This window comes from Balaenoptera ricei, chromosome 15 (assembly GCF_028023285.1).
Source record: "Balaenoptera ricei isolate mBalRic1 chromosome 15, mBalRic1.hap2, whole genome shotgun sequence".
Taxonomy (NCBI): Eukaryota; Metazoa; Chordata; class Mammalia; order Artiodactyla; family Balaenopteridae; genus Balaenoptera; species Balaenoptera ricei.
Window position 1 is genome coordinate 52,956,788 of NC_082653.1, and position 65,107 is coordinate 53,021,894.

The 65,107-nt window shown below is 57.0% G+C and overlaps 7 protein-coding genes across 18 annotated transcripts in view; 4 read left to right on the forward strand and 3 right to left on the reverse strand.

Moving 5' to 3' along the window:
- Positions 1-26,971: 26,971 nt before the first annotated feature.
- On the forward strand, positions 26,972-28,120 carry CLDN9 (claudin 9). The gene has a single exon (XM_059896744.1). The coding sequence runs from the start codon at positions 26,972-26,974 to the stop codon at positions 27,623-27,625; it is 654 nt and encodes a 217-aa protein (XP_059752727.1). The 3' UTR covers positions 27,626-28,120.
- Positions 28,121-28,343: 223 nt separating this feature from the next.
- Positions 28,344-32,242, reverse strand: CLDN6 (claudin 6). Of its 3 annotated transcripts, none has more exons than XM_059898743.1 (3): positions 31,900-32,242; positions 31,386-31,713; positions 28,344-29,654 (listed from the first exon to the last, which is right to left on the reverse strand). In XM_059898743.1, the coding sequence occupies exon 3, from the start codon at positions 29,626-29,628 to the stop codon at positions 28,963-28,965; it is 666 nt and encodes a 221-aa protein (XP_059754726.1). In that variant the 5' UTR covers positions 29,629-29,654; positions 31,386-31,713; positions 31,900-32,242; the 3' UTR covers positions 28,344-28,962. The 3 variants fall into 3 exon arrangements, with proteins under 3 accessions (XP_059754726.1, XP_059754725.1, XP_059754724.1); XM_059898742.1 differs by having other exon boundaries at positions 31,822-31,960; XM_059898741.1 differs by lacking the exons at positions 31,386-31,713; positions 31,900-32,242 and adding an exon at positions 30,741-30,800.
- Positions 32,101-34,163, forward strand: TNFRSF12A (TNF receptor superfamily member 12A). 2 transcript variants are annotated; one of them, XM_059898744.1, is made up of 4 exons: positions 32,101-32,247; positions 33,003-33,129; positions 33,330-33,464; positions 33,550-34,163. In XM_059898744.1, the coding sequence occupies exons 1-4, from the start codon at positions 32,154-32,156 to the stop codon at positions 33,755-33,757; spliced, it is 564 nt and encodes a 187-aa protein (XP_059754727.1). In that variant the 5' UTR covers positions 32,101-32,153; the 3' UTR covers positions 33,758-34,163. The 2 variants fall into 2 exon arrangements, with proteins under 2 accessions (XP_059754727.1, XP_059754728.1); XM_059898745.1 differs by having other exon boundaries at positions 32,102-32,247; positions 33,003-33,107; positions 33,550-33,689.
- Positions 34,164-34,405: 242 nt separating this feature from the next.
- HCFC1R1 (host cell factor C1 regulator 1) lies at positions 34,406-36,082 on the reverse strand. Of its 3 annotated transcripts, XM_059898747.1 has the most exons (4): positions 35,630-36,082; positions 35,260-35,316; positions 35,018-35,146; positions 34,406-34,774 (listed from the first exon to the last, which is right to left on the reverse strand). In XM_059898747.1, the coding sequence occupies exons 1-4, from the start codon at positions 35,722-35,724 to the stop codon at positions 34,639-34,641; spliced, it is 417 nt and encodes a 138-aa protein (XP_059754730.1). In that variant the 5' UTR covers positions 35,725-36,082; the 3' UTR covers positions 34,406-34,638. The 3 variants fall into 3 exon arrangements, with proteins under 3 accessions (XP_059754730.1, XP_059754731.1, XP_059754729.1); XM_059898748.1 differs by lacking the exon at positions 35,260-35,316; XM_059898746.1 differs by lacking the exon at positions 35,260-35,316 and having other exon boundaries at positions 35,018-35,209.
- Positions 35,052-38,879, forward strand: THOC6 (THO complex subunit 6). Of its 3 annotated transcripts, none has more exons than XM_059898738.1 (13): positions 35,052-36,167; positions 36,792-36,907; positions 37,008-37,072; positions 37,163-37,266; positions 37,349-37,386; positions 37,470-37,518; positions 37,640-37,711; positions 37,812-37,914; positions 38,000-38,049; positions 38,136-38,198; positions 38,299-38,409; positions 38,495-38,629; positions 38,709-38,879. In XM_059898738.1, exons 1-13 carry the CDS (start codon positions 36,129-36,131, stop codon positions 38,787-38,789), a joined length of 1,026 nt encoding a protein of 341 aa, XP_059754721.1. In that variant the 5' UTR covers positions 35,052-36,128; the 3' UTR covers positions 38,790-38,879. The 3 variants fall into 3 exon arrangements, with proteins under 3 accessions (XP_059754721.1, XP_059754723.1, XP_059754722.1); XM_059898739.1 differs by having other exon boundaries at positions 35,053-36,648; XM_059898740.1 differs by lacking the exon at positions 38,299-38,409.
- Positions 38,880-38,914: 35 nt separating this feature from the next.
- Positions 38,915-46,618, reverse strand: BICDL2 (BICD family like cargo adaptor 2). Of its 5 annotated transcripts, none has more exons than XM_059898734.1 (11): positions 46,547-46,594; positions 45,287-45,392; positions 44,854-45,149; positions 42,347-42,562; positions 42,098-42,214; positions 41,854-42,000; positions 40,770-40,967; positions 40,504-40,653; positions 39,912-40,042; positions 39,527-39,647; positions 38,915-39,412 (listed from the first exon to the last, which is right to left on the reverse strand). In XM_059898734.1, exons 2-11 carry the CDS (start codon positions 45,333-45,335, stop codon positions 39,251-39,253), a joined length of 1,587 nt encoding a protein of 528 aa, XP_059754717.1. In that variant the 5' UTR covers positions 45,336-45,392; positions 46,547-46,594; the 3' UTR covers positions 38,915-39,250. The 5 variants fall into 5 exon arrangements, with proteins under 5 accessions (XP_059754717.1, XP_059754716.1, XP_059754718.1 ...); XM_059898733.1 differs by having other exon boundaries at positions 44,854-45,167; XM_059898735.1 differs by lacking the exon at positions 45,287-45,392 and having other exon boundaries at positions 44,854-45,167; positions 46,547-46,618.
- A 15,212-nt stretch (positions 46,619-61,830) lies between these two features.
- MMP25 (matrix metallopeptidase 25) overlaps positions 61,831-65,107 on the forward strand; it is an 11,068-nt gene continuing 7,791 nt past the window's right edge. Inside the window, exons 1-4 of the mRNA XM_059896661.1 lie at positions 61,831-61,920; positions 62,336-62,468; positions 63,931-64,066; positions 64,173-64,465. Coding sequence (XP_059752644.1) covers positions 61,831-61,920; positions 62,336-62,468; positions 63,931-64,066; positions 64,173-64,465 — 652 coding nt within the window. The remainder of the gene's footprint in view (positions 61,921-62,335; positions 62,469-63,930; positions 64,067-64,172; positions 64,466-65,107) is intronic.

Below are 65,107 nucleotides of genomic sequence, written 5' to 3' on the forward strand. Positions count from 1 at the left end.
CATCTCATCAGATCTCCTTTCCCACCTTCTTTTCTTCTTCTTTTTTTAAAATAAATTTATTTATTTATGTATTTTTGGCTGCACTGGGCCTTTGTTGCTGCGTGTGAGCTTTCTCTAGTTGCAGCGAGCGGGGGCTACTCTTCCTTGCTCGGGCTTCTCACTGCCATGGCTTCTCTTGTTGCGGAGCAGCACAGGCTCTAGGTGCGTGGGCTTCAGTAGTTGTGGCACGCAGGCTCAGTAGTTGTGGCGCATGGGCTTAGTTGCTCCACAGCATGGGGGATCTTCCCGGACCAGGGCTGGAACCCGTGTTCCCTACATTGGCAGGCGGATTCTTAACCGCTGCGTCACCAGGACAGTCCCCCACCTTATTTTCATATAGCATTTATTTCTATCTGAAATTCTATCCTCTATCAGTTTATTTGTTGATCACCTGTCTCCCCAAGTCTCTGAAAGGTCATGGACTGCAGGGCTCCCAGTTCACTGTGGTGCTTATACCTTCAGGGAACACTCTCCACTGCATGGACCAGCGCTGGAGGGCCTGGAATCCTGGGTTAGGCCCAAGACCCAGAGCTTCTCTGAGGGCTGCAGCACCCCCTCCACGTGCCCTTCTTTGCATTAGCATATCTGGCAGCCACGGGCCAGCCCCTGTCACTCAGGCTGAATCCTTGTTAAAGACCCCAGGCTTGTCCCCAGGAGACCCCGGGAGCACGCAGGCCCCTCTCCAGCTGCCAGCCCCTCTGCCAGCCCCATCTCTGGGAGTCCTGGGTTCAGGTCCGAACGTCTAATTCACAATGACTTAAAAAATATTTTTTTTTTAAAATTATTTATTTATTTATTTATTTATTTAAATTTTTGGCTGTGTTGGGTCTTCGTTTCTGTTTCTGTGCGAGGGCTTTCTCTAGTTGCGGCAAGCGGGGGCCACTCTTCATCGCGGTGCGCGGGCCTCTCACTATCGCGGCCTCTCTTGTTGCGTCGCACAGGCTCCAGACGCGCAGGCTCAGTAGTTGTGGCTCACGGGCCCAGTTGCTCCGCGGCATGTGGGATCTTCCCAGACCAGGGCTCGAACCCGTGTCCCCTGCATTGGCAGGCGGATTCTCAACCACTGCGCCACCAGGGAAGCCCAAAAAATAATTTTTTAGGGACTTCCCTGGTGGCGCAGTGGTTGAGAATCCGCCTGCCAATGCAGGGGACACGGGTTCGAGCCCTGGTCTGGGAAGATCCCACATGCTGCGGAGCAGCTAAGCCTGTGCGCCACAACTACTGAGCCTGTGTGCCACAACTACTGAAGCCCGCGTGCCTAGAGCCCGTGCTCTGCAACAAGAGAAGCCACCGCAATGAGAAGCCCGTGCACCGCAACGAAGAGTAGCCCCCGCTCACTGCAACTAGAGAAAGCCTGTGTGCAGCAACAAAGACCCAACACAGCCAAAAACAAATAATAAATAAAATAAATAAATTTAAAAAAATAATAATAGTAATTTTTTAATTCACAAACCTGCCTTAATATAAAGTTAAGTACAGATAGCAGGTAAGAACATGGGCCATGGAGTCAGGGAATTTAAGGCTCCAACCCAGCTCTGCCACACAGAAGCTGTGCAATCATGGGCAAGTTGCTTTATGTCTCTGGGCCTGTTTCCACATTTGTAAAATGAGGATAATAATAGTTCCTACCTCCTTGGGGTGTATGAGCACTAAATGAGAAAGTGCATGTGAAAAAAAGACAGAGTCAAGCACACAGTAGGAACTTACTCACTGTTTAATAATAATAGTAACACTCCCTCGTGCATATAGTGTTTTGCAGTTTTTAAAGCACCTGCCTGGACCTAAAGGAGGCCCCTGGAGGAGACTCGGACCCAGGACCTCTGCACCCACCTAGGGGGTCACAAGGTTTGAGACCAGAGCGCTTGGCAGAGGCTCGGTCCAGGAGGAAGCCCCCCAACCCCTGCCCAGGCTCTGGACTCCCCAGGTCCTGGCCACACGTCCAGGTGATAGCCAGCTTGAACCGCGCGCCCCCGTGTGACCTGTCACGGAAATAGCACCGCGGGCCCGCCGAGACCGCATTCACCACTCACCAGGGATGGGGCCACAAAATTGGAATAATGTGACTTTAGAAAGGCAAGGGACTTCCCTGGTGGCGCAGTGGTTAAGAATCCTCCTGCCAATGCTGGGGATATAGGTTCGAGCCCTGGTCCAGGAAGATCCCACGTGCTGTGGAGCAACTAAGCCCGTGCACCACAACTACTGAGCCTGCGCTCTAGAACATGCGAGCCACAACTACTGAGCCCACGTGCCACAACTACTGAAGCCCACGCTCCTAAAGCCCGTGCTCCGCAACAAGAGAAGCCACCGCAATGAGAAGCCCGCGGACCGCAACAAAGAGTAGCCCCTGCTCTCCACAACTAGAGAAAGCCCACGAGCAACAACGCAGACCCAATGCAGCCAAAAATAAATAAATAAATAAGTAAATTTATTAACAAAAAAGAAAGACAAGGAAAAGACCGCCACACGTGCAAACATGGCTACCCTAACAGGAAAAAGGCGATTGTGATGGACGCTTCTGGGGAGTTGGCTGTGTTCTATTTCTTCACCTCTGTGCTGGCTGCATAGGTGCTTTATAGGTATTTATTATATTGTACGTTTCTGTCTTGTGCACACTTTGCAATGGCATAAGTTTTGTTTGTTGGTTTTGGCCACGCTGCACGGTTTGTAGGATCTTAGTTCCCCAACCAGGGATTGAACCCGGGCCCACAGGCAGTGAAAGCGCTGAGTTTTAACAACTGGACCACCAGGGAAGTCCCTGGCATAAGGTTTTTTAAAAAAATAATCTGACAGGTAGGAGAGGGAGTTAATAGAAGTCAGCTTTGCACAGTGCACGTGCTTGGGGGTGACAGAGGTGTCCCAGAGGTGGCCGATGCAGGGATCTGGGCTGAAGCCACCAGCACCTCCCCCTCTGCCCCCCCCCCACACACACACCCTGGGCTGCACCATTGCTGCTCGCTCCCCACAGGAGGGCCTGCACCCCGGGAGCACACTCACATGAGAGCACATGTGATGTGACTATGCCTGGGGCATCCACCTCCCCCTCACAGACCCACCTGTGAACAAGAACCCTCTGTTTGAGCTGGGTCCCCTCAGCCAGGCGCCCCGGCACAGCACCCCACAGGCCCACCTCCTGCCTCACCCGGCAGGTAGCCAAGACCTGGAGTCCTGGAGGCTGGACCTTTACTGGCTGCTGGGAAGGGCTCAGGGGTGGCCCCTGGCCTCAACCACTCCTGAGAGCCAGGGGCAGCTGGGATGGTCCACTCAGGCTCCCTGGGGAGGGCTTTCCTGCCAGGCCACCTGCTCTGCCCCATGGCCACAGGCACCGGCTCCCTGGCCCACTCATGGACGGTGACCAAGTGGCCTATGATTAGCAGACTGGGCGCTGGGTTCAGATGCAGATCAGGTTCACATACCAGCTCCATCTGGCTGGGGAGCTTGAGCGGAAATCCCACTTTCCTGAGTCTGTTCACTCTCCTCTAAAATGGGGGAGCTACTTCTTACCCCATTTTACAGATGGGGAAACAGAGGCAGAGAGAAGGGACTTGGCCCAGATTTTACAGCTAAGCAGCGGGGCTGGGGTTTGAGGCCGGGCAGTCCACAGGCCTCCGCCCTCTGCTCATCCACACACTTCTGGGCAGCAGCAGCCCCTGTTACATCAGATGCCACTTTGCTGTCTGCCCACCTCGCGCCAGTCTAGGCCCAAGGTGTCTGCTTCAGACCTGGGATAGCTGAGGGCCCCCTGCACAGACCCAGACACACAGACATATCGCCCACCCTGCAGGGCGACAGGGAAGCTTGGCCCAGGAGGAGGCAGGTGGGGAGACCATTAGAGGCCTCGCAGGAGGTACAGGCTGGGTGCCTGCTTGGTCACTGCCAGAGGGAAAGCCAGTGCCCACCACCACTGCCAGGCTGCCTGGGTGCTGGCATGGGCCTGTGGAAAATGTCAACCAGTCTGGGGCTTTGGGCCAGCTGACTCCGCTCAGGACCAGGGCCTGGCCCAGTTGGGCACCCCCGGCCCCTGCAATGCCACCACCCCAGCCCCCAGCAAGGCCAGTCCCCTCAGCTCACCCCCCAGTCCCACCCTGGCAGGACAGCCTGAGAGCACATGGACCACTTAGAGGGGGTTGAGAGAGCCCCTGATGGAGCTAGGCCCTGGGCTACCTTTTGCCCCTAGGTGTGAGGGGACATGGCCCAGCCTCCGAAGAGGAGCAACTTTGAGGGGCCAGAGCTGGGAGCCCAGCGCAAGGTGACAGCTGGGGTGTCGGAAGTGCAGGTTGGAGGCCCAAGGAGTGCATCGCCTAAAATGGCACAGCCCGTGTCAGTAGGCTCCCTGCCAGCTGCTCACAACAGCACCACCTGCCAGGTTGGGAATTTGGGGGAGGCCAGTTGAAGAGGAGGCCAGGCGCCCACGGGTCAGACATCTTCTGAACATGCAGCTGTGCTAAAGGCCCCTCAAGCCACCCCCTCAGCCCTCTACCTGGGCTGGGGTCCAGGCCCCAACTCCTGGCATTTCCCAGGCCTACCTCTCTGGGTCTCCCGTACTCGGCTCCCCACCAAGCCCCATGCGCCCAGGCCCCAGCTCCAGGCTCATCCGCCCACCTGAGGAATGGAGAGTGCTTACTAACCCCCAGGTACCCTTTTTGCACTCCTGCCCCCACCGCACCCTGAGCAGCTCCCCCTCCCCCGGATTCTGTCCCTAAAGTTAGAGTCAGTGCAGATGGAGCAGAGCAGGAGATGGAGGTGAAGCTGGGAGGGACTTGTGCAGCAGGTGGGCCTTGGTTGAGCCTTCGAGAAACAGCAGGGACTCTTGGACAGGCTGAGCATGGGGTGACCCATCCCTGTGTGTCACCATCCTTCATGGAAGGGAGGCTCAGGCCCACTTTTGCAAGCCCAGACTCAGCTGGGGGCAAAGGGCCGTCTCCTGGTGTGGTCACTGCGGTCTCCAGGGTTAGATGGGTTAATAGCCCGGCTCCTCTCCTGGACACACCTGCCTGTGTGATACAGTGATACAGTCCTGATACAGTCCGATACACTGTTCCCTGGCCACTTGCCTCTGTAATACTCTGTCTCCTTCCTGTAACATAGTAACTCATTCAGAGCCTCCCCTGCCAGCCACGCCCACATTTCTGGGCCTGGCTCTCCACCACCCCCACCCCCAGCTGTGTTTAGGCTGGGCCTGGGGTGCCTGCCTGCCCTCGTCAGCTGCTGGGGGGAGCAGCTGAGCCCTCCAGGCCTGGCGCCAGGGCCCCAGTCCCTGACAGGGGTGGAGGAGCCTGGGGGGCTAGGTGGGGACCTGTCCCGGCTGTCACCACCCATGATGGATGAGGGGTGAGCAAGGAAGAGGCTGTTGGGGGCGGGGTGGCTGCCCCCTGGGGTCTGCCAGCCCAGCAGAGCCTCTGCTATTCACAGTGGGGGGAATTGGGTGTGGGCCCCCACATAGCAGGGGTGTTTAAAGGCCCAAAGGGTGGGTGCCCTCCCACTCTGCCCGCATCATGAGCACCTGGGCCTTCCCCTCCACCCTTTTCTTGCTCTGCTTGACTTCTGAAAGCGTGCAAGGCGGTGAGAGCAGGCAGTAGGGCTGCTGGCGGGTCTGGGCAGCTGAAGTTGGGGCTTGGGGTGTAGGTAGAGCATTGGGCCAGATGCTGGGGCTCCAGAGAGAAGGAGGGGAGGGTCTGTGAATCTGGGCTGGGCAGGGCTTTGGGAGACTGGGGGATAGATGCCTGGGGTCCCTGCCCTGAGTCAGGAACCCCCTTCCTCCCCTAGGGCTACTTCCATTGTCTCCTGGCCTGGGGAAAGGTAAGTGGATTCTCCAGGCTCTGGGGTCAAGGAAGAGGGCCTGGTCTTCCCCTCGCAGGGGTCTGGGAGCTCTCTGGGGGAGCACCCCAGATGTTCCCTGCTCTGGGATCCAGATCTGGGGCCCAGGAGAACACAGGGTCATCAGGGCTGGAGGAAGGCCTGGAGTTGGTTTTGCGGGAGGTGGGGGGGCAGATTGCGACAGGAAAGGGGAAGGACATCGATGGCAGTGACATGAGGCAAAGGCGTGGAGGTGGGACAGGAAGGGAAGAGACAAGGCAAGTTGGGGCAGGGCCAGGGGCGGGGTGTCTGGAAGGGTCTTCCCTCCAGGGACCTGTGGGGCCCTACAGGTGGGAGAGGGGCTTCCTACTGAGACCTGACACACCTAAGCTGCAGGAGAGAGACTGCGGGGCTGGGGGACGAGGATGGGATTTCCAGGAAGGGAGGGGTTCAAGTAAGAATGGAGGCCAGAGGTGCAGCTGCCCGTGGAAGAGGGTGCAGGGGGATCTGCTCCCAGGGGTATGGCCCAGACGCGTCCCTCTATGCCAGGGACTCTTCCGCTTCTCCTGCCCCTGCCACCAGTCTGCTCACCCTGCGGTGACCCCAAGTTACCTGAGGCCCAGAGAGGGGGGTGTGCTCTCTCGCTTTGCAGGGAGCATCCAGATTCAGCTCTTTTCTGCCTCCTAAGTCACCCTCTCTTCCTGACCCCACAGGCTTAGGAGGCTTGAATGGCTATCCATCAGGTAAAGCTGGCTGAGGGGTGGCGGGCGGGGCAGCTCTGTGTCCTCGGAATGAGAGCAGAGCTCCCAGCTCCTGGCCCCTCCTGCCCCCCAGGCTCAACTTCCCGTTTCCCCCACAGGCTACGGCCCCCGCAGTGGTCTAGGAGCAGGTAAGGCATGGGCAAATGGGATTTGGGTCTGGGGGAGGCAGCCATCTCAGAAACACTTGGGGACCACACTGCTGCACTTTTCCCCCAACTCCAGCCCCGGCTGGAGAAGCCTGCCCACCACCCTTCCTGAAGGCCTTGTCCTTTCCCTCCTACACGCCTCCTACACTCCGCTCCCCTGCCCCAGGAATCCATCAAGGCGGTTGGTTGTCGTCTCACCATGTACACGCCCCGGGGGTACAACTCTTTCCTGTCCCTGCTTGTTCCCCGGTTGCCCACAGAACCCAGCTCCAGGGCGGGCAAGCCCAGCTCACTGTGAGGCCCTGGGCCAGCTCAGAGCCGAAAGAAGGAAGGAAGGGGAGTGGGCTCCCAGAAGCCAGGGCCCCTCTTGCGCCCCCCACCCTTCTTGGGAAGAACGGACTGGAGCTGAGTTCCCACAGGTCCTGGCTCAGAATGGCTATGGGGTGGAGGGCGTCCTGGGTCTCTCACAGGCTCACTGGGTCTCCCCCAGGCTTCCGAGAGGGTGTTAAACCTCAGAAGCCGTGCGGGCCCTGCCTGGCCCCGGCTCTCTCTCTGTCTCCCCACCCTTCTCTCACACCCCTCACCTCTATCTCTTCTCCCAGGATTTGATACTGGGTGTGGGCTGGGAGCCCAGCCAGGTGAGTGGTGGGGCTGGGCATCGCCCCTCCCCCTGCTCCCTCCCAGGCCTCGGAGCAGAGGGCAGGATTGGTGAATGATTCCAGGGGGTGAAGGGACAGACAGAGAGCCTTCAGGTTTGCTGTTTCTGGTGGGGTCCAAGGGTCCTGCACCCTCACCCCAAACCCAACCAGATCATGGCTTCCTCTCCCCACAAGCCCTCCAGCTCCCAATGGCTAGGGAACAGGTGGAGGTGGGGCCAGGATTCTAGGGGCACCCCTGACATGGGGTCTCCTGAGACCCTCAGTTGACCCCCATCCCCCTCTCAGGCATTGGAGGGGTCGTGAAACCACAGAAGTCGGGTGAGCCTCGCCCTACCTGTCTCTCCCCATCTCTCTGCCCCTCCCCCTTACCCCCTCCTGCCCTGTCTCCCCAGGTGTCTCCCCAGGGTTTAGGAACAGGAATGGGCTGGGAATCGGGGCCTTCCCAGGTACTGCCACCCAGCCAGGTGAGGAGGTTCTGGGAAAAAGGTGGGTTTGGATATGAGGGGTGGGGAGGGTACCGCTGGGTCTTCCCCCAGGCTCCCTCAGGGCACAACTGGTGACTCACTGGAGGCAAAGGGAAGGACCAAAATGGTTCCAGTTGTCTGGTTTGGGGAATGGAGAACAAGGGCACCCCTGCTCCACCCCTACCTCAGCTGGGACCACAAATGCCCCCCACCTTAGCCCTCAGCTCATGGAGCCCCAGGAAGAGGCTGGATCCCTGGGGTGCCCTCATCTACTGCATCTCTCTCCCCAGCCTTTGGAAGGGGGGTGAAACCCCAGAAGCCAGGTGAGACCTGCTCCATGACCGCCCCTCTGCCCACCTCTCCCTCTACCTGCCCTTTGAAGCCCCAGCCCCTCCCCCCCATCCTTCCCTCTGGCTCTGTCTCCCCAGGATATGGAAATGGGCTGGGAGCTGGTGCCTTCCCAGGGCCGGGAGCCCAGGCAGGTGAGGGCACCTGGGGCACCACCATGTGGTCCAGGGAGGGGGAAGGAGTGAACAGAGCTGGAATCAGGGAACCGGGAGAGAGTTGCGTTCTGGGGGGAGGGCAGGGGCTCAGCCTGGGAGGGGGCATGAAACCTCCGAAGCCAGGTGAGCCCTGCCCTGCCCATCTTGGCACTCTCCCCACCCATTTCTATCCTGGCCCCTTCTGCCTGCCCCAATCTGCCAGCCCACAGCCAACAGCGCCACCTCTGTGTCCCCAGGATTTGGGAGCAGAAATGGATTCAGCATTGGTGCTTTTCCAGGGCCAGGGGGCTGCAGGGAGGGGCAGGCAAGGGGGGTTCAGGGTCCTGGCCCACATTCTTAGGGGAGGGGCTGGTAGGGGTCAGTGTCAATCTCTCTGTCACTCCCCAGGGCTGGGAGGGGGCGTAAGACCTCAGAAACCAGGTGTGGGGGAGCCCTCTCACCCTGTCCCCAGCCCTGCCACTGTGCCACCCTCCCAGGGACTGCTCCCTTCATTAGCCACTGCTGCCACTCCTCTGGCTTGAGCTGTGGTCTTGGGGAGGCTCTTCCAGACTTCCAGGCCCCTCTCTGGGCATGCTCCAGGGGAATAACTGTTGGGGGGCACAAAGGTCATGGGGTGAGGACACCACAGGAGGTGTGGGCCCACCCAGCACTGGCTGGGCTCCAGCCTACACCCTCCTTCTCTCCACAGGCCCTGCAGCTCAGAACGGCCAGGGACCAGGTAGGGGAGGGGTGGGGGGAGCTGGCGGCACGTGCTTGGGTTCGGGGTTCACAGGAGCTCTAGGCTCCCTCACCGAGTCTCTGTCTCTTTCTCAGGAATTGGAGGGAGCGTGGAACCTCAAAAGCCTGGTGAGCCCCACCCTGTCCCTATGTCCCTGTCCTCTTCCCCCCATCGTCCCTCCACCCCCACCCCCGCTCCCCTTACTCACTCCTGCTCTGTCTCCCCAGGACTCAGCAGTGGGAATGGGCTGGGAGCTGAGGCCTTCCCAGGAGTTGGAGCCCAGCCAGGTGAGGGCACCTGGGGTTCTAGGAAGGAGGGAGGGGGAGGGCAGAAACTTGATTTCTTGGGGGAGAATAGGGGCTGGGAGGGGTCCACATTGCATGTGGCTCAGTTCTTCTTTCTCCAGGCTTAGGAGGGGGTGTGAAACCTCAGAAACCAGGTAAGACAGAGACCCTGCCCTTCCGTCCCACCATCTTAATTCTGTCCCTGCCCAACACACCCCAAGTCCTCCCCCAATCCACTGCTCACATACGGCTGGCTTCTCCTCTCCAGGACAGGGCATTGGCCATGGCCTGGGGGCCCAGCCAGGTGAGGGTGGCTAGGGCCCAGGCTGCTGGGGGAGGGAGAGGTCACTGCCGGCCACCACTCTGGGGTCCTAACAGGGGGCCTCTTAGAGGCTCACTCATTCCACCAACTTTCCCAAGTGGCTGCCTGAGTCCGGACTTGGCTGCACACTGCAGACCGAGCTGGTCAACCCTGACCCGGCTGCAGACCTGCTGGGCCCAGTGCCTAAGCCGGGACCCCCAGGTGCTGTTGCAGGCTGTGGTCAGGACTGGGGGGCAATCCACCAGAGGTGGAAAGCTAGAGGGCACAGCCCGAGGCTGGATGCCTGGAGGGACTTGAACCTGGCAGTGGGACACACCTTTGTGGTTTTAAGCAGGGAGCAAAAGACCTTGTCTACCTGGAGCAGGCAGGGGTTGGAGAACTTGGGGAGGAGGCTGCTGGCATGTCTGGACAGGGGGTGGGCTGGGCTCCTGGCATCCAGAGTGGGAGCAGGGAAGAGGGAGGATGTTAAGACCCCAGGAATCTTCTGGGCCAGAGGGATGGAGGAAGGCTGGATGTGGGATCCCATCTCTCAGCCGCCTCAGTCTCCCCAGCCCTTTTCCTATCACAGGTCCCCCCAGTGAGCTCCCCACCCCTCTTGTGAACCTAGCTAGGTTGAATGGAGGGACGTGGAAGGGGAGGGCAGGGGTCCGGGTAGGCGGGGAGGCTGGGGCTCACTCTCACTTCAGTGCCATCCAGATTTCCTGTGTCGCACCCCCCCCCATAGGTCTCGCAGCTCTAAATGGCTTTGGACCAGGTAGAGAGGGGACCGGGGCTGAGTTGGGGGGGGAGGCAGAGATCCAAAGGTGGGGGTTTCTGGAAAGGAAAACCCCAGAAGCTAGGTGAGCCATGCTCTGCTCTGTTGGGCTCTGTCTGTCATCTCTGCATCTGTGCTCCTGATCTCTCCTCAGGCCTCTTGCTCTGTCTCCCCAGGGTTTGGGACCGGGAATGGAGCCCAGCTGGGTGTGACCGCAGAACTCTAGGGGCGCAGGGCTCACCAAGGGGGTGGCTGGTGCAGGGATGGAGGTGCTGTCCCTAGCTCTGAGGGGACGGGGATCCGGGTGGACTCCCTGGACAGTCTCCTTCTCTTCCCCAGGCCTCGGAGGACTGAAACCTCAGAAGCCAGGTGAGACCCGCCCTCCCATCTGGCGTCACACAACAAATACTCCTTCAACAAACATCCCCAGGGCAGCCCAGCCAGATGGGGTGGCAGGCCTTCCCGAGCCTGGGCAGCAGGAGGAGGCAGGCAGGAAAGGAGCATAAATGTAACGGGGGCACATTCTGGGGAGGTGGAGGCAGAGGCGGGGGCCCGCTGGCCGTGCCCCACTGAAAATCTTGAGCTGGGGCATCTGAGAGAGAGAGGACCAGAGAGGGTACAGGCTCTGGAAATGGCTGGGGGCCAAGGAGGCGGGAGCTCATGCCCAGAGCAGAGCATGTGGTTGGTGAGGGGACGTCAAGGAGTCCACCTTCCTGGCTGGTTGGTGTGGGTGGTGGTGGTGACACCAACCAGACGGGACCCAGGCAGCTGGGATGGCGTTCAGGCTCCACAGGGAGGCTGGACCCCAGGAGGAGCCCGAGGGCCCGGCTGGGGGTGGGGTGGTGGGGGAGAGCTAAAGGACCTTGCTTTGTGCAGGGGCCTCAGAGAGGCTGTACCCAGAGCCCGTCTCCTGCCCCCAGGCCCTGCAGCTCAAAATGGCTATGGAGCAGGTAGGGGCAGGCCTGCCTGGAGATGCTAGGGAGGCCCAGGGATGGGGCCAGGAGCCCTAACCTGCCCCCTGTCTCTCCACCAGGCTTCGGAGCCAGTGTGAGACCCCAGAAGCCAGGTGAGCCTTGTCCGGGCATGTCTCTCCACCTCCCCCCAAACCCTAATCTTCCCTCCCCCTATTCACACACCCGTCTCCATCTGTCCCCCCAGGATTTGGGAATAGCAACGGACTGGGAGCCCAGCCAGGTGAGACTGGTGGGCTCTGGGGTGTGGTCCACATCTAGGCATTCTCTTCCATCTCCCTCCCAGGCCTTCAAGAGGCAGGATTGGTGAAGGATTAAGAGGGGGTGGAGAGTCTCCAGGGTTCTGGCTTGGCTCTGTAGGGGGGACCACAAATCCTTGCCTCTAACTTAGCCAGGGTCCCCAACCCCCTGCTTATTCCTCCATCCCTCACAGGGCCCCCAGCTCAGAACTGAGGGGTTGGGAGAAGCTGGAGGCTGGGCGAGGAGGAGAGAGGAGGGGGCGAGGTGGTCCCCACCCAGACTCTGTTCTAAGGGTCCTCTCCTGGGCTCCTTGGAGAGGGCAGAGTTGGTAATGGAATGCAGCAGAGGAGGCTCCAAGTTTTCTGGTCCCTAAACTGGGAGGAAAGGGAAGCCCAGTTTCTGGCCTCCTGTGTTCCTCAACCTCTCCCCACCCCCCCACCTCCTGCCCATCACCACAGGGTCTGCGGTTCCCATCGGCTACGGACCAGGTACAGGAGTGGGTGATGGGGGCAGATGCCAGGGTTCTGGGGGAGAGGCCCAGAGGGGGGTCATGGATCCCTTACCTGCTCCCATCTCTTTCTTCTCCAGGCATTGCTGAGGCCATGAAGCCTCAGAAGCCAGGTAAACCCTCCCTTTCTCTCTACTCACACTGTGATATTGTGATTTATAAGAAGAAATATGTATGTTTAGTCTTCCTCACATTCCTGGTACTGTGCTCCTGAAAGCCTTGGAATTTCCTGGAGAGAGAGAGAGAGAGAGAGAGAGAGAGAGAGAGAGGGAGGGAGGGAGGGAGGGAGGGAGGGAGAGAGAGAGAGAGAGAGAGAGAGAGAGAGAGAGAGAGAGGAGAAGAAGAAGAAGAAGAAGAAGAAGAAGAAGAAGAAGAAGAAGAAGAAGAAGAAGAAGAAGAAGAAGAAGAAGAAGAAGAAGAAGAAGAAGAAGAAGAAGAAGAAGAAGAAGGAGAAGGAGAAGGAGAAGAAGAAGGAGAAGAAGGAGAAGGAGAAGAAGGAGAAGAAGAAGAAGAAGAAGAAGAAGAAGGAGAAGAAGGAGAAGGAGAAGAAGGAGAAGGAGAAGAAGGAGAAGGAGAAGAAGGAGAAGAAGAAGAAGAAGAAGAAGAAGAAGAAGAAGAAGAAGAAGAAGAAGAAGAAGAAGAAGAAGAAGAAGAAGAAGAAGAAGAAGAAGAAGGAGAAGAAGGAGAAGGAGAAGAAGGAGAAGGAGAAGAAGGAGAAGAAGGAGAAGGAGAAGAAGGAGAAGAAGAAGAAGAAGAAGAAGAAGAAGAAGAAGAAGAAGAAGAAGAAGAAGAAGAAGAAGAAGAAGAAGAAGAAGAAGAAGAAGAAGAAGAAGAAGAAGAAGAAGAAGAAGAAGAAGAAGAAGAAGAAGAAGAAGAAGAAGAAGAAGAAGAAGAAGAAGAAGAAGAAGAAGAAGAAGGAGGGAGGGAGAGAGAGAGAGAGGGAGAGAGATGCCTTTTGTTATGTTAATGAGGTGACTTTTGGAAAGCCCCTAGGTCATCTGAGGGTGGGGGCTGGTTGCCAGGAGAAGCAACCATGTGATTGGAGGGTTGGAACTTTCAGTCCCACTCCATGGGTCAATGATTTAGTCAATCATGCCTATGTAATGAAGCCTCCATAAAACCCCAAAAGAACAGGATTTGGAGAGCTTCTGGGCTGGTGAACACCTGGAAGTGCTGGGAGGGTGGTTCATCGTGCCTTCCCACGTGCCTTGTCCCTTGCATCTCTTTTAACTGGCTGTTCCTGAGTTATATCCTTTTATAATAAATCGATTACCTAGTAAGTAAAATGTTTCCCTGAGTTCTGTGAGCCGCTCTAGCAAATTAATCAAACCCAAGGAGGGGTGGTGGGAATCTCTGATCTACAACCAGTTGGTCAGAAGCACAGGTGACAACTTAGACTAGAAGTTGGTGCCTGAAATGTGGGGTGGGGGTGGGGGGAGAAGTCTGAGCCTTTGACCTGTGGTATCTGATACTGTCTCCAGGTAGACAGTGTCAGACTTGAGTTAAATTGTAGGACACCCAGATGGTGTCTGAGAATTGCTTGGTGGTGTTGGAAAAACCCCAGAATTGAACTTGGTGTCAGAATTGGACCCCCCACTTCTCTTACCCCCAGAAACTGTCTACTCCCCCCACTTTATTCTTCCTCATAACCCCCACTCTGTCTCCCCAGTTTACAGGAATGCGCTGGGAGTTGGAGCCTTCCCAGGTGAAGGGCCCCAGCCAGGTGAGGGGGGCGGGGTCAGGCCCTGGAGTTCTGGGAGGTGGGGAAGAGGGGGCACAGGGCGCACTGGGCAAAGAGGACGAGGACGAGAAGGGGCAGGGTGGGGTCCACCTGTCACTCAGCCTCTGTCTGTCTCTCCCCAGGCCTGGGAGGGGGCTTGAGCCCTCCGAAGCCAGGTGAGTCCATCCCTGCCTCCCTTCTGCCCCTTCTGAAGTCTCCCCCACCCAGCCCCTGCCCTCATGCCCACACTTCCTCCCAGGATACATGCCAGGGAATGGGCTGCAGCTCCCTCCAGGTGAGCTCAGTGGTGGCCTCAGTAGGGGAGACAGAGGGCTCCTTTCTGGGGAAGGGCTGGTCAGGTCTGAGGCGGCCTCTGTCTCTCCTGCAGGTCTGGGAGGGGGTTTGAAACCTCAGAAGCCAGGTGAGCCAGAGCCCTCTCCATCCCTGTCTTGCACCTCCTCCTGCTGTCCTTCCAGAACCCCCCTGCCTAATACTGTCCCTCACATCCCTGCTTTTCCTCTCCAGGATATGGCAATGGCAATGGGCTGGGGGCCCAGCCAGGTGAGGGGACGGGGAACAGAGGGAAGTGGGGGGATATTGCTGGAAGGTGGAGGGCGAGGTGGGTAATAGCAGGAACCACATCAGGTGGCTGGGTCACCTTGTCCCCAGAGCAGATTGTGGCCCTTGGGAGCTGGGCTTTTTCTGGCCTGGCCACTGTCTCCCCTGGAAGGTGTGTCTGCCCTAGAAGCCACCACAGGCGGGTGGCTTGGCCATGTGGAGGCCAGGAGGGCAGCCTGGGGGCGGCACTGGCCTGGGCTCACTGGCCCCTCCCTTCCTCCCCATCTAGGTCCCTGCAGTGGTGGGGTCCCTCCACGGCTTCTTGCCAGGCCTCCCACTCCAGGGATCCCTTCTGATAAAGCAGGTGGCTGGGGCCTGAAATCCCAGTGCAGAACGGCAAGTTCCCAGGTCAGTGCGGATGAGGGACCTGAGGGCCCCTGGTGGGAACCTGGTCCCAGGAGGGGCTGGGCCTGGCTGGGCCACTCAGAATCCCCCAGGCCTGATCTCCAGCAAGTCAGTGAGGAAAAGCCTGAACTCTGGCCCTGAGACCCCACATGACCCCCAATATGACAGGTCCCCCAGCCCCTTCCCCCATGGCAGTCTGTGGCATTCCCCACCTGCCCCACCCTGGGCTCACTCCTGTCCCCTGGCTTTCCTTCTAGTACCTACTCCAGCCATCCAGTGGGGGCCGAAACCTCAGGAAGCAGGTGTGTGTCTGCCTTCTCTGCCCCACCCCATGCCAGATCAGGTCATTCCTCCATCTCCCTTGTTCCCTGGGTCATCTCAGGTGTTCAGGCACCTTAAGGCCAGGAAGTCCCTCTCTGAGTCTACCCTTGGTATCTCTTGCTGCTTTCTTATCTCATTTCTTCTGGTTCCATTCCCTGTGGATGAGGAGAGTCCCTTCCTCCTCAGAGTCCAGAAGGTCCATACTGGGCCCCCAAGGAGTTTGGGAAAGTCTGGGTCCTCCCTGCTCATCTCCATTCCCCTCACAGGGTACCGGCCTCTGAATGGCTACAGACCAGGAGCAGAACTGGGTGAGGAGGCCCTTCGCCTGAGTTCTCCCTCCCCTCCCCTCCACCAGCCCAGGAAGCAGGGAGGCGAAACCGGCTATCTCTGACCCCTGTTTCCTCTCCCCCAGGCTTTGGTGGTGGCCTCAAGCCCCAGAAAGTCGGTGAGCCCCCGGGTCCCCATCTTGGGCATGAGCTGTGTCTCCCTCACAGCGAGTGCTCCTTGTCTGTCAGTCTCTGTCCTTATCCACCCAGCAATTATGTACTATGCGCTGGACCACAGTGGTGGCCAGAGATGGTGGGATCCTGTCTCAGGTGAGGGCAGAGTGACAGACTCAGCAGGCAGAAAGGGAAGTGCCCAGAGGGAAGGAGGGACGGCTTCCGGAAGGTGGGCTCCACTGGGTTAGCTGGATGATGGTGGGGGATTGTGGGAGGTCCTCTCTAGGCTGCCTCTGAGTCAGTCTGTCTGTCTGCCCCTCCCTGTCTCTCCATGAGCAGGTCACCCTGGCCCCCCCAATGCTGCCCCCACCCCATCCCAACCAGCCCCTCTCCCAGCGCTCTCCTGCAGGTTTGGTTACAGGAATGGTGGTCTGGGAGCCAGGGTCTTCCCTGAGGCCCGCGCACAGCCAGGTGCCTGGGGCTGCTGGGTAGGGTGGGGTGGGGGTTTCTGGGCTCAGGGGCTGCTCCTGCCTCTGACCTTCTCTTTCCTCCTCCAGGGTTCCCTGGGGCTGATGGCTTTCGGAATGGTGAGTTGGACCCAGGGGACACCGTGCAGGGGGTGGGGGAAGGGATGTCCGGGGCGGGGCAGGAGTCAGCTGGGTCTCTTGCAGGGTATGAGGGGGCAGCAGTTGTGCGCCCCAATGTGGCTGCTCCAGCCCCTGGAGGAAATGGTAAGACACGTTGGGGGAGCAGAGGGAACCCTAGCAAGGGTGGCGGGGACCAGGCTGAGTGGGTGAGGGGCTCTGAGACCCTGGAAGGACTGGGGCATCCTGAATGTACAACTCCGGTGGGCAGGAGTCCCAAGCCGGCTCTCCTCCTTCAGGTCAGGCTGGGGCCCCGAGGGGCTCTCCCTGGCCCTCCCTCCAGCCCTGGGGGGCCAACTTGAGGCCTAGATATGGGGCCGGAGGTGCAAATCCAGAGGTCAGGAGCCAGCCAGGTAATGGGGTGTGTGGGAACGGGTCATCAGGGGTCGGGTGGCTGTGGAGAACTGGGCTCTGGGCCCTGGGCCTAGCCGTACAGCCCACCTTATAGCCCTGCAGAGATGGAGGGAGGGCACTCCTGGTGGAGGGAGTAGCAGGGGGACAGGAGGGACTCAGTGTTCTCACCTCTGCCCCTCCCCCCAGGGCCCTATGGGCAGCTGAGGCCAGAGCTGGGCCCTGGGCCCTTAGGTGAGTGGGGGTCTCCCAGGGCCTGGGGTAAAGCTGGGGTGGGCAGGAGGACTGCAAAGTCCTCTGGTGACTGGGGTGCCTTGGCTTGTCTGTGTGCCTTAGGGGGCCCTGAGGTGAAGCGAGGCAGCAATGGCCTGATGGGAAATGGTCATGGAAGTGAGAGGGAATGCAGGGCCCCTGCCCCCACTCATCCCATGCCACCATCGTTGCCCCTCCAGGCTGCACGGGGGGACACCCCCAGCCCTCGGGGGGGACATATAGCCAGCTCTCAGGCTACCTGTGTGTGTCTGCTGGGTGAATGGCCTCAGAGGCCAGGGGAGGGAGAGGAGTCATGTCCCCCAGGAGGTGAGGAGGGAGCCAGGGCTCACCACGGCCCTGCTCTGCCTCTTCCCAGGCCGCTGCCCTCTTGGGAAATGCTGAGCACCAGAGCAGGTCTACTGCCCACCCTGAGCTCCTCTGTATCAGAGCCTGGGCTTGGCCTCTAGCCTGGTGTCTCCTGCGGGCTGGAACTACCAATGAAGGCAATGTGCTTCCCTGTTTGCCTCTGTGTGCTGTGTGCACGGGATCACTGGCTGGGTTGGGGGCCAGCTGGGGGCCCCTTATTCATTCCTTCAACAAACATCAACACAGCTGTGTGCCAGGGGCTGTGCTCCAGATGGGAGAGATGTGAGAACTCAGGCCTGCCCTTGGGGAGGGGGGCATCACGTGGTCACAATCTGGCAATGGAGCCATGTCCAAGTTAGGGGACTTGTGCGTCATTTGTGTTTTAATTTATAATTAACTTATTAAAATGATCCAACTAAAAATCTCATTTTCCTTAAGCCATTATACTTGCTTCCAGACCTCATTGTATTGATTGACCTTATAATTTGGATGTAAAACTCACTTTCACATTCTTTGATTAATACTTAATTAGATTATAAATTTGACAGATCAGCTTCTCCCTAAATATTTAGCATGCTTTACAAGCCCGATTAATTCAATTCCCTTAGACACTTCAAATAATTACACACATAATCTACTTGATCTCTTAACAGGGTGAGGGGGTGGCGTATGTATGTACAAATCCAACCAGTAACTTCTTCCTAATCACTTAAGGGGCTCTTGGAAATGAGCCCCTCTTGGAAATGAATAAATCAGACATTTAATATCTCAGATTACTGAACACTTTCAAACATTTTAAAAAGCCAGTTACTAATCCAATGTCGGTAATCAGTGCTACTGGATTGCTTTGTTTTCTCATCCCATGATTATAAGTATAATCACCCAGAAATGTGGAAGCAAATTACTCTCCTAGGCTGGGTCCAGAATGGAGGTTGCACAATTGGGGATTGATCTGCTATTCTGAACTTTGACCCAGGGCTTGGCTAGTCCCGGAACCAGTCTCTTTGAGCGTCTGTTCTGAGCTGTGCCTTCCCAAGCCTACACCTTTTGCAGTCTGGTGAAGTTTTGTCTTAACTGAAGAATTCCAGCGGAATAGAGTTGATGGGATTTGGCACCCTATGAGGAACTCAGCTTGTCTTTCTGTGGCCTGATTTAGGATAACAGGTGTAGACCAAAATCTGACTGCAGTATGCACAAGGTTTTGGGTTGATCAACCTTGAGGAGGTTGTGTAAACATTATTGGAATTCCAGACTGATTTCTCTTAGCCTACCTCATTTAATTTGCTCTTTTTGAGAATCATTATAGACTTTTGCTTTTTCACAGAAGTATTGATTCTTTAAAAATATCATCTTAGGCTTCCCTGGTGGCGCAGTGGTTGAGGGTCCGTCTACCAATGCAGGGGACATGGGTTCAAGCCCTGGTTCTGGAAAATCCCACATGCTGTGAGCGGCTAGGCCCGTGCGCCACAGCTGCTGAGCCTGTGCTCTGGAGCCTGTGAGCCACAACTGCTGAGCCCACATGCTGCAACTGCTGAAGCCTGCACACCTGGAGCCCGTGCTCCGCAGCAAGAGAGGCCACAGCGGTGGGAGGTCCGCACACCACAACGAAGAGTGGCCCCTGCTCTCCGCAGCTGGAGGGGGCCTGTCGGCAGCAATGAAGACCCAACACAGCCAAAAATAAATTAAATAAATAAATTTATTAAAAATAAATAAATAAATAAATAAATCCTGGATGTCATTTCTTTTTTTTTTTTTTGGTCATTTCTTTAAAAAAAAAAAAGTCATCTTGTGTTTCTCTGACCTGAGGTGTGGAATAAACCACATCGTCTCTTTACTGGAGAACAGGATTAAGAGCAGCATTTGGGCACAGGGGCCACAGAGCAGACTGTCTCAGTGAGGGCAGTGGATGATATTCTTTCTAACCCACTGAGAAATGTTCTAATATTGTTTTGTTTTTTTAAAATTTATTTATTTTATTTTTGGCCGCGCTGGGTATTCATTGTTGCATCCAGGCTTTCTCTAGTTGCCGCGAGCGGGGGCTACTCTTCGTTGCGGTGCACAGGCTTCTCATTGTGGTGGCTTCTCTTGTTGTGGAGCACAGGCTCTAGGCACACGGGCTCAGTAGTTGTGGCTCGCGGGCTCTAGAGCGCAGGCTCAGTAGCTGTGGCGCAGGGGCTTAGTTGCTCCGTGGCATGTGGGATCTTCCCGTACCAGGGCTCGAACCCATGTCTCCTGCATTGCCAGGAGGATTCTTAACCACTGTGCCACCAGGGAAGCCCTCTAATATGTTTTAATAAAGGTTTCTATATTCCAATTTTAAATAGATTGACCATTTCTCATTCTTTCCTGATTGTCACCCATCTGTGCTGTTTACAACCATTCTTAACAATGTTAACGCAAATGCTGCACGTCAAGCTTTGCTTTTGAATTGATATCGTTTCATCTTTTCTGTAAGATCATTCATTGGGAATTTGCGTAGATCTTGACCTACACCAGGAGCATCACTCCGGAATCCCTAAGGGCAAACCCCCCAAAAAAGAGATCCATACACTCTCCTCATTGGCTGTCGTAGGGAGGGCGGGCGGGGCTGTAGAAGGGGCTGCGCGGCTAAGTGGACCCTCAGGCCAGTTGGGGGCGCCCACTGCACACGCAGCGCCTGGCCTCAGGGATGGTGAGGGGTGGAGCCTGCGACACCTCGGAATACTATGATTGGCTGGAACTGAGGGAGGGGCGGGAAGAAGATCTTGACAGAGAGCGCTGCTGCCTCTGATTAGCTGCCAGTGACAGCTCGTGCCAGCCGGCGGGAGAAACGCACAGGTCGCCGGCGCATTGGCCTTTGATTGGCTGGAGCGCGGTGGCTCACGGCTCCGATTGGCTGGGCCTCTCGCAGCGCGGCGCGTGGGCCCCTGCTGGAGAAACAAGGCCTCCACGGGCTGTGCGCGCGGGGCCCTGGCGCGGCGGTGGTGGCCAAGCTGGCGGCCCGGCTTCCTCGCTCTCGCTCGCATCCGCGGCTGGCCCGCGCCCGCGTCCACTCGCGGTTAGGCCGGGCCCGTGCGTCTCTATCCCTGACCCCACCGCCTGCTCCGTCCCTGCCGCACCCGCCGCTGCCCGGACTGCCGCCCGGCCTGAGCCACGCGCCGCCGCCGCCTCCCTCGGCGCTCGCCCTGGCCGAGCTGCCGCCGCTGCCCGCGCTCCCGCTGCGTCCCGAGCCGCTGGCGCCCTGGGGCCCCGGCGCCCACGTGGCGCTGCCCGACCTGCCGCCGGAGGCCTGGGCTTCCGCGCCGCCCGCCGCCGCGCTCGCCCTGCAGGACCTGCCGCGCCTCCCCGCGCCCGCGCCGCCGCCCGCGCACCTGCCGTTGCCGCCGCTGCCCGAGACCGCGGTCGCCGCCACGCCCGGGCCTGTGGGCGCGCGCGGCCGCCCGCCACTCAACGCCGAGCCGCCCCCGCAGCCGCTGCCGCCGCTACCCGCGCGGCCCTCGCCTTTCAACCTCCCGGCGCCGCCTGCGCCGCGCGACCCCTGGCCGCTGCCCGCCTTCCCCCCGCCGCTGCCACTGCCGCCCCCGCCTCCGCACTTTTTCCTGTCGCCGCCGTGCTGAAGGCCCGGCCCTCCCCGCCCCGGAGGGGCTGCGGGAGGGTGAGTTGGCAGCCTGGATTCAGGGGCTATGGCCCTCGCCGCCTTCCCCGCCGGCAGGTTCAGAGGGCGTGGGTCGGAGCTCGGCTTGGGGAAGAGGGAGGGCGTGTCGGGAGCAGCCCAGCTTTGGGGGAGGAAGGAGCAAGTCTGAAAATAAGCTCATTTGAAGATTGGGGCCATTTCTTCCATTTTTCCTACTGTCCTACAGAAAGCCTCTTGCCTGGCCATTTGAGAATGTAACTAATTCCTGGTACTGATAAACTGGCTGGTTATCTGGGCAGGTGGGGCTGGGGAGCCCACAGCACGCGGCTTGAGGAAATGAAAACAAAATTTAAAAATACTTTTACTAGAGTACGCAAAATGTCTCATTTTTCCTTGTACAGTAAAGGGTTTGGATGCCATCGCTAAGGTCTTCCTCTGCTGAAGTTTGTATGGCTTCTTGGAAACTCAGAACCTGCCTTCCAAGTTTTAAGAAGTCAAACTTTCAGCTGAAATAGATCCTGGGGTCCCTTGGGCCTGGGTGCACGGGGAGAACAGCGATGTTGATGGACAGTCGATACTGGGCCTTGGAACAGGAGTGTCACATGCAAGGGCTCTGAAGTCATCCCCAAGAGACAGGAAAGCTCCCAGGGTGAGTCATGAGAGGAAGCCCCTGTTCTCTCCCCCCATCTTTACCACCTCCCTTCACCACCCCCCACCCCCCTTTCTCCCCAGCATGTACAATGCAGAATAAAGTTCCCTTTGTTACTCAGGTGGCTTGGGCTCAAGTAACCAGGCAGACGTCCTATCTCAATGGGCTCTTCTACAGCAGCTCAGGAGTGGTATCAGGAAGCCAAATTGACCTTGGGGGACCTCTGAGAGCCTGGGACCCGCCAGCAAGAAAAGCAGTGTATGAGTTTCCTGAGACTGCTGTAGCAAATCACCACAAACTGGGTGGCTTAAAACAGAAATTTAGTCTCTCTTGGTTCTGGAAGCCACAAGTCCAAAATCAAGGTGTCCCAGGGCCATACTCCCTCCCAAGGCTCTAGGGGAGGGTCCTTCCTTGACTCTTGCAGCTTCTGGTGGCTCCAGGTGTTCTTGGTTTGTGGCTGCATCACTCCAATCTCTGCCTCCATCTTCAAATAACCTTCTCCTTTGTAGCTGTGTCTCACATCTCCCTCTTGTTTTTCTCTTATGACACCTGTCATTGGATGTAGGGCCCACCCTTAGTCCAGAATGCTCTCATCTTGAGATCCTTAAGTACACCTGCAAAGACCCTTTTTTCAAATAAGGCCACGCTGACACGTTCCAGGGTTTGGGACTGGACATAGTGTTGGGGGCCACCATCCAATCCATACAGGCAGTGTGCTCTCCCTTGTGGGTCTGGCCCACCTGCCACGCTGTCTTTCAGCTTCCCTAAAGCATGTGTTAGGCCCTACCCCTTGCTGAACCTGAGCCTTGGGTGCCCTTGGAGTACTCGCGCAGGATCCAAAGGCGCTAGTGCCTTGATAAAGCTCTCACTGGCACAGGAAAAAAAGTAGACTGACTTTCCCCTTTGCTGAATTGTGGCCGAGTTCGCATTCCTGCCGGCTTGCTGCTTCCTCTATGCTCTTTATGTCCTCTAGCCCTCCCCCCTCTGAGCTGAGAATCAGACAGTAAACAGGAAGGACAAGACTGAATGTGGGCTCCTAAAGAAGACAGCACTCTCAGAGCTTCAGATGGCTAACTGCTGCTGGTTGTAAGCTGACAATTACGACTGATAATAAAGTTGTTACCCAGTCAGTGGAGTCGGCCCCAGTTCACAAGTGAAACTGCCATTGTGCTCTTGATGAAATACTCCTGTCCCAAGTTAATACCTACAATAATACCTAAGGTGTGCAGGGCACTTGCGGCCCAGCCAGTGCCTTTTGCAACCCTGGAGGTAAGCAGGGCAGGCTTCTCCCTCTGGTTTATAGCCAGGAGACACCCGAGATTAGGCAGTTGTGACTTGCCCAGCAAGGTCCTGGGGTGGGTTGACACCACGTCTGACCCCCGAGTTCACTGATCTGCGCGCTGCGAGTGGAGAACACTCTTTGCTTTCTGAGACGGGGACATGGACACGGTGAAAGTGAACCCGGGTGGAGGGTGGCTTCCCGTGTAATCAGATCCAGTTGCTGTTCTGTGCAGAGACTTCCCCGTGACGCAGGGAGCCTCGAGGAGTGGGAGGAGGAGGGGATGGCTGGCTCTGGAGGAAAGGACAGGATGCAGGGAGAATGGCTTGAGGGAGGCTCAACATGGTGGGGGGGGGGGTGGCCCGGCTGGGCTGCGGGCTGCACTGCCTTTGGGGAAAGAGGCACCAGGAGGCCCAGCTTACCCTCAGGAAGCTCAGCCAGCGGTGCTGGGCAAGGAGCCCGAGGCTTTGAAGTCAGTCTGGGGTTGCATCAGGCTTGTCCTGTTTCCCACGTGTTCTCTTGGCCAAGTTCCTTAGCTCTCTGAGGTTGCTCCCTTGTCTGTAAAATGGGGGCGTGAGTCCGTGAGAATTATTATGGGCTGTCAGTGTTTCCTCTGCTCCTTTTGGTTCAGGAGCCAGGGGCTTCCTACCTGCAACTTCGGGGCCTCAGGTGCCACCCCAGGGAAACAGGCGACGCAGCCTTTGGGGTTGTTGTGCAGCCCCCATAGCTACCTCCATACCCTTCCTGGCACCATGGTGGCCACAGTCAGTTCCCCTCTTTTGTCCTGTTCTCCTGTAAGGGGAGCGAGATGGACAATAGGATTGGAGTTAACCCCCTCTCACTTCACCTCCATCTAAGCTGAGCTCCAGTCTCTTCTGCCCACCTGAGCCTCCCACCCCTCCGCCCTCCCAGAGAGAACAAAGGTTAGTTTCGGTTCTGTCACTCCCTGAAGGGGTGAGGAGGGCAAGCCCCCCTCCACTTCCTTGGTTTCCTCCCTCAGTGGTACAGCGGGGAAGGTTCCCCTCCCCCACCTCTTTCCCAGGAGGCTGCGGATGAGGTGGGGCTTCCTGCGGACTCGGTAAAGTGTCATTGAGATGGTAACTACACAGTGGGGGTCCCGGCCTCTCCCCGTTGATAGCCTTCCAGCCCGAGTCCCAGGCCCAGCCTAGGCCCCAACTTTAACCCTTCGGTTCCCAGATCCAGCTGAATCCAGGTTGACCAGAGGACCTAAGAGAGGGCCTGGGGCCTCCCAGCCGTGGCCTAAGGAGGGCTGAGAGCTGAGGGTGGGCAGTACATTCCTGCCCAGGTGCCCTGGGACTCTGACCTCTGCTGCCCACCCCCCCCCACACACACACAGTGTGCCTCTCCTAGTTCTCTGACAAATGTCCCCACTTTTACTCTCCGTCTAGGCTGTGGAGGAGGTGCCTTATCAAGAGGGGGAAAAGTGGGAGACAGGTGGGAGGAAGCTGAAGCTGCCTGGCCCCCGGAGGCAGGTCTGGCTGGGATTGGTCTCTGGGGGCGGCGGCGAGAGGGGTGTCTTCTTCCTCTGAGCGCCCACCTCCCGTGTGGCAGTGCAGGGGTAGAGTGTAGACATGTCGGGCCAAAGAGGAAATGGGATCTAAGAAGTTTAGGGTCCTCTTAGTGCCATCTCTGGGCACCACGTTTACCTGGTGTGTGTAGTGCCCACACCAGGCCCCATCACGACGTTGAGGGGAGGGGGTTGGAGCTGCCCGTGGAACTGGTGGGCCCTTAAAGCAAGGCCCAATTGCAGGTTGACCAACTGTCCCCGTCCCCCGCCACCCCCCTACACAGGACTCAGTGCTCAAACCAGAAATGTACCAGGCAAATCAGGATGAGTTGGTGACCTTATGCCCAAGGCAAGAGGCAGACTGTCTCCAGGCCTGGGGAGGGAAAAGGCCCTGGGCTGAGGCTGCCCAGGATGGGAGGCCTTTTGTGCGGGTCGGTGGGCCCTCCAGAGATCCGGGTTGGCTGCGGCTCCCTGACACCTGCCCAAACCTGTGTGACTGGATTCCTGATGGCCCCAGAGGGAGCCCACTGAAGGCTTGCCTCTATTTGCCCTTCTTCTCAACCACCCCCCTACCCCCATGAAATCTGAGGCCTGGGGGCGTGAGGGGGCACTAGATGAGCTGGACAACCTGCCCGGGGTTGCCCCTGCCCATCACAGCCAGCAGGGAGCTCTGGCCGGTTCCCAGCCAGCTAGCATCAGCACCCTCCTCCCGTCTTCAGGCCAGGGCCACCAGGTCGGCCCATACCAGTTGATCTCTGCCCCTCTCTGGGGAGGCACCCAGTGTGGAGAAAGCTCCAATCATTGGAGTCCACCTATCAGACCCACTGGCTGGTACTGGCCTCAGTTGCTCCATTTTAGGGGGAGGGGTTCTTGTGCTTTTCTGGGACACCCACCCCTTTGCAAATCTGATGAAGATATAAACCTCTCTTCCAAAAAATTGCTAAAACCCATTCCCAGAAGCAATGCAGCCACTTGAAATTAAAATCCTTTATAAATGAAGCCCCACTGGGCAGGTGAGGAGGCACCTAGCACCCCACCCCTCCCTCAGGGTCGTAGAGTGGTGCAGTGACCAGGTGTGCATTGGGGTGCCTCCCACCCCTGCCCTCACAGGCCAGGTGAGCTCCAGCTTCCTCAGGAGGGCGGGTGGAGAGGCTCTCCCCCGGGGGTCCTCCCCACCACCCTGGAGAGTGGAATTTTCATCAGCCCCCAACTCCCTTTTCACACAATAATCCTCAGTTCTTAGTACCCAGGGAGGGGCTTGAAGGAGCTCATGGCCCGCCCAAAATGAGGGGCTCCTGTTTGTGTGCTTCTCAAAGGGATCTTTGACCCAAGGAAGCTAAGGACCTTGACCTTCCATGAACTGGCCCCGGGTGGGGGGCAGGATTTGAGCCATGGTCTGTGTGACTTCCAGGCTGCCCCCACGAGGGGAGTCACAGGCTCTGAGGGGGTCTTCAGGAGGGGTGTCTTTCCTGAGGACTGTGGGGCAGGGCTCAGGGATGCACTCCTCTGTGGTGTCCCACTCCCCGAGGAGCAGAGTTGGGTGCTGGGGCTGCACCCCCACGGAGGGCTCGTGCCCCTGCTACTCTCCCCCTTCCCCCTCCCCCACCTGCACAATGGGCTCTTTGTCCCCGGCCCCCAGACACCCTCAGCTCAGCCCCCAGTTTCAGCAGCAGGGGTGGGGATGGCGCACCTGAGCTGATATAGAAGTGGGGGGGCGGTGGTTTTCTAGGCCATTGCCTGGGTGATGCCACCTGAGCTGAGCACCAAGCACCTGTTGCTGGGGAACAGTGCGGGCGGGGCCCCTCCCTCGGGAGCCGCCAGCGCCACTGGGCTGAGACGGGAGACAGATCGGATTCCAGAGAGTCCCCGGTTGGCGGGCAGGTGGACAGGGGCGGGGTGTGTGATACTGGGGAAGCTGGTGCGTTTGCGTCACGGGGTGGGGGAGAGCAGAGGCAGTGGGGGGTGGGGGACAGGAGGCTCCCCAAGATGCCCTCCCACTTCTGTCCTGAGCCAGTTCCTTTATTGCCCCCCATTCCTTCCTCCACAGCCGGTCCTCAGTCTCCCCATTCCTTTGTCCATGGGTTCCCATGGCATGGATGTTCTTTCTTCCCCTGTTCCATCCTGGTCATGACCCACCCCCGCACTGACCCTGAGGCCCGCATCCCACCCCCAGCCCCGCCTCCTCCCATCACTCTGGCTTCCCCAGTCTCGGCCTCTCTGCTCCTCCCCTGACTTGGCCTTAAAACCCCGCCTGCAACCGGGAGCCGGCAGAGTCCCCAGGTGGCACCGCCAGGTGAGCCGCTCAGCGTGAACCTGCACCAACTCTGGGGACACGTCTCTCTTCAGCCTGAAGGTGGGTCGGGAGGGTCCGTGCAAGCTGGGTCAGACAGGCGGCGGTGGGACCTGACTGCAGGGTGGCAGGAGCAGCCGCTGGGCATCTGAGGGGCGACGGGCCCCTCGAAGGGACACCAGCTGCTCAGCTGAGCAGGACTTGAGGTTGATTTGTGTTTGTGGAGGAGACACATCTGTGAGGGGCACGGAGCGAGGAGGTGCCTTGCCAGAGGCTCACAGATGTGAGGACTGTCTTGGTCAGAGGACGCTGACTTACGCTCCGCAGCATTGGACCCACTCCTGCAAATCAACCAGGCCTCCTAGAGCTGGGAAGACCTAACTGAGGGGACAGATGGCTTCGACTGGTCTTGAACTCCTGGGCATGACCCTGGCTGTGCTGGGCTGGCTGGGGACCCTGGTGTCCTGCGCCCTGCCCCTGTGGAAGGTGACCGCCTTCATCGGCAACAGCATTGTGGTGGCCCAGGTGGTGTGGGAGGGGCTGTGGATGTCCTGCGTGGTGCAGAGCACCGGCCAGATGCAGTGCAAGGTGTACGACTCGCTGCTGGCGCTGCCCCAGGACCTGCAGGCTGCCCGAGCCCTCTGCGTTATCGCCCTCTTGCTGGCCCTGCTTGGCCTGCTGGTGGCCATCACGGGTGCACAGTGTACCACCTGCGTGGAGGATGAAGGCGCCAAGGCTCGCATTGTGCTCACCGCAGGGGTCATCCTCCTCCTCTCAGGCATCCTGGTGCTCATCCCTGTGTGCTGGACCGCCCACGCCATCATCCAGGACTTCTACAACCCCCTGGTGGCTGAGGCCCTCAAGCGGGAGCTGGGAGCCTCTCTCTACCTGGGCTGGGCGGCGTCTGCCCTGCTTATGTTGGGCGGGGGCCTCCTCTGCTGCACATGCCCCCCGCCCCAGATCGACCGGCCCCGGGGACCGAGGTTGGGCTACTCTATCCCCTCCCGCTCGGGTGCATCTGGGCTGGACAAGAGAGACTACGTGTGAGGTGTATGTCCATGGAAGCTTGCTGCTTAGAACCTTGACCTTGTGCTGGATGCCCTGCCCTAACCCTTGCCTTCTACTGTCAATCCCTCCCCAAGGTGAAACCCACTTTCCAGATGCTGGAGCCCAGCCCAGCTGCAGGGCTAGTCTCAGTGGGCCTGACTGAGTCTAGACCCTCCTCAGTGGGGTCCCCACCTCCATCCAGGCAGGGTGCCCTGGCCTGCCCCTGCTTCCCCCAATTTTCTCTCTTCTGCTCTCTTCTTCTTCAGGCTTGCCCTCCTCTTCCTCTGAGCCCTCCCCTGCCCCCAGAACCTGGGCCTCACCCAAAGAGCAGTAGCTCCTTATGCCCTCCCTGGCCTGGAGTTGGTCCCTTCCGACCTGGCCACTACCAGCATCCAGAGGCCCAGGACAGGTCTTCTGGGAGCAGCCACTCTCCTCCAGGCCCAGAGGCCCTGCCCATCATCTCCCCCCTCACCCCCACCTCTGAGTAGGGAATAAATAGACCATTTGTAACTCGGCTCCTTTGATCTGTGGTTGGGCTGGGAAGACCTGATGGCCTCTCCTGGGTTTGTCAGGCCAAGGCCTGCTCCAGGTCCTGCCCAGTGGGTAACCTCACTCAGGCCACGCAAGGCACGGGGGCAACATGGGAGGTGAGTGACCTGTGCCCACCTCCTCCTGCCAGGCTGGCACTCAGCAGACCCCCAGCAACACCAAAGGCAAGTAACCAAACAAAACGTGCTTTATTTAGTAAAAACTGGTGAGTGTGGGCAGGACATGGCAGAAGTGCACAGTGGCTGGGGATGGGAGGGTCAGGGGTCAGCACAGGGGGGACATGACTCAGGATGGAGGAGCCAGAGGTCAGAAGACTCGGAGGTGGGTGGGTCTTTGGTGACTTATCACCTGCTCCTCTAGAGGCTACATGTGGCTCAAAAGCCCCTGGGGGTTCCAGAGGCCTGACCAGCAAGGGAAGGCTTGTCCCTGCAGGCCTAGGGAGGCCCTACCCACAACATCAGCAGGAACTCTCGAGGACAGGATGAAAGCACCTGGACAGCAAGCACCCTTCACATGGGGCCCAAAGCTCCAGGTTGGTCTCTAAGATGGGGGTGTCTAGGGTGGAGAAAGATCCAGAAACTCTGAAGCATCACCTCTTTGGCTCCATCATTCAAAGGTGAGGAACGCCAGTAGCAGAGCCCAGGTGGGTTATCAAATGGATTAACCACCGCACCCCCCCCAATAAAAAGCAAAAACAATACCAAAGCTGTCATGGATCACCATTGCCATGGCTCCAGGTCAGAGGGTTAGGCTCCACTATCAAGGGAGCCCCCGCTCCCCTTCCCAAGTTACACGTAATTCTTAGTGGGGTACTCAGAGGGACCCCGAGAGGCAGTATGCGGGGCTGATGCCGAGTATCGGGCCATATAATGGCTGGAGCCCCGGGACCCCCCAGAGGGGCAGGTGCAGCACAGTAGCCCCCCACCCAGCAACAAAAGGCCAGAAGCTGCCCAGCCCAGGTAGAGGGAGGCTCCCAGCTCCCGCTTTTGGGCCTCGGCCACCAGGGGGTTGTAGAAGTCCTGGATGATGGTGTGGGCCGTCCAGCACACGGGGATCAGGGTCAGGACTCCTGAGATGACAAAGATGATCCCAGAGATGAGCACCAGACGGGCCTTGGAGTCCTTGTCCTCCACACAGGTGGTGCACTTGGCCCCTGCGAGGTAGACCAGCAGGCCGAGCAGGACCACTAGGAGAGTGATGACACAGAGGGCTCGGGCAGCCTGCAGGTCCTGGGGCAGCGCCAGCAGCGAGTCGTACACCTTGCACTGCATCTGGCCAGTGCTCTGCACCACGCAGGACATCCACAGCCCCTCCCACACCACCTGGGCCACCACAATGCTGTTGCCGATGAAGGCAGTCACCTTCCACAGGGGCAGGGCGCAGGACACCAGGGCATTCACCCAGCCAAGCAGCGTCAGGACGATCCCCAGGATCTGCAGACCAGTGGAGGCCATGGCGAGGTTGAGGTTGAGGAGCTGCACTGTGGGACAGAAGCAGAGTAACGTTAAGATCAGCTGGCCCAGCCCCTGGTTCCCAATGAATGCTAACCCCCATGCCACATGCCATGGCCACCACACAGGACACCAAGAGTATGAACCCTGGGAATCAGGACACCGTGCCCTGTAACATGGGCAAGGCATGCTCCCTGAGCCTCATTTTCTCATGGGCAAAATGAGCATTTAATGCTTTAGTATTTTTTTTTCCCCAGACAGGCACTGGTTTATAAGAGTGAAAAAGTAAGCAACCCAGTCCTAGTTGTTTTGAGTGCAAATGAAATATAAAGCCTATGCACATGCTTGCCCATGGCTTCAGCTACTTTGGGTACAAAGGGGCAAAAGGGATGAAACAACAGAATGCAGTTTTTTGGTGGTTTCCACAGGGTTAATGGGTGGTAGATTTGCTCTAGCCGTGAGTTTCAGGCTTAAAACTTAGTTTTAACACCAAGAATAGAGATCCAAGTTTCCTCCCAGCACCCAACATAAATGTCCAAACCCTTCACCCCATCTTGGTTCTGTACCCCAAACAGGCGGTTGCCAGTTTGATCTTAAGATCTTGTGTACATGGTGGCCAGTCAGCCCTGGCCTTGCCTGCCACTGCCTGGCTCAAACCAACCCCACCCAGTCAGACCCTGGATGGGCAGGAGAGATGGAGGGAAACAAAAACAAAAACAGCCCTCCCACCCCAAAGCACTTCCTTTCCCAAGGCCACCGGCTGCCTCCCTGGTTCCTGCCCTTCTGCCCTCCCCTAGGGGGGCCACAGAGCAGACCCCCAAGGTTGGTGACATTTTTTTGTGTATTCTTGCCCCAAATGCCATCCTCTCAGGACACAACTTCCCTAAAAGAAGTTACCACCCTTGGGGTCTGTCCAGTGAAACATCTCCTCTGGGGCAGCCCTGGCCCCCTCACATCCCACTTCGTGTTGGAGGTCGCCGCGGGGGATCCCTTCTGTTCAGGGTCCCGTTGTGGCTCTCCATTGCCCAAAGTTCCCGCGCACGGCTCGGACCTAAACTTAGCACCGGCCCCACCAGGGTGGCCAGAGGGCAGACTCTCCACTCATTTGCACTCACCCATAACCCGGACCGAACTCATGACCTGGGGGGAGATAGGACGCGGCGGGCCGTACAGCGCTAATCCCAAGCCCAGTGTCAGCCCTCCAGGACTCTGGCCGGGTTAGGGCCGGGGCCATGCCAGACTAGGCACCCGGCACCTCTCCCTTACAAGTGTGTCCCTGCTCTCGACCCCTTCCCTTTCCACGCACTACAGGCTCGGCTCATTCGAGGGCGTCCCCTCCCGCTCTCGATCCCTATTTCCCTTCTGAGTCTGGCCCGAAGGAGGGTGTCCTCAGCCCCCCGGCCTGGAAGCCGCGCACCCTGGAGGGTTCTAATGGCGGCTCTAGCTGCAGGGTCCGCTCCCGCAGGTGAGGGGGAGGGGAGCCCCGCCCCAGAGGGAAGCGCAGGTGGGGGAGGGGCGCCTGGGTTTCGGTGCCTTTGTCCCCGGGCTGGGGGGAGGGGCGTTTAACCCATATGCCAAAGGACCCCATTAGGGCTTTGGTGCAGCCCCCCGCCCAGGGGCTCCTGGCCCTGGGTGACTGCCGCCCAATCAGTTCAGGTTCTTCACGCGCACCCCAACCCAACTCCGCCACTCCCCCTGCCCCCCCATCTTCGAGGCACCTACCCCCTCCCCCACGACACGCACACTTCCCCCAGGCTCACCTGCGAAGGAGTCCACAAAGATTCGGAGTAGCAGGCGGAGTGCTGGGACGGGGGCGGAGGCGGGGGTCTTAAAGAGGCAATGACGTCACCGGACCACCGCCCAGGGGAGGGGCAGAGACCCCAGTCCAGACCGCGGCGGACGCGCGAATCCCAACCTCGTCAGTGGGGGGCGCTCGAGCCTGGAGCCGCTGCTCCCCCATCTGGCCCGGGTGCAGGGCATCAGCTGGCTGAAGTCCGGCAGGCAGTGGGTCAAGGCGTAGGGTATGGGGCCGAACAGAGCTTGGGGCTCGACTCCAGAACTCACCTAACCTTCCCGAGCCTCATTTTACTATGAAAAATGGAGACAACAAGCCCACATTTTACTATGTAACTATGTCCTAAGGTAGAAATTAAAGGGCACAGTATTATTATTTTTGTTGTATTGTTATTATCATACCCTCGGGGCCCTTAAGAAAGCAGCTTTCTCTGTGCTGGGTTGTTTCGTGTCAGATCTGCCCTCTCGCCCAACACGCACCTCCTGGGCTTCCGCACCGAGAAGGCAGGGCCAGATCTGCATCCCTTTGGCGTTCTGGCCGCTCCCACACAGAGACAGCGTTTGTTGAGCGAATGACTGAACTTAGAGGTCCGGGCGGGACCCGGCGTCTAGGGGTGGATCGCGGGGCGGGCAGAGGCTAGGGATCCGCCCCGGAAGGCGGGGGCGGGGCCGCTGCTGTCTGCCCCGGTACGCGGGTGGCCAGCGCAGACTGCAGCCGCCGCCCGACGAGCACCATGTCTCCCGGCCCGCTACGCCCGCTGCCGCGGCTCCTCGTGCTGGGGCTCGGGCTGGCGCTGCTGCGCGCCGCGGCCGGGGAGCGAGTGCCAGGTATGCCCGGCCCGGGCTGGGCGGGAGGGCGTGGGAGATGGGGGAATCCCAGGTCCGGGATCGGGGAGCCGTCATTGGGGGCCTAGAGGAGGGGGCAGAACTGGGGGGACTAGGCGGACATGGGGATCCGGGGTCAGGTGGTCTCCAGACACCGCGCTCCCTGGCCAGGAGAGGTCCCATCTCGCTCCCAGCTTCATCCGTAGTCCGGGCCTCAGTTTCCCGCCTGTCCAACTTGGGGGGCGGGGGAGGCTTCGGTCCTGAGTCTGGACTCGGAAGTGGAGAGAGAAAAAAAGTTTGAGGGAGGGATGTCCCGTCCGGTAAGGTGGCACGCCCCCAGCCTGATCAATACCGGGTCTGCCCACCCCCCTTGACCGAAGAGTTGGGGGGGGTGTTGAGAGGCACGGAGGTCTGTGCCCCCCATACCATGTGGGGTGCCCCCTTCCATCCGGTGACTTCAGTGCCCAGCTATGCGGGGGGAGGGACCGGGGTCGGGCCCGGTGCCCAGGAATGAGTCACCCGCCGCCGGCGGCGGCGGGGGGGCTGTTATGGGGACCTGACCCCCTCCCCCCAGCGTCCCGCACTACGCCCCCCTCTCCCCCGCGCTGCCGTGTCCCGGTCGGGCCGTGCGGTCACCTGTGAGGAATGTGGAGGGAGGGCGCCGGTGACTCACGTTATTCGAGCCGGCCGACCCTGACCTCAGCCCCCAAAATAGCCGTACCCCGCCCCCCGCCTCTGACTCGCGGCCCCCTCCCCAGGCACCACCCCCTGCTCTCGCGGCAGCTCCTGGAGCGCGGACCTAGACAAGTGCATGGACTGCGCATCGTGCCCCACGCGACCGCACAGCGACTTCTGCCTGGGCTGTGAGTGGGGGCGGGGCCAGAGGCAAGCGGACCCCAGACTGGGGGAGAGGGTTGCTGGGTGGAGAGAGGAGCAGATCTGTGGAATTAATCGGGAGAGGCTGGAGTGAGGAAGGGGCTCTGACTGAGGTAGAGACCACGGTGGAGGAAAGGCTTAAGGCTCCGATCTAGGGGGCGGGGCTGGTCCCTAGAGGGGCGAGGTCTGACTTGGAGTCCCGCCCCCAGGCGCTGCGGCCCCTCCAGCCTCCTTCAGGCTGCTGTGGCCCATCCTGGGGGGTGCCCTGAGCCTGGCCCTCGTTTTGGGGCTGCTTTCCGGATTCCTGGTCTGGAGACGGTGCCGCAGGAGAGAAAAGTTTACCAGTAAGTGTGCCCCCGCCCGCCCGACGGCCCCCCATCATTCCTCAACATCTCCCCCGCTCCTGATGCCCCTCTTCTTATCTTGCAGCCCCCATCGAGGAGACCGGCGGGGAGGGCTGTCCTGGCGTGGCGCTGATCCAGTGACAGTGAGCGCCCCCTGCCAGCAGGAGGCTGTGCCCACTCATCATTCATTCATTCATTCTGGAGCCAGCCCCAGCCTCCCAGACACAGCCAGAGCCAGGCTGCTCCAACCACAGGGGTGTGGAGGGATGGGGGACAGTGAATCACCTCTCTGAGGCCTGGGTCCAGGCTTCAGAAGGGCCTTCCAAGGTGTCTGACTGCCCTGACTCTGGCTCCAGAATAGAAAAGGAGACTGTGGCTGGCTCATGCCAGACAGCTGACACTAAGGAACCACAGCATTTGCACAAGGGTCCCCCCACCCCCACTATGGCCTGGGGGCCAGGCTGACCTGAGGGACAGACACAACATCAGGACCCACCCACTCAGATGTACTGAAATTCCACCACGGGGTCTCAGCCTGGGGGGCTAGGGACCTGTTCCTAACACTAGGGGGCTGGCCCTCTAGCAGGGCTGGCCCTAAGACACTGCCCCTCCAACCCCCAAAATGGGGGAGATATTTATTTTGGGAAGAAAGTTTGGAGGGGGAGAGAATTTATTAATAAAAGAATCTTTAACTTTAAATGGTTTGGAGAGTGGCATGATCCCAGCCTGACTTCCCAGAGCTGGAGGGAGGAGTGAGTCAGCCGCGGGGGTGGGGGTGAGGCTCTGACTCACACATTCTCAATGCCTGAGCCCAGCCTGCCAGGACCTGGCCATGCCCTGACCGTTTTCCAGGGAAGATCTTGAGGAGAAACCCCAGCATCCAGCACCCCTGCCCTGCTCTCCCTTTCCCAAAGGCCCTGGGTTCCACACTGAAGCCTTCATTTGCTCAGCAATCTTTATTCAGTTCTCTGGGGAGGGCACGGCTCCCTTCCCATGCTCCTGCCCCTCCCACCCCAGGGCTCCGTGGGGCTCAGTGTCCTCTGTTGGGGGAAGGTCCTGGTGCCCAGAGGCCTGGTCTGGAGGAAAAGCAGGGCAGCTGGTCCCTTTGTGGGAGTGCTGGCCTCCCCTGTTGTGGGGAAGAAGGAAGGTGGGCAGGGGCACTGCCCCCCAGCACTCAGAGCTCCATTATGTCCCCAGCTGGGGTTGCAGGGTAGTGGGGGGTGGGGGTGTCCCCCAGCCTCAGCAACCGGAGCGCCTCAGGGATCAGGTTCCCAGGGTAGCGCCAGAGAAGCAGCTCAGAGCAAGGGCTTCTGGAAGAGGAAATGACAGTCACGGCACAGGGCTGAGGCTGGCCTGGCAGAGCCACACCCCACCTGGTACAGGTCCCCAGGGGCTCCTGGACTGCTGGCACCTTCCAAGGAGCCAAGTAGGGAAACAACAGAGGTTGGCTAGAAGCTAAAAATAGCAAGATGAGGCAGAGCCTGGAGATTGGCTCTGAGGATTGGGTATGATCCTCCAGAAGGCCCAGCTAGTGGATTGTGGATGGTGCCTACCTGAGTGGGGGCAGAGCTGGGGGGAAAGCCATGGGGGGGCTGCAGTAAGGGTGGTCATTGTGCAGGCTGAGTCGAGAGAAGTGGGTGACCATGTTCTCCTCAGACAGGAACTGCTTGCGCAGGGGCTCCCTGGGGAGAGACGGGGAGGCAGGCAGGCTGGGATATTCAGAGGAGAGGTAGTCTGATGGAGACCTGAGGTGACAGAGGGCTTGTTGGGAGTCCCTCCCTACCCCCAAACTCACTGCTCCTCCTCCAGGCGACGCTTGGTGCTCATGGGCACAGCTCCTCGGAGAGGGGAGCTGGGAAGAAAAGAGAGCCAGGAGCACCCCACCCTCTTGTACCCATCCCCAGGATCTGCCCAACTAAGCCTGCAGCGTCAGCCAGGAGCCCCCAGCCCAACCCTGTCTCAGCTGATGCCTAAGTCACCCCCTCTCCCAGACCATCCAGAAACCTGCCTCGGAGTCTGTCCCCAGTCTGCAACCCTGTCTTAGCTCATGCCCAAGCCCTGCCGATAAACCCCACCGCGTGTCATCCTGCAGACCAGCCCTGAGGGCCCAGCCAAAGATCCTGGGCCCCTGGGCCAGGCCCCCCCTAGGGCCCCCACACACACACCTCGCGTCCAGGCCTCGGGACGCCCCTGAGACGGCCCGCGGGTCGCGCTGGGCCCGACCCTGGGGGCCTCGCTCCAGGGGTTGCTGCAGGATCATTGGGGTTCGGGGTCCTGCGAGCAGAGGGGTGGGATCCGGGCGACAGGGGCGGAGCCTCCGAGGGCGTGGCCAACGCGTGGGGCGTGGCTTTAGGCGCGCGCGCGCGGCCAGGTTCCACGCAGGCGCGGAAGACGGACGGCACGCGACTGGAAGGCGGGTCGGTTTAGCGGGGTAGGGGAGGGGACGTGGCGTAGTGGCGTTGAGGAGGGCGCCACTTAGTGTTGGGACCTTCTCGGTGGTCACCTCCGCTCCTGGGACTCGGGTTACGCGGCGGCCGCCTTCACGCCGGGCCGGCCAGCGGTGTTGGGTAGGTGACGCGCCGCGAAAAGGAGGCGCTCGCCAGCACTTCCGGTCTCGTGAGGCTTCGTCGCGCGCGGAGCACTCTGGGACTTTTATTTCTCGAGATGGAGCGAGCCATGCCGCAAGCGGTGCCTCTGGGTCAGGTGAGGGGGGCGCGATGCGCGGTGCCTTCTGGGGTTTGTAGTCCATGCCCGGCTCCGAAGGGGCCGGCAAGGAGTCGTGCCCTCGAGACCTGTTTTGCGTGGGCTGTTGGTGGGACTCGGATTCTGACCCGAGGGAGGGAGAATAACCCAGAAATACCTCAGGGGCCTAACATGAAAATCAGGATACGGATTAGGAGTCAGTACGTTTTTCTGTATTGGAGTAATAGAGCCGCTCTTTAAGCGGTTTCTCCGAGGCAGTTCTGTGCGAAGCTTTTTATATACAGTAGTTCATCCAATCGTGACAAAATCTCCCGTGAGCTCCTTTTTTTTTTTTTTTTTTTTTTCCGTGAGCTCCTTTTTACAGTTGAGGAAACCTGGAGGAGAGGCTGAGTCCTTGGTCAGAAGTTCCACTAGGCATCAAGCCTCAACTCTCCCCTTTCTCACCTCCTTCTTCGAGCCACCCCTGGGACTATATGGACAGGTGCCTTCTTGGTGGGCTATAAAAAGGAGAACTGAGAAGTCAGTGCGGTGGGAGGCCGGACTGCAGCAGAGGAATCAGGAAGGAGTGTGTGGATCAGGGGTCCCAGACGCCCCAGACAGCCTTCATCCAGTCTCTCTCCACAGATGGAAGTATTTCAGGCCCTGCAGCGGCTGCACATGATCATTTTCTCCCAGAATGTCTCACCCTGTGGGAAGTTCCTGGCAGCTGGCAACAATTACGGGCAGATAGCCATCTTTAGGTACCCTTACCCCTGCTCCCCACCATCCATTAGCTCTGGCACTTGGTCCTCCTGGGGCTGATGCCCCCTGCTTCTGACTCTCAGGCCCCTCTCTTTTCAGCTTGTCTGCTGCTTTGAGCTCTGAGGCCAAAGAGGAAAGTAAGAAGCCCATGGTGACCTTCCAAGGTGGGTGCAGTCATTGAGGCCAGCTTAGGGAACCCCCGGGTGGACGAGAGGAGCAGGACGGGGTCACTCAGGTTCTGTACTTCCATTTAGCCCACGATGGACCCGTCTACAGCATGGTCTCCACTGATCGACATCTGCTCAGTGCTGGGGATGGGGAGGTGAAGGCCTGGCTTTGGGCAGAGATCCTTAAGAAGGTGAGTGTGGAGCTGGGGGAAGGGTGAGGTGCCCAGACCCAGAGAGAGCCTTTGAGGTCACCCAGTGTTTTCCTCCATGAAGGGCTGTAAGGAGCTGTGGCGTCGTCAGCCCCCATACAGGTGAGCCAGGCCCATGTGGGCAGAGGGCATGTGGGGGTGAAGGTACTGCCTCACAAGAGCTGACTCTGCTTTCCCTCCCCCAGGACCAGTCTGGAAGTACCTGAGATCAATGCTTTGCTTCTCGTCCCCAAGGTTTGAGCCCTTTTTAATCGGGGCTCTGCCCTGCCCTGTTTTGGGCCCAAATTTTAATCCTTCCCCTCTCCCTGTTCTGACTTGACATTCTCTTCTGACCCCATCCTGCCTTCTTCTGCAGGAGAATTCCCTCATCCTGGCGGGGGGAGACTGTCAGCTGCATACGATGGACCTTGAGACGGGGACCTTCACGGTGAGAGGGCTGTGGAACTGGAGTGGCAGGGGTGGGGTGGGGGAGCGGGGCAGCAGCATCCTTCCTGGATCTTGTCCTGACACTGCCCTTCTCCCTGCAGCGGGCCCTCTGGGGCCACACGGACTATATCCACTGCCTGGCACTGCGGGAGCGGAGCCCCGAGGTGCTGTCAGGTGGCGAGGATGGGGCCGTGCGGCTTTGGGGTAAGGGAATGTCTGATTGGAGAGAAAGATGGTGGTAAGGGAGGCTGGGGCAAGGAGGGTACCTTTTATGGTTCTTCCCCTACAGACCTCCGCACGGCCAAGGAGGTCCAGACGATTGAGGTCTACAAGCACGAGGTGAGGGCGCACCCCATGCTCTGTCCTTCTTCCTTCCTGGGCATCTCCTGTGTCTTCACCTCCTCCTCTATTCTCCTCCCTCCCAGGAGTGCTCGAGGCCCCACAATGGGCGCTGGATTGGATGTTTGGCAACTGACTCCGACTGGATGGTGAGCCGGGCAGAGTGCAGGATGGGGTGGCAGCTCCGGGCCCTGTCCAGCTGAGGGCCTGTGGTTCACGGCGGCTGGGGACCCCCACCTTTCTGCCCAGGTCTGTGGAGGTGGCCCAGCACTAACCCTCTGGCACCTTCGATCCTCCACACCCACCACCATCTTCCCCATGCGGGCACCACAGAAACACGTTACCTTCTACCAGGACCTGGTGAGGCCCTCTGTCTTGCTTCTGCCAGCCCTGTCCCGCTCCCCCTGCAGCCCTGAACCCTGAGACCCCTCCTTGTCTTCCACAGATTCTATCAGCTGGACAGGGTCGCTGTGTCAATCAGTGGCAGCTGAGCGGGGAGCTCAAGGCCCAGGTGCCTGGCTCCTCCCCAGGGCTGCTAAGCCTCAGCCTCAACCAGCAACCAGCAGCCCCTGAGTGCAAGGTGGGTTCAGCAAGGGGCAGTGGGGATCCTGGGAGGCCAGGGTGTGTGGACAGGTCAGTCACTCCCCTCTTGCCTCTAGGTCCTGACAGCCGCAGGCAACAGCTGCAGGGTGGATGTCTTTACCAATCTGGGCTACCGAGCTTTCTCCCTGTCCTTCTGACCTCCAGCAACACCCCCACCTCCATCTCAGGGGTTTGGAGTGGTTTGTTTTTTTCTTTTTTTTATACTAATAAAATTTTGGGCTTTTTTTTTTCATGTGCTTTTTTCCCAAGAATGGAGGCCAAGTCGGTGCAATGATTTATATATTACTCTGTCTGATCTTAATACATAAATACCTACCCTCACCCCTGTCCTGGAGTATGCTGGGGGCCAGGGGGCCTAGTCCCTGGAAAAGATAGACCTATATAGATTTGAAAAACAGCTCTGCCACACCTGCCCCTGCCACCCACCTGGGGTCCCTGGCCCCCAAAGCTGGCCCCTGCTCCCGGTGAGCCCTTGCCCAGCCTCTCGGGGTGGAGAGGGCACCAGCCGCCTTTGGCAGACAGTCGGGGCCCGTCGCTCCGTTGGCCAGAAGAGGAAAGTGAGCCAAAGAGGGCAAAGGTGGCCCCCTTGACCGGGCGCTCAGGTCCTTCGGAAGAGGTTGCTGAAGAAGCCGCCGGCGGGCCCAGGGCCCAGGCGCAGCGAGAAGCGCGGCGGGGCGCGGCTCGGGGCGGATCCAGCCACACTCAGCTCTTTCTGGCGTTGTGATAGCAGCTGCTGTCCGATGACCACCTGCATGTCGTCCTGCGGGCAGGGCGGCCGGGCCGGCGGGTCGGGTCAGCGTTCGGCCCCGCCCCTGCCGGCCCCGCCCCGCCCTGTCGGCCCCGCCCTGTCGGCCCCGCCGGCCCCGCCCCTCACCTGCCAGGCCTCCAGCTCTTGCGTCAGCGCCACCTTCTGGCGGATGGTGCGAAGCAGCTCCCGGGAGAGGGAGTCCCGCTCCAGAGAAACGCGGCTGAGCTCCAGGGACAGTTCCAGGGACCTGCAAGGGAGAGGGGCAGAGAGCGGGGCAGAGAGCAGGTCCGAGGGCGCTGGGGCCTCAGCGAACAGGGGTGTTTGGGGGCTCCTGGACCCAGGCGGGAGTGAGGCCGCTAATACCGAAACCAGGGAGGTTAGAGGGCCCTTGCGGCGGAGTGGGGACAATTATAGCACTCGCGTGAGGGAATCCGAAACCCAGAAAGGCCAGAGTGTCTTGGGGGCCTGTAGCCCCCCCCTGGGGCGGTGGTGGATAGTGGCAGATGCTCACTTGTTCACGGCCTCGTCCCGATCCGAGAGGGCGCCGCTTAAGACCTCCTCGGGATCCTCATGCGCCCGCAGTTCCTTCTGCCTTTGCAGCTCCTCCCGCAGGGACCGTAGCTCTGCCCCCTGCAGCGCCATCTGCGGACAGGGTAAGGTGCAGAAAGGCAGGTAGGCCCGAGTGTCCCAGCTCTTGCTCTTCTAGGCAGCCTGGACTCCAGCTCGCCTCCCTCCCGCCCCCTCCCCCACCCCCATCCCCGCGTGCTCCACAAACAACCCAGACAGCTGTGGTCCTGTGCTGGAGATGAATCTTCTGAGCACCTAGAGGGGTGGGGTTGGTCGGGGCTAGATGGGTGGTATAAGCCTGCAGGAAGGATGCATGGAGAAGCATTGGGAGGTGGGACTAAAGAGGCAGTGTAGTCCAGGAACTCTTCCTGGAGGAGGTGACATACAGGCTGGCTCTTCAAACATGATTGCAAGTTTTTTGGGATGAAGGGCTATCCAGGTAGAGGGGAATTCGTGGGCAGAGGCTCCGAGATGTAGATGGAAAAGAGAAACTGATATTGAGAAGGGCTTTGCGTCCAGTACTATGCTTCCCCCACCTCATCCTGCAGCCGGACCACTTCCGCCTCCTTCTCTTCCAGTATCTCCGCTGGGCTCAGGGATGCTCGCTTCCTGGGAGGCTCCAACCTCTGCTCCTGGGGCGAAGGCTGGTGGCTGGATGCCTCTTGGGTCTCCGGGGACAGAGTGGCCTGTTCACCAAAGAAGCTAGTCAGTGCAGTGTCGAACCTCGTGGGAAAAAAAGGAGGGGCGGAGTCTGCAGCCCTCCTGGATGGTACGTGTGGGGGCTGGTGGGCCGAGAGCTCACCAGAGCATCTCCGCGTCTGTCCGCGTTCTGGTCTTGGTCCTTGTCGCTGTCGAGGCTATGGGCAAGCTCTAACTGCAGCGAGGCTCCCGAGATGTTGGCGTCCTGGAGGCGCGACTCCTCCTCCAGCTCCGAGACCCGCCGCTGCAGCCTCCGCAGCGCACTCAGTGCCTCCCCCGCCTCGGAGCGCGCGAGTTCCAGCTGCGACCGACCCACCACAGAGCGAAACAAGGGCGGTCAGCCAGGTGCTCCCGCCACCGGCATCCCGCGGCCGGCCCACAGGGGGCGCCGGCGCGCCGCAGAGAGTCAGGCAGCCCCGCGCGTCCACGCAGCCCAGCGCTGAAGTTGGCTCCCACTCCCGGATCGCTGGGCTGCCTTGGGCCGCGCAGTTCCCCTCGGCAGACACCAATTTTCTCCCCTATAAAGCAGGGCGCCGATGGGCGCCCCGGCTTCAAAGTCTCCCATCACCCTCCCTCCAGTCCCACCCCACCAGGTCACCTCGAAATGCCCTACCCCCTTCCCCGACCATACCGGTCTACCTTCTAACTCTCTCACTAATGCTATCATCCAGCATTGACTGATCCTTTCTTCTAAGCTGGGCAATGTGCTGAGTGTCTCACACCCTTACCACAGCCATGTACCATTACCATCCCATCTCACAGATGGGGAAACTGAGGCTGGTGTTCGCAATAGTAGGAAGGGACACTGAAATAAGAACCCAGGTAATTTGACCCCAAAGTGCAAACTCCTGAGATCTCAAACATCAAGCCATACTGCCTCTTTTCATTTCCTTTCCTCCATTTTCACAGCCCAGACCTGGTCCAGGTCCCTATCATCTCTGCCCTGAGTTCTGGCCTCAGCCCCATCCCTGGCCGCCCAGATGCCAGTCTCTGATGCATTCTAAGAGTACTGCCCCTGCTCAGTAGCTTATGGCTCCCACTTGCCCTTGTGCTAATGCCTGTGCTCTTCTGGCCCAGGTGTTAGGGCTCCCAGTGACCCAGCTCTGGTGTCTTCTCCCAGGAAGCCCTGAGGCAGTGGCCAAGGCCCCGGCCTAGATGCACCCGCCCACCCCAACCCTGCTAGTCACCTCCAGACTGTGCTCCCGCCTCTCCCGCCGTAGCAGCAGCAGCTCCTCATGGGTTGCCTGTAGCCTGCCCTGGCCCTTCTCCACCTCCTCACACAGACCTCGAATCTGGGCCTCCAGGTCCTGTCGGCGAGTCTGGAGCATCTGATTCTGGGGAAAGGCCTCAGAGCTGGAGTGGAAGGGCTAGGCCAGGTGCAGACAGCCCCCAGCCAGCCTTCCAGGCTCAATAGACCCAGCTGGCACTCACCTCCCCCTGCAGACACTCCAGCCGTGTCCTCAACTCTGCCCCAGCCAAGGCCTGAGCCTGGCACTGCCCCCGAAGGCCATCCAATTCTCTCTGAAGCTCCTGCTCAGTCTGGGAGGCCTGAAGGTGGGGGGAAGCAGTGGAGCCCTCAGCTGGCCCAAGCCGCAACACCAAGCCCAGTGCACCCACTCCCACCAGGACCCAGGTGTCTGCCCCTCCTTGCCCAGGGACCCGGGGTCAGGGCCGTCCCACCTGGGCCAGCTGCTGGCTGAGCCGGAGGTTCTGTTCACTGAGTTCACTGAGGGTGCGCGCCCGCTCCCGTCCGCTATCCTTCTGCTCGGAACGCTGCTCCCCAAGCTGGGCCTGAAGGGCCTCCACGTCCCCCTCCAGCTCCACAATCCTGGCCTCCCACTCAGCTCCCCGGGCTGCCAGGCCTCGGCGGAGCTCATGGTTCTCCTGCTGCAGCCGCTGTGGGGGCCGGGACAGAGGGTAGAGACAGGGAGAGGTGAGACTGGAGGGGACGCAGGGAGACAGACAGAGACCCAAAGAGAGTCCAAGGGGGGTCTGAGACAGGCCTGAAAACTAGAAACATGAGAGAGCTGGGGAGGAAGTGGGCGGAGGGCAAGACACAGCCTCAGACAGTAGAGGAGGAGGGGGAGCAATAGAGAGAAGCTTCCAGGAGGGGCTGACCCTGGGTCAGAGTTGGGCGGGGCTCCCTGATGCCCACTCACCTCTGGCTGCCACCAGGGCTTCTGGACCCGAGGGCGTAGGCACCGTTTCTGGCGCCTGAGTCTGGCAGAATTGAAGCCTCGGCCCATGGCCTCACACACCTGCGTTCCAGGGGCTCTGGAGGTTCGGCCTCTGCCCAGCCTCTGCTTGGTCCCTCTCCCCCAGCTCCTCCTGGCCAGCTCCCTCTAATTAACCCTGGTCAGCCACACCCTGGCCCCAGGCCTCTGCCTGCCCTCCCCAAACCTGTCTAACCAGCAGTGGGATGCTCCTGGCACACCCAGATGCCCAGCTTGTGGAGGCAGGCAAGTCAGGGGGCCAGCGTCTCCCCGCTCCCCGTCATAGACTCTCCACGCAGGAAGGTGAAGCTAACCACAGCTGCTACAATAATTAGCAGGCATTCCTGCCAGGGCCTGTGCTAGCACTTTACCTATATTATTTTATTTACTCCATGAGACTTAGACTCCTTAACATCCTCATTTTACAAATGAGGAAACTGGGCCTCAGAGAGGTTAAAAGCCTTGCCCAAGGACACACAGTAGTTAGTGGAGCCGGGATTCTAACCCAGGCAGCCAAGCCCTTAACCAAATACTGTGGGGGCAACACAGCTCTAGGATGGAGCCCACAGGTTCGGGGTCCGATTGTCCTGGCCGGTGTCCTGCTCTGCTGCTGCTTTGTGGTCAGGCAAGTTCCCTAATATCTCCAAGTCCCATCCATTCATCCATCCATCCATCCATCCATCCATCCAATATTTCCTGAGCTCACCCCGTTTTGGAGTCTTTGTCAGCAGTAAGTGAGACCACCAAGTTCCGTGCCTGAAGCAGCTTAGAGTCCAGAGGCAAATGGACACATGCTTGAACCAGGTAGTTTCAGAGGGGGGACATTAAGAGCTCTAAAGAAACCCTGGGAAGTGATGAAGAGGAGTGGTGTGGGGTGGGGGCTCTCAGGAGGAAGTGATGTCTGTTGCCTCCTGCAGGGCAAGAAGGAAGAGGGCTACAGCAAGGGGCAGCAAGTGCAAAGGCCCTGAGGCAATAAGCGTGGGTTGCTCAGGGAACTGAAAAAAGCCCCCCTCTGAGGAGGGACTGTGTGGCTGAGATGACTGACTGAGATGACTGACGTCAAGGAGGTCACATGGGGAGGAGTTTTGGTTTCATTCTAAATGTGAGGGGGAGCCACTGAGAGATTCTGGGCAAGGACTGAAATGATCTGATTTGCAATTTTTGAGGATCCCTCTGGCTTCCCCATGGAGAAGGGGCTCAGGGGGCAAGAGTGGAAGCTGGGGACCAGTGAGGAGGCAGCTGCAGTGTCTGGGGCAGATGATGGGGCTGCGGCCAGCTTGGAGAGACGATGAGAAGTGGGTAGACTCATAATCTAGTTTCGAAGAAGAATCAACAGGGCCTGCCAGTGTGGGAGGGAGAGGTCACAGAGATGTGCAGGCTCTGGTCCTGCAGCAGGAAGCTGGGGTGGGGACAGCAGGGGATGGGGTCATGGAATCCAGTGCCACTTATGTTGAAATGCCCATTAGGTGGCCAGATGGGGAGGGTGTGGGGCCGACGACATGGATACAGGAGTCAGTGGTGTCCAGGGTGTTTAGGGGACCAGATGTGACCCCCAGGGTGAGAGCGTGGCTGACCACAGCCTGGGCAGAGGGAACTGTTCATATCTCCCAGAGCCGGGTGAGAATTGACCGAGATGATGCATGGAAAGTGCTTAGCCCAGAGCCAGGCAGGGAGAGAGCCCAGGATCTGTTGGCTGGGATCGTGCAATACTGCTGAGGAGACAGACCCAAGATTCAGAGAGGTCCAGCAGCTTCCCCAAGGTCACACAGCCAGGCAGGGATCTGAACCCAGGTCCTGTCTTGCCCTCAGAGCCCATGTTCTTAACCACTGGGCAACACTGCCAGGGAGGCTGGTCCCAGACCTGAACTGCTGTTCCAGAGGCATCCCCCTGCCTGGCTTTCCTCTCCCTGACCCCCTGCCTGGTCCCTCCCCTGTCCTCCATCCCCCCAGCCCTGCCCTCTGCTGTCAGCTCACTTCCTCATGCTCAGAGTGCTGGGCACTCAGCATCTCCAGCCGCCGCTGCAGCTCCTCATTGCGCTCCAGAAGCATCTTGCCAAGCTCTGCGGCCAACAACAGGTCTTTCTCCTTCTGCTGCAGCTGCAGGGCCAGGTCCTCGGGCTCCTCAGGCCTTGGGCCCCCTCCCAGGAATGAGTCCCGCTGCTCCAGCATGAAGGGGAAGAAGCCCTCATTGCCGCTGGGGGAGGTGCCCCCGGAGACCAGCCCGGATGGGAAGCTGGGCCCTTCTGGGGAGCTCATGGTGCCTGCAGTGTCTGTGGGGACAGGAAGGTCTGTGGGGAGAGGTAGCTGCATGACACTCTACACCGCAGCCCAAAGGGGTTCACTGCCCCGCCCCACCCCCCGCCCCCACCCCCACTGGCCAAGACGTGGCTCTCCTGCAGTTCTTCACCTGCCTTACTGGCCCTCTCGGTCCTGCAGCCAGGGCCTCCCTGGGCCATGAAGGGTTAATGATCTGTGTCTTAGCTGTCCAGCTCCGTTAATGTCCCCAGGGTAAACTGAGGCAGGGAGAAGCAGGAAAAGAGCTGTCCAGCCTTCTGCCTCTGGCAGATGTTTTCTGCTCCCAGGAAACCTTCTCCCAGTGCTCCAGGACCACACGCCACCCCAGCGACAGTCCCCACCCCCCTCTTCCCAGGACCCAGCTGTTCTGGCTCCCAGCCTCTTACCAGCTGGGAAACTCTTACCAGAGCCCAGGTTCTTGGGACTCAGGACTCTGCGATGAGTCCAGCCTCTTCTCCCAAGAATACAGGGCCTTGGGAACTTACGTGTCCTGAGCCCTTAGCCCCCAGAAATCCAGCACCCTCCCCTTCCAGAAGCCCAGGCCCAAGTTACCAGCCCCCCAGCCCTCCTGGCCCTTGTTTTCCTATTTTTTCAGGTACCCATCCTTCTGAACTTAGGTGCCCGAACCCTCAGCCCACCCCTTCTGGATTGCTGGCCCCAGTCCCCCAGTTTCCAGGCCCTGAGCGAGCGAGCGGGCGGGCGGGCCGGCGAGGTAACAGGTTGTGCCGGCACTGCCGCCTGCCCAGCCACTCCAGGTTTCTGTTTACTTCCCGCCTGGCTTTGGGGATGGGAGCCTGGTGGCACTCCCCTAGGGCCGCCAGGGCCCGCAGTTCAGGGGCTCCAGGGCGCAGGAGGGAGGGAACACACGGGGCTTTCCTGGCATATTACCCCTCTCCAGCACTCCTGAGGTTCCCCCACCCCCTACGCGCAGGCACACATCTGTCCCTTCCCCTCCTCCCCTCGCCAGGTGTCCGACCCCAGGCCTACTCTCAGGACCCAGGCATCAGCTGCAGTCCCAGCCCAAATGCCCCCCGGCCAGACTGGGGGTCTCCCTGACGTGGCCTCTGCAGGCCAAACACCGCTCTGGGACTCAGGGGTATCCCTCCTCCTCACCGCTCCCAGCACCGAGCTACCAGTTATTAGCACCTCAGCCCAGGCGTCAAGGTCCCCAGCGCCTCGACCCCCAACCCTAAGCGTCGGAAGCCCAGCCACCGCCTTCCTGCCTTCCTTCCTGCCCGCGTCCCCCGTTTCCCGGCCCCGGGAGTCCGGCCTGGCCGCCCCTGCCCCGCCCCATCCCCCACTAGCCCTCTCCCCGGCCCGGTCCGCCCGAAGCTCGAAGGTCCCCTGTCCTCGGCGCCCCTTAGGCTCTCACCCGACGACGCCGGGCTCCCTCCGAGGTACCCGTGGTCCCCAGTCCCCTCTTCCGGAGGCGGCGCCAGGTGAACTGCCCGCACAGGTGAGGGGGCGGTGCCACGGGCAATGCCGGGTCGCCCCCTGGTGGCCGGAATGACCAGGTGGGGCCTAAAGAAAGTCGCCTCCACCCAGGTCAGAGCCAGTGACCCATCTTGCTGCCATCGGAAAACGACAGGGCCCATTAACTGAGCACCTGCTGTGTGCAGACCCCTGAGCATATATGTCAGCTCCTTTCCTCTCACAACTGCCCTTGTGGGATAGGAAATTATTAACAATAACAACAAATCTAACATGTATTAATGCTAAGTAATATGCTAAGTAATAATATCCTCTTATATGGGGATAACTTGTTTACTTTCATGACATCCTAATGAAGCAGGAACTACTATTATCCTCATTTTACAGATGAGGAAACTGAGGGCCAGGGAGAATCTAACTTGCTTGGGGTCACATGGACAGAACTTGAATGTGAGCAGCACAAGTGTGACTTCAGGGTGTGTGCTCTTATGCTGATTCCCGTGCTGTAGGTGACAGCTAAAGTGACTTGCCCGTAACCACACCTTAGCCTGTGCGCCTCCCAACTTGAGGCTCTCGGTTCCCAGGCTGCACAGAGTCAGAGGCAGAGGCCTGGGTATGGAGACTGGGAGGATCCAGGCCTGGGTTCTGGGGTCCAGCCCAGTGCAGCCTGGGCATGCAGGGGATGCCCCTGCCGTGGCCTGGTGGCTTGTCAGGAGTCCCCTCAGACTTCCAGGGCTCCCTGGGTCCCTGTAAAAGGGGTTGCTGGCCTGGTGAGTAGGGACAGATGGAGGGCTGGGAGCAATGGTATGCTGGTAACACTTTAACAACAGACTCTCTGGGGAAAAAGAACGCCCCGATTTGTTGCTTTTGCAAATTTCTGTGCTGTAAGTACTCCCTCCAAAGCTGATTTCAAGCTACTGATGTGACATCCTTGAATGTGGAGATGGGCAGAAATGTCCATAATCAGCTTTTGCCAGTACCAGCTGGGTCCCCTGCCCCTCTGGCTGGGGGGGTCAGGGCTTCTGAGTCTTGGAGGACTGGAGTCCTATCTGGCTGAGTCTTAGAAAAACAGGAGGACGATGGGAGCTGGGACTCCTGACTTGTGGGGAAATGGATGCAAGGATTCCTTGGAGGGGTGGTTCGGGGGCCGGGACTACTGCGTCCGGGGATGGGACAAGGTTTCTTGCCAGCACAGAGCAGGGGTACCAGTTACATTGCAAAGGGGTCTGTGGGCTGCCTTGCCTGGCAAGGCCACTACATTCTCCCACAGCACCTGTGGGACAGCCTGGCAGACTTCGGAGGGCTGGAGACACCCCAGCCTTGCCTCGGTGCTGCCACTTGACTCCCTCCAAATACCAGGACCACCCGGGGCCCCAGGTAAAAGGAACCCACACTCGACAAGCCTTCCCTGAGCCCCTCTCCTGCCAGGCAGGGGGTGAGCTCACCTGCAGAGGAAGTGCTCAAGGCCCTACTCCCAAAGGAGGTTCACAGTCCACCCAGTAGGTTGGAGGAGGTGTAGACCTATAAACCAGAAAGGCACCAATAAAACAAACAGCAAAAGAGCTTGGCTCTCGGGTGCTGGCATCACATGGCTTCAGTCCAAATCCCAGTTTGGCCACGTGTCAGCTGTGTGTACCTGTGCCATTCAGCTGACTGGCCTCTGCAGCCCTCAAGTTTCCCCATCTGTAAAATGGAGGCGATCACAGTTCCTAGCTTATGGAGTTCTGAGAATTCAATGAGGGTGAAGTACCAGCGCTTAGGCTGTGCTCGTGATCCTCAACAGAGCCCTAAGAAATGACTCACCACATGTATTACAATGCATTTCATCCTCACAGCAACCCTATTAAGTCATTACCATTCACAGACAGGTTACCAGCTCAGGGAGGCAAAGTGATTTGTCTGTGGCTGCATGGCCGACCTCTCATCCCAGCTTGCCTGGCTCCCAGCCCCAGTCATTCTTTGGACATTTGAATCTGGCCTCCAGCCTCCCTGCTGGACCTGAGTCCTGGCCTCCAGCCCCTTCCCTGTTCCCCAGCTCCCCTCTCCCAGCCTCCCTGCTGATCACAGGTGAAGATGTATAAGAGGGACAGAGTGGCCCCAGGGAAGCCCTAGGGATGCTGGGACATGTCCAGATAAGAGCAGGGATGATAATAACCCAGCCCTCTGGTCTCCAGCCACACCCCAAGCAAGCCAGCTTCCTGGAGCCTCCAAGCTCTGGCTCGGCCCTGAATGCTCTCCCCCACCTTCCTAACCACCTGGTGGGCCCCTAGTGTTCCGAGTCCTGGTGTCTCCTCCCTGGGGAAGACTCCACAGACTTCACAAGGACTTGGGCAGCCTCTGCTGGGCGGTGGAAGCCAGCAGAATGCCCCACCCCCTCCACTGAGGCAACCCAGGGAATGGCGCACTTCCAGACCAAGGCGCCTCCGGGCTTTTATGACAGATACAAAGTCTATGAACAATAAATAGTATTGTTTGGGGCATTTAAAACCTTCCTATAAAATGTTTTGCACTGAATACATTGTTCTGTAACTTGCTTTTTTTCATTTAGCCTGATATTTCCAAGTTTTTTCCCAACTTAAAAAAAAAAATTGGCTTTATTGGTAGGTATTCATTTCCTAGGGCTGCCATAACAAATTTATGGCTCAAAAAACAGAGATGTATTGTTTCATAGTTCTGGGGGCCAGAAGCCCGAAATCAAGGTGTGGGCAGGGTTGGCTCCTCCTTGAGCCCCTGACAGGCATCTCTCCCACACTGCTCTCCCAGCTCCATGGTCCATCACCCAGAGCTCCCCGTGCTCCTTCCGCAGGTCTTATCCCCTGGCAACCACTGATCTGCTCTACTTTGCCTCTTCCAGATTGCTCTCTGAATGGAGTCGTGTCTGATGTGTAGTCTTTTGTGCCTGGCTGCTTTTTTAGTTCCCCAGCCAGGGATCGAACCGGGGCCCAAGGCAGTGAAAGCACCAAGTCCTAACCACTGGACCGCTAGGGAAGTCCCTGCTCCTGGCTGCTTTGACCCAGCATAATGCTGCTGTGATTCATCCATGTCGTACATATCAGTGGAATCAATAGGGTTGAGAAGTTTCAAATCTAAAGGAAAGTTGCTGAAATAACACAATGAATACCCTCCACTTAGGTTCCCAATGGTGGACGTTTTGCCACATTTGCTTTCTTGCTCTCTTACACGACACACACTGGCACACATTTTACTAAACCGTTGGCTACTTCAGCTTGCATCTCTGAGGACGCAGATATCCCCCTACATAATCATGTACCATTATCACATGTGATCAACTGAACATTTCTCTTTAGACCCCTTTCATCTGAAATACTCCCCTTGCCTTCTTTTTTTGTTTGTTTTTTAATATTTATTTATTTATTTTGGCTGCGCCGGATCTTAGTTGTGTCCCACAGGATCTTCTGTTGCGACATGCATGCGGGATCTAGTTCCCTGACCAGGGATTGAGCCCGGGCCCCCTGCATTGGGAGCGCGGAGTCTTACTCACTGGACCACCAGGGAGGTCCCACTCCCCTTGCCTTCTTATGTGTCTTTCGGGATATTGGCTTTTGGGGGAAGAATACAAGTAGCTGTTTTCCAAAATGTTTCTCAGACTTATCCAGGATAATGTATTTAGATTTAGTTTGTTCTTAACAGCTGTAAGGTATTTCATCCAATGTTTATGCCCCGACTTATTTCTCCACTCTCCTATCAATGAACACTTAGTCTTCTGGCACTTCTTCAACATTATAAACAATGTTCTAATGCACATCCTTGTACATAGATCTCCATGAACACTTGGATGGAAATTTTATGCTGTCATCATTCTAGAAGTAGAATCAGTGGGGGGAGGTGTTCCAGTGATCTCTTGCTGGGTAATAACTATCCCACCATTTAGAGGCTTGGAACAGCAAGTTATTTTTTTAAATTATTCTTTAGAACTTTTTTTTTTTTAATTTATTTTTGGCTGCGTTGGGTCTTCATTGCTGCATGCGGGCTTTCTCTAGTTGTGGCGAGCGGGGACTCCTTCGTTGCGGTGTGCGGGCTTCTCATCGTGGTGGCTTCTCTTGTTGCAAAGCACAGGCTCTAGGCGTGCAGGCTCAGTAGTTGTGTCACACGGGCTTCATGTGGGATCTTCCCGGACCAGGGCTCGAAGCCGTGTCCCCTGAATTGACAGATGGATTCTTAACCACTGCGCCACCAGGGAAGCCCAGCAATTTGGTTTTCTCTCTCACAGTTTTGAGGGTTGGCTGGGTTCTGCCGGGATCTCATGCAGTTGCAGGTAAGATGGTGGCCGGGGCTGGAGTCGTCAGATGGTTTCTCCGCTCCCATGTCTGGCGCCTGGGCTGGCTGGCTGGGTCAGGTGGGACGAGATAGCGTTTCTTTCTTCACGCAGCCTCTGCACGCGTCTGCCTGGATTTCCTCCCAGCGAGGCTATCCCGGACTCCTCAGGTGGCAGCCGACTTCCCCAAAAACGAGGTTCCAAGAAGCCTGGGCAGAAGCTGCCGGGCTTCTTAAGACTCAGAAGTTCCCAGAACCATCACTTCTACAGCATGCTACTGGTCAGGCAAGGCACTGAGTCAGCCCAGGTTCCAGGGGAAAGGAGTGGATTCCACTTCTCCACAGGAGGAGTAGAGGAGAATTTGCAGCCATCTTTTACCTACCACAGAGGTTATGCTCTTCAGTTTTATTAAATATCGCCCAACCGGTTTCCAAAGGGTAGGTATGAATTTACACTCTGTAATCAGAAGTCCAACTCCATTTTTGATGTTCGCTGATAGCCTGAAAGCCTCAGGCTTCCCTCTTCCCTCTTGTGTCCCACATCTGGTCAAGCTGATAAGAAGGCCCTGATGCTCGCTCCCTTGCACAGGTGGGAAATTGAATTCAGGAAAGCCCTGGCCAGTGTGGAGGGGCCCTCAGCCCAGTCTCACCCTCTGACCACAGTGAAAGCTCTTCCTCACTCTCTGAAGCCATTTCTGACCTGCTTGGGAACCTGCCCTGCTCCTCCCAGGAAGCCTCATTATGTGAGTCATCAATCTCGTCCTACTCTCTTGCTGTGTGTGACCTCATCAGTCTTCACCTCTGAACCAAATTTTGTGTGAAGGGTTTGATCCCATCACGGAGCAACCAGGAAACACACTCCTATCGGCAGAGTGTGAGTTTCATCTAGCCCGCGTACCTGGCTAATACTTGGCATCATCAGACTTTTTAATTTTTGCCAATCTGATGACAAACATGGTGTGAGATAATAGAAAAAATATATATCGGTCTCTGCCCTCAGTTCCTGGTACAAAGCTCCTGAAATCCTTGTAAATAGGGATGCCAGGAGAAGTGAGGTTTTCATTAAGTTGGTGTCAGTGAAGTGGGATTTGCTAGAACTCATGGAAACATATGGCTTGGGAAGAGAAAGGATAAAAGGGCAGGGGAGATGGAGATTTTGATTCCTGGTGGCCACGTGGTCACCCATGGTCTGGAGAAGCAGCTGTGCTGTACTCAGGTACTAAAGGTAAAAGCTGGCAATGGAATTTAGGGATGGACCCAACTCCCAGGGAGTTGGTTCAGTTGAGGCAGAAAGAAATGAAAACTAATAAGAAAACGGCAAATGATTCAATTGTTTATTGTTATCGGTAATAGCTAAAATGAAATTAAAAGAGAGTGCTGGGTGGAACCTTGATACTGATCAGATTTTGGTGAGTCTGAGCTTTGGCCACTAGCCTAATGCCACCCACTGAGGGAAAAGTCACGCAGGGACAACCATAAGTACCTCTGAGACCTCAGGTCACCAGGAAGGTAGTCCAGGTGGGGGAAGGGCAAAACCAAGAAACTGCTGAAAGCAGGGGGACAGTGTGGAGGGTTTTTTTCATTTCGTGGATCAGTATCATCACTTTCTTGAAGACCCTTTATTGAAATGGCTTGTGAGAGTAACTAGCTTAGGGGCTGTTCTTTGGTTTTGAGTCTGCAGAGTGGAAGGGCATGTCTGGGTTGATTCAGGACCCACAGCTCAGTATGAAAGAATCACAGATGGTTATAAGTGATCCAGACCCACAGGAGGTTATTCCCGAGGGAACAGCCAGCCTGCTAGACTGAATAAAAGCCACAGAAAGGTCTGATTACCCTGAGAAGGAGAGCTATCCGTCTCACCCCATAAATGCCAAGTGGAACACCGCAGATGAAGGGGCTGACAACTCTGTATGCTAGCCACCTGGGGCTGGCTTTAAAATGACCTGGATATTCGCCCACCAAATATGCCCCTTACCCCGACCACCCTCTGGTTGGGGGGTGGCCCTTTTGCATGGGTACCCCACATAACCTGACTGCTGCAAAACTGAAGGACCGTTCAGGAAGCCTTATAAATCTGCGGTCCCAGCTCCCCTTCATGGGTCTTACTAAAGAAAAAAAATTAGGTTAATTAACAAGAAAATGGGGGGACTTCCCTGGTGGCACAGTGGTTAAGAATCCACCTGCCAATGCAGGAGACATGGGTGTGAGCCCTGGTCCGGGAAGATCCCAAATGCCGTGGAGCAACTAAATCCGTGCGCCACAACTACTGAGCCTGCGCTCTAGGGCCTGCGAGCCACAACTACTGAGCCCGCACGTGCCTAGAGCCTGTGTTCCACAAGAGAAGCCACCGCCATGAAGAGTAGCCCTCCCTCGCCGCAACTAGAGAAAGCCCAGCAACAAAGACCCAACGCAGCCAAAAATAAATAAATAAATAAATAAATTTAGTTATTAAAAAAGAAAAAAGAAAATGGGGAAAGGCAGAGGAGAGAATCAAGAGACAAGAGACAGGTCTTGGCAGGGTGAACATTTTTAAAGGGTTATTAAGAAATAAGGTGAATAAAACGAATATTGTTAGGAATGAAACAAAGAGGAAAACGAGAGGAGAGAAGGACTTCCTTGGCGGTCCAGTGGTGGAGACTCCACGCTTCCATTGCAGGGAGCACGGGTTCAATCCCTGGTTGGGATCCTGCATCCCACATCCCGCATGACACGTGGCATGGCCAAAAAACAAAAAACAAAAAAAATCAGGGGGCTAGCAACCTGGGGAGAAGGTGGACTCAAGTCCCAGAACCAGCTCTGGAGATTCTGCTTGGCCAGGAAAGTTTTTAAAGGGGAAAAAGGGAAGGTACTCTCAGTTAATCACTGACTGTCAGTTTCTTTTTCTTTGACCGCACCTCGCTGGCAAGTAGGATCTTAGTTCATTGGAAGAGTGGAGTCTTAACCACTGCGCCACTGGGGAAGTCCCCTCAGTTAATCACTGAGATAGGGGGTCTGAATCATCACCATCTCCTGTTGGGTGCAGCCTTGTCGACTCCTTGTGATCTTTCTTTAGATGCCACCTTGTTCACACAGTTTCTTCACGAGATTACTGAAGGGGAAGCTAGGGAAGAGATCTAATCATCTGTTAATTCCTTATTCTTCATTTCTATTTCTTTGATCTAAGGAAAGAATCAGGTTAGGCTAAGTATTGTGTGATCAAAAGATTTGAAAGGTGTGCTTGGGCCGGAGGTTAGTTACAATATGGCTTTGCTAAAGTGACAAGACAAAAGGGACCTCCTGCAGAGAGCTCTTTCCTGCAAAGAGCTCTTTCCTGCAAAAAGCTCTTTCCTGAAAAAAGCTGCTTACAGATCCCCATTGTCAGACATCACTCCATTTCTAGGGGATTAGGGGTGAAGGTCCATCTTCTGTAACTTCTTCCTGCTGACATAGGGTGTCGTAGTCTTAGAGTGGAAGATGTCGACATGCTTCTATAGCATCTCTTCGCTGACAATTTTAGTTGCCCGCTTACATATACGGGCAGAGTAAGCTACAATTATTTTGACGCCCACAAAGATACAGATTATTATGAGCAATAGTGTTAACCGCATTCTCCTGAGGCCAGTACTTGGAATTGTGCTAGCCAAAGAGTCAGTACTGCTCAAAATGGAGCAGCTTATGTCATGGCTGCAGTCTGGTCATCATGCTTTCTCCCTCTGGGGGACAGTTACAGTATCTGTAAAGTAACTCAAGAATGTGCGTCAGACACTGAAAGAGTCTGTGACTCTATTGTCCTGATCATTAACTGCTTGAGCCTGCTCTTCTGTGACTCAGGGAGGCTTAGGAGACTTCAGCTTTTCTACAAACAAGAGGCAGGGGACATTGGAAGGGCCTTTGTACTTGGGGGGAGGCGGGGGTACCGCAGTGTTCTGCTCGGTTTCAATTCCTCCCTTCTGCCTCCCCCTAATCCCACCCAAGCAACCACTGATCTGCTTTCTATCCGTCTAGATTGGTTTGCATTTGCTAAATATAACTGGAATCATATAGCATGATCTATTTTTTTGTCTGCCTTCTTTTGTTTTCCACATTAACTTTTTTTTCTTATTGTGGTAAAATACACATACATAAAATTTACTATCTTAACCATTTTTAAGTATACAGGTTGGCGGCATTACATGCAGTCACAATGCTGTGCAGAAATCACCACCATCATCCCCATAACTCCTTTCAGCTTGTAAAACTGAAACTCTGTCCCCATTAAACACAAACTACCCCTTCTCCCCACCCTTGGCCCCTGGCAGTCACCACTGTACTTTCTGTCTCTGTGAGTTGCAGTACTCTAAGTACCTCATATGAGTGGGAATCCTGTAGTATTTGCCTGCCATTAAGTCTTTTCAAGGACAATTTCTGTTGATTTTTTTTTTCCTTTGAACTGGCCATATTTCCTGTTTCTTTGTGTGTCTTGTGATTTTTTGTTGAACACCGGACATTTAAATCTAATAATGTGGTAACTCTGGAAGTCAGATTCTCCCCCTCCCCAGGGTTTGCTGTTTTTTGTTGTTGTTTGGGGGCTTTTTTTTTTTTTTTTTTTTTATTGGAATGTTGTAGGCTGTCTCTGTGACTGAGGTGTGAACTTAATGTGTTCTTAGGTCTTTTCTGAGCCTTTCCTTGGGCACACGCAGTCACTTGCTAATTTTCCCCATAGATGCAGGTTTTTTGTTTTGTTTTGTTTTGTTTTAACGTTCTAGTCTTTAATGTCTGACTCCTGAAAGGGGAAAATCGTTAAAAGATGGGGGTTAATACTCAATGCTCTGTGGTGACCTAAATGGGAAGGAAATCCAAAAAAGAGGGGATATATGTATACGTATAGCTGATTCACTTTGTTGTACAGTAGAAACTAACACAACATTGTAAAGCAACTATACTCCAATAAAAATTAATTTAAAAAAAAAGAAGGGGGTTAAAAAGGGGTCCCGGCCCTTTAAATCCCACCCCCCTCTGGCAGTCACTTCACCCAGAGGGGCGGGGGCTGCAGCAGCGGGGGAGGTACCACAAGAATGGCTGCTGCCCCTCTGTTTGCAGCTCCCTGATCAGAAGCATTGATCAGTCTCAGCCTTCAGAGCCCAGATACCCCATCTTCGGAGGACAGGGTCCTTTTTGCTCACCTTCCTTCCTGCAAGCTCTCCAGGTGGGGGATGGGCAGCTACTACTGAAATGAGAGCTGAAATTGATGGCCATTTACTATCCAGGCTTCCCCTGGAAGTTGTAAGCCTTCAGGGTTCCAGAATAGTTCCATCAGACAGATTCTGCCAGTGCAATTGTTGTCCAGGTGGGGAGACAGATTCCTGGTGCTTCCTACTCCACCATCTTCCCAGAATCTTCTCCGATCCAAAGCCTTTTGCACAACAGTGGGTGAAACAGTCGGGGAGTGAAGAAGGGAACTTCCCAGGACTCCTTGACACAGGAGCCGCACTCACTGTGGTACCAAAACCTATTGGTGAAGCCCTGACTTGGCGGCAATTAGATTGAGAAAACAGAACGTAGAAGTGCCAGCGTTCATGAGATTATGGAAGTTGGAATGTTTAAACAGGCTTTATGTAAAGAAGCCGTGTCTCCTTTACCTAGTGTTTTATGGGAATGGATATTATGTCCTGCTGGGAATGTTTCCCCTACCTGGTATTGTAAACTCCAAACCTGTAGATGGAGTCCCAGCGGAGGCCACGTCTAGGAATGTAAGGGTCGATTGAATTAAGGTAAAAGTCCTACTAACTGGAATTCTACTAATTGGAATATTCCATCAGACTTTCTGTGAAGTGCCTCTTTTACCTGAGTGCCATTACGGGGATTGACACTGTATCTGACTGGGGAATGTTTCCCTAACTAGTACTGTGAAACAGAAGGTGTGCAAATCCTCCCTTCAAGCAAGGTTCCTTGGACGTGCTAAACAGGAACCAGTAAGATTGCCCTAGTCTACACAGCATTGAATAGAAGGTGGGGTGCTGGCAGGGACAGAGTCTCTGTGTGGTAGCCCTATGTGGAGTGTAGACTGGGGCTTAAGGCAAAAGCCTGTGAGCACCTCCCAGCGATGACTACTGGGACTTTCAACTGGAGAGTTTCCAGGGTTATTTACTACCTTGTTTTCAGACGTTAATTGAAGCTACCTCATGACTGAAGGACATAAAATGATCTTAAAACCTGAAATACCCATTACGTCTAGGGTGATGTCAGAGAAATGCTCTAATGGGGATGGCAGAACCCAGAAGAGTTCCATCATAAGATGGAAATGGTTTTTACAAGATGGTGCTGCCTGGGGAGACCGTCACCGTCACGAGGAGGGAGCCTCTCTTCTCCGAGGACTGAATCCGGATCTGTGTGAGCAGCTCTGGATTCCGCCACTTGGACAGTGAGTGCCCTATTAACAGCTCTCGATTGACCAACAAGGAGATGCTTGGTTTGTGGGCAGCAGTTCCAAGGTGAACAGACAACCTCCTCTTTGGAAGGCCACCACTGTGATCACAGAGTGTGAAAACAGATCAATCTGGTGGGCTGAACTGCAAGCTGTTTTCCTAGCCATGATGGGAGAATTGGCAGTGGTGAAATTCCCTATGTTTTGTTTTCTACCGACTCACGGTCAGGCAGGAGGGCAACGGAAACCTGGCCTGTTAAAGGGATGCCTAGGGAATTCCCTGATGGTCCAGTGGTTAGGACTCTGCTCTTCCACTGCAGGGGACACTGGTTCGATCCCTGGTCGGAGAACTAAGATCCCACATGTAGCACAGCGTGGCCAAAAAATAATAATAATAATTTAAAATAAATAAATAAAATGATGCCCATATGGGACACAGCCCTGTGGAAATAACTATGGAAATTTGAGGGGTGCTTGAAAGTAGGACACAGCACATCAATGCCCATCCTTGGAACTCACTTCCAGCTTAATAAGCAGAGATTCCTATGTGTTCACTTAAGGTGGCCGCCACCTAGGCCCATAAGATAAATGGACACGGGGTCCCTACAGCAATGCTGAGTTGGGCTGAATCTGGACATGGTCCTCTTGTACCCCCTGAGGCACGAAATGCCAATAAGAGCTGTTTTGTCAACAAGCAAGAGACAGAGAATGGAGATAGTTATGTGGCAGATTCCCTGGGGGGAAGGCCTGGATCGGATCGTAACTGGCAAGTGAGACTAATGCTGGTATCCCTGGGGGTACAGATGGGTCCTGCTGGGAATAGACACCGACTCTGGACTGGGCTTTGCTTAGCCGGTGTAGATGCAAATGCTCAGAATAATATAAAAGAACTGGAACAGAAGATATTGTGACAGTTTGGGTGGCCGATCATCATTTCTTCAGACCAAGGACCCCACTTTATAGCCCATAATGTCCAGAGTACTAGTTTGGTAGAGAATTGGAGCAAGCAGTTAAAGCATTAGTTGTTTAAAATGGGACAAATAAAGAGCTGGCTTATACTCCTCCCTGTGTAACACAGGTATGAGTGCGGCCAAAGGAGTGTCCCCACTGGGTAGATGTCTCTGTTTTTCTGGTGGATCTGGGGAAGACAGCGTGGGGAGAAATGCTGGTAAGACTATGTGGTTTTTCCCAAGGGAGGAGGATGTTCATATAACAACTCATTTTTTTTTTTCTCTTTCTTTCTTCCCCACATCATCACAACTTTTTTTCTTCCTACCTGGTTCCATGACCAGGGCTGCAAATACAAGTGCCCCAAACAGTGATGATTCCTAAATAAGAGATTGCAACTATACGTCAAACCTTATGTTAGAATTCCTAAGGGACTGATGGGGCAGGATGTGCCTTCACCCCCTCTGACAAAATTGGCATTGACAGTGAATGCAGCTATAGTGATGCTGGTAAAGATAGGCCACCAGTTCTGCACCTGTGTGACCTCAACCTCTGTGGACCGAGGGGGAGGCACCGGCTAGACTAGTATAGCTGCCTGCAATCTGGACCAGCACAGTGGCCGAACCTAACATCCCTTCCAAAGGTGGAAGCTTTTAGGTGTCAATGTAGAGAAGGAGGAACAGTAGCTAAGGGTAAAGTAATGGATAAATGAATTATGTCATGAGGGAAATCCAGTATTACATTAACACCTTGAAAGAGGCTCAGAGCAAGAGATGATATTCTCTGTTAGCTCGATTATACCAGATGCCTGGAAGGGTGAAGCTGTATGTGCCAAGACCACTCCTGCTTTTGGAACCTAACAAGATTAGACGGAAACTTGAGACCCTAAGCGGCTTCACCCTGGCGGACACTTTCATATGACACGATGATGGACTGGAGTGATTGCTGATGGCATGGGATTCTGTAACATGCCAGTATCTTTCAAGTTGCATATTGTTTTGCTGTAAGGGTTCCATGGCCAGAGACAAGGGGGTGGGCTGTGAAATAATAGAAAATATGTCTTTTGGTCTCTGCCCCTGGTTCCTGGAACAGAATTCCTAAAACCCTTGTAATTTCCTAAGTGATAAGAGTACTAGGAGAATCTTTTGTTCTAATATTTGGTCTCTGTCCCCAGTTTCCGACCCAGGGCTCCTAAATCCATCAGAATTTCCTGGGTGATAGGGGTGTCTTTTGTTCTAATGAGGTGACTCTGGGTGGGCTTCTCGATAGCTCCTGGATGGGGGCTGGTCACCTGAAGCTTGGAACTTTCAATCCCACCTCTCATGCTCCAGGGAGGGAAGAGGGGCTGGATATTGTTAATAATTAATCATGCCTACGTGATGAGCCTCCATAAAAATCCCCAAAGTATGAGGTGCAGAGAGCTTCTGGGTTGGTGAACACATCTACATGCCAGGAGGGTGGCACACTCCAGCTCCACGGGGACAAAAGCTCCTGGGCTGGGGACCCTTCCAGACCTTGCCCGATGTATCTCTTCATCTGGCTGTTCATCTATATTCCTTATCCTATTTTTTTATTACATAAAAAGCTGGTAAATGTAAGTAAGTGTTTCCCCAAGTTCTGTGAGCTGTTCTAGCAAAGAATCAAGTCCAAGGAGGGGTAAGTCATGGGAACCTCTGATTTGTAGCCAACTTGGCAGAACCTGGGGTGACCTGGAGACCTCCTACTTGTGATTGGCATCTGAAATGGGGGGCAGTCTCGTGGGACTGAACCCTTAACCTGTGGGGTCTTCAATAACTCTGGTTACTATCAGAATTGAAGAATCGTAGGACACCCAGCTGGTGTCACAGAGAATTGCCCGATGTGGGGAAAACCCCCACACATCTGGTGTCAGAGGTTAAACATTGTGAGTGTGGTAGTGTGTGAGAGCAAAGGAGAAACACCAGGAGGAGGCGTGGACGTTTTTATTGCATACGGGATCCGTTACGGACTGACCCAGTGTCCCTAAATTTGTATGTTGAAGTCCTAATCCCCAATCAAAATGTGGGGATTTGGAGATAGGTCTTTAAAGAGGTGATTAAGGTAAAATGAGGCCATTAGGGTGGGCCCTCATCCAATGTGACTGGTGTCTTTATGAGAAGAGGGGATATGGACCGCAAAGAGACACCAGGGCTGCGTGGGCACAGAGGAAAGACCACGTGAGGACACAGGGACAAAACAGCCACCCGCAAGGTGAGGAGAGAAGCCTGGAAAAATCGACGTTGCCTGCACCTTGATCTTGGACTTCCGGCCTCCAGAACTGTCAGGAAATAAATTTCTCACGTTGTTCAGGCCACCTGGTCTGTGGTAGTTTGTTATGGCAGCCCCAGCGGATCAGCACAGGATCGCAGTGTTTTAGTTTGCATCTCTAGCTTGCTAATCCTGCTCACTATTTATTTTGTTTAAAACACACATGGGGTTCCGTGGCTGCCCTGCTTGCACCACAGACTGAGCTCTTTCACTCAGCCGCCCTCGCCAGGAAGTCCACCCCCACCTTCCTCCTCATCCTTCTCCAGCTGCTCGGCCTCCCAGCACCCGGCTCCCCGGGGGGCGTGAGGGGCGGCTGTGCCTCCGGGATCTCCGGCTATTCACCCCCTCCTCCGCCCTGCGCTCCCGGCCCGGGGCCGGCGCTCCAGCTCCTGCGAGGATGTTACTGGATTTTAAATGCCTAGTACCTGCCCCGAAGTAGCCCCCGGGTCTGGGATCTAGAGTTGCTAGGACCACCGCGTAGGAAGCAGAGACCCGCGCAGCCCACGTGGTTGGGGGAATGAATTCGGTGACCACAGGCAGCCGCACGCGCGCACACGGGGGCCGCGGGCGGAGATGGGCGGGGGGCGTGCCAGGGCCCCGCGGAGGGGGAAGCTGGCCAGCCTCCTGCCGCCCGGAAATCCCCCCTGCGCTTGGCCGGCCGAGCGTCCTGGGGTCTCCGGGAAGGGCGGCTGGGGGAAGGGGAGGACCCCGAGCCGCCCCTCCCCCGGGCCCGGCTTCGCGGATCTGAGAAAGCAGAAGCGAGCTGCGCTCCGGGGAGTCCCACCGGAGCCGGGATCTGGGAAGAGAAACTTGCGGCCGGGGCTGGGGCCGCGCCCCGCGCTCTCTGAAGCGCTCGGAGGAGAGGTCCTGGGTCCGGGAGGGGTCCTGCGTCACCACCAGGCCCGCCTCGTCTCGCTGGAAGACCGAAGGTCCGGCCCTTTCCCCTGCTGCGCCGTCTTCGCCTAGTGGGGTGCGCCTAACCCGCCCCTCCCCGACCGGTCCGCCGCTCCAGTCCGGAGGAGGGGCCGTCGGCGCGGACAGGACCGGCCCGCATCCCCGAGAGGCGGCCGTCGCGGACCCGGAGCCCGAGCTTCCGCCCCCTTCCCGCACCCTCTCAACTCTGCCGGCCCTCCGCTGGACGCCCCTGTGCCCCCGCATCGTGCCTCCCAGGGTCCCGGATCCCCGAGCGGCCCCCCCATCCCCTCGCCCACTCCTCGCATCCCGCGCCGGGTCCCCTGAGCCTCTCTGGGCCCTTCATCTCCTCCCCCGGATCCCCAGGGCGGCGCGGGTCAGGGGCCCTCGAGCTCCGCCGGCCGCCAGGGCAGGACCGCGCCATGCTCCGGCTCCTGGCGCTCTTGCTCCCGTTGCTGCCGCCGCTCGCGCGCGCCCGGGAGCCCTCCGCGCAGGACGTGAGCCTGGGCGTGGTGAGTGCCAGGGCTCGCGGGCTCCTGGACCTGCAGGGGGGCTGGGAGAGGGAAGCCGGGGCCTGGACTCCCGGGTTCAGAGGAAGCTGGGGGCGGATTCAAATGTCCAAAGAGTGACCGGGGATGCAGACAGGGGACCCGAATTATTGGATCCGTCAGGAGGTTCGGGCCCGAATTTGGAAATCTGGAAAGGGCCTAGGGGGGGGGAGGTGGGGACTCTTGGGAACAGATGAACAAGGGCAAACCCAGGGCTGGAGGGCCTGTACCTTGAGATAGGGAGCAGGCCAGTACCCGGGGCTGAGGACTCTGGATTATCCATGTCTGGTGAGAGGTGGGGCTTCCAGGATGGTGGTGGGAAGGGAAAGTCCCATCTCTTCGACCTTTCCTGCTTCCCCCGTTCCCTCCTCTGGTCTAGGACTGGCTGACCCGCTATGGCTACCTGCCGCCACCTCACCCTGCCCAGGCCCAGCTGCAGAGCCCTGCAAAGCTTCGGGATGCGATCAAGGTCATGCAGAGGTTTGCGGGTCTGCCGGAGACAGGCGTCCTGGGTATGTGGCTCCCCACCCCCTCCCCCAGCCCAGCCTCCGCACCCAGCCTGACCATTGTTGCCTACCCGACCAACCGCAGTTTCTAAACCTCTCGTGTATCTGAATCACGGGCGCTATGAAATGCTGACCTCAGGTCCCAACTTGGAGGTTCTAAGATATTCCTCTTTCAGTAAATATTTATCAGGAATCTCTTCTTGATAAATGACATGTGAGGTCATTTCAGGCTCTGCTGGTATAGTGGTGAACAAGGTAGATGAGGTCCCTGCTTTCACGGAGCTAACATTCTAGAGGGAAACACACACAGATCAAGAACAGAAATATGCAAACTAATTTCAGATAGTGTGAGCATTCTGATGAAAATAAAATGCTAATGGTATTCAGGGAGCTGGTCTGGGAAGGGCAGGCCCCTCTGAAAGATGTCATATGAGTTGGGAGGAGCTCACATGACTTGAAGAATTCGTAGGACACTAAGGAGGAAACAGCCATGGGAAGATGTGGGAAAAGATTGTCCCAGGCAAGTGCAAAGGCCCTGTAGCAGACACTGGCTTGCATGCCTGTAATGAAAGGAGGACTGATGAGCTAAACAAGAGCCTGATCAGGGGCCGTGAAAGGTGTTTCGGTTTGATTTCAAGTGTGATAAGAAACCCTGAGCGGGTTTGAGGGAGAGAGGCAACTTGATGTGATTTGCAATTTTAAGCTTCCTCTGCTTACTGCTGGAGAATGGAGGGTGGGGAGCACTCAGACCAGGAAGGAGGCACGTAGTGTTCAGGCAACGATATGATGAGACGCAGCTGAATCCAGGGTGTATATTTTGGAGGTAGAGCTGAGAGCCTCATCTGTTGGGTTAAATGAAAGGAAGGGAGAGGTGGAGGGGTCCTGTCCAGCTACGAGGGGAGGTAGGACCCTTTTGGCAACAGGATGTGCTCAACTGCTCTTTTTCACCTCAACCTTCACTTGGAGTGAGGGGACGGCTGGGGATGGAGCCAAGCTGGTAAAGGGGATTCCAGGAGATCTGACCTAGGAGGGGCTTGTGCAGGAGACCAGAGACCCAGCTGGCCTGGGGACTTTCAACTTTATCTGGATGTGATGGGGACTTGGGAGCTAGCGTGTGAGGTATGGGCAACCTCCCAGGGGGTTCCAGCCTCCAAGAGAGGAGTTCTCACTGCACCCCCAGGGTTCCTTTCTCTAGAGGCCAGCGGCCAGGGCTCAGGGAAGCAGGATGCCCAGATCCTGGCCTGAGACTCTGAGTCCATGCAGGGCCATGCAGAGGGTGATACTACCCAGAAGGGCAGTGTCATAGTCTGGTATGAGCTGGCTTCCAGAATTAGATGGCCTGGGTTCCAATCGAAGATGTGGGGCCTTCTTGGGCAAGTGTTTGAAGCGCTGTGAGACTCAGTTTCCCCATGGAGAAAGTGAGCTGGTGCCTACTGGTGACCCCCCTCTGCCACAACCTCTCCCCCAGACCCTGTGACAGTGGCCACCATGCATAAGCCCCGCTGCTCCCTGCCTGATGTGCTGGGGGCGGCGGGGCTGGTCAGGCGGCGCCGCCGGTATGCTCTGAGTGGCAGCGTGTGGAAGAAGCGAACCCTGACGTGGAGGTAGGTCCTGGCGCCCTCTCCCACCCTGGGCCTGCCTGACCCAGCTTCGAGTGAGTGGCTGCCTTCTCTCTCCTCGGCCCCCCTCACTCGCCCCTCCTCTTTCCAGGGTAAACTCCTTCCCCCAGGGCTCAGTGCTGAGCCAGGAGACAGTGCGGACCCTCATGCACCATGCCTTGACCACCTGGGGTGTTGAGTCAGGCCTCGAATTCCAGGAAGTGGGTTCTCAGGGCCCGATGGAGCCTGACATCCTCATCGACTTTGCGCGGGCCTATCACCAGGACAGTTACCCCTTCGACGGGCAGGGGGGCACCCTCGCCCATGCCTTCTTCCCTGGGGAGCACTCCATCTCTGGGGACACTCACTTCGATGATGAGGAGACCTGGACTTTTGGGTCAAAAGGTACAATCTCCCCTCTTCTGAGAGATCCTCTCCCCACATCTGTCTGTCCTTAAGAATTGTTTAAATTACCTTTATTTATGGAGGCTGTATCAGTTGGGTTTCTCCAGAGAAATAGAACCAGTCGGATGTGTGTGTGTGTGTGTGTGTGTGTGTGTGTGTGTGTGTGTGTAGAAGGTGATTTATTTTAAGGAATTGGCTCATAGGATTGCAGACGCTGGTAAGCCCAAAATCTGTAGGGCAGGCCTGCAAGCTGGAAATTCAGGTGACTTGATGGTGCACTTTTGAGTCCCGTATTTGCAGAACAAGCCAGTTGGAAACCCAGGCGGGATTTCTATGTTGCAGTCTTTGAGGCAGAATTCCTTCTTCTCCAGGAAACCTCAGTTTTTGTTCTTAATGCCTTCAACTGATTAGACGAGGCCCACCCACACTATGGAGGGTGATCTGCTCTACTTACTGTCAATTGAATATAGACGTTATCCATGTCTATAAAATAACCTCCACAACAATATCTAGACTGGTGTTTGATCAAGCATCGGGGCACCATGGTCTGGCCAAGTTAACACAGAAAATTGCCCATCACAGAGTCCTGTTAGATGCTCAGCTCCAAGGTGGGGCTGAGGACTTAAAGGGGCAAAAACACAG

What these genes read in the sequence shown, in the direction of transcription:
- CLDN9 (XM_059896744.1), top strand. Translation starts at nt 26,972, where the DNA reads ATGGCTTCGACTGGTCTTGAACTCCTGGGCATGACCCTGGCTGTGCTG.
- CLDN6 (XM_059898741.1), bottom strand. Translation starts at nt 30,762, where the DNA reads ATGAGTTCGGTCCGGGTTATGG. An exon ending in GAGTTCGGTCCGGGTTATGG is followed by an intron (nt 29,655 to 30,740) that starts GTGAGTGCAAAT and finishes TCTGTCCCACAG; the next exon opens with TGCAGCTCCTCAACCTCAAC.
- TNFRSF12A (XM_059898744.1), top strand. Translation starts at nt 32,154, where the DNA reads ATGTCTCCCGGCCCGCTACGCCCGCTGCCGCGGCTCCTCGTGCTGGGG. An exon ending in GGCCGGGGAGCGAGTGCCAG is followed by an intron (nt 32,248 to 33,002) that starts GTATGCCCGGCC and finishes CCCCCTCCCCAG; the next exon opens with GCACCACCCCCTGCTCTCGC. An exon ending in CAGGAGAGAAAAGTTTACCA is followed by an intron (nt 33,465 to 33,549) that starts GTAAGTGTGCCC and finishes CTTATCTTGCAG; the next exon opens with CCCCCATCGAGGAGACCGGC.
- HCFC1R1 (XM_059898746.1), bottom strand. Translation starts at nt 35,724, where the DNA reads ATGATCCTGCAGCAACCCCTGGAGCGAGGCCCCCAGGGTCGGGCCCAG. An exon ending in TCCCGAGGCCTGGACGCGAG is followed by an intron (nt 35,210 to 35,629) that starts GTGTGTGTGTGG and finishes CTGTCACCTCAG; the next exon opens with GTCTCCATCAGACTACCTCT. An exon ending in CCAGCTCTGCCCCCACTCAG is followed by an intron (nt 34,775 to 35,017) that starts GTAGGCACCATC and finishes TTCCTCTTCCAG; the next exon opens with AAGCCCTTGCTCTGAGCTGC.
- THOC6 (XM_059898738.1), top strand. Translation starts at nt 36,129, where the DNA reads ATGGAGCGAGCCATGCCGCAAGCGGTGCCTCTGGGTCAG. An exon ending in GCCCATGGTGACCTTCCAAG is followed by an intron (nt 37,073 to 37,162) that starts GTGGGTGCAGTC and finishes ACTTCCATTTAG; the next exon opens with CCCACGATGGACCCGTCTAC. An exon ending in CTTTGCTTCTCGTCCCCAAG is followed by an intron (nt 37,519 to 37,639) that starts GTTTGAGCCCTT and finishes CTTCTTCTGCAG; the next exon opens with GAGAATTCCCTCATCCTGGC.
- BICDL2 (XM_059898733.1), bottom strand. Translation starts at nt 45,335, where the DNA reads ATGGCCCAGGGAGGCCCTGGCTGCAGGACCGAGAGGGCCAGTAAGGCA. An exon ending in GGCGGGAGCACAGTCTGGAG is followed by an intron (nt 40,968 to 41,853) that starts GTGACTAGCAGG and finishes GGTCGGTCGCAG; the next exon opens with CTGGAACTCGCGCGCTCCGA. An exon ending in AAGAGCTGGAGGCCTGGCAG is followed by an intron (nt 39,413 to 39,526) that starts GTGAGGGGCGGG and finishes CCCTGCCCGCAG; the next exon opens with GACGACATGCAGGTGGTCAT.